At 39.7% G+C, this 72089-nt stretch overlaps 1 protein-coding gene across 5 annotated transcripts; it reads left to right on the forward strand.

The window, feature by feature from the left end:
• The first annotated feature begins 21517 nt into the window (after positions 1-21517).
• Positions 21518-48611, forward strand: LOC121970476 (G-type lectin S-receptor-like serine/threonine-protein kinase At4g27290). Of its 5 annotated transcripts, none has more exons than XM_042521232.1 (11): positions 21518-21738; positions 43704-43800; positions 43869-43982; positions 45214-46422; positions 46502-46699; positions 46777-46893; positions 46972-47090; positions 47168-47378; positions 47450-47690; positions 47772-47922; positions 48011-48611. In XM_042521232.1, the coding sequence occupies exons 3-11, from the start codon at positions 43907-43909 to the stop codon at positions 48284-48286; spliced, it is 2598 nt and encodes an 865-aa protein (XP_042377166.1). In that variant the 5' UTR covers positions 21518-21738; positions 43704-43800; positions 43869-43906; the 3' UTR covers positions 48287-48611. The 5 variants fall into 5 exon arrangements, with proteins under 5 accessions (XP_042377166.1, XP_042377167.1, XP_042377170.1 ...); XM_042521233.1 differs by having other exon boundaries at positions 43741-43800; XM_042521234.1 differs by lacking the exon at positions 21518-21738 and having other exon boundaries at positions 43760-43800; positions 45274-46422.
• The last annotated feature ends 23478 nt before the right edge of the window (positions 48612-72089 follow it).

The raw sequence follows: 72089 nt of genomic DNA on the forward strand, positions 1-72089 counted from the left end.
CGCTTAGAATGTGAAACTCTGCCCGAGCATTCGCCATGGACTCTTCACGTTGCTTCTCGTTCCAGAGGCGTATGCCGATTTTCTCTCCGTTCGTGTCTTCCGGTGTTTCATAACCTATTTTCATTATTAGAGAAATACCAATATCAGAGTTAAGGAATACCTTCATTTGTTGCTTCCATGAAGAAAGCTCCCCCTCGAATGCTGGTGGGTAGTCGCTAGCTCCGGCCATTGTTTTGTTGCTTCAGATGGCGGTTAGTCCTTCTGAGGCGTACTCGGCTCTGATACCACTTGTAGGACCGTTGGGCCGGCTAGAGGGGTTGGTAAATAACCTGTCAATTAAAAACAAACAACCCTTCCTCGAACGATTAAGCTAACACTTGTAAGATGAATTAAGCAAATAAATAAAAGCATAAAAGAAAAGACAAGGCACCAGATGTTTACTTGGTTACAACCGATGTGGTTGTTAATCCAAGGAAGATTAAGCTCAAAAACTCCTTCAGGCGGAGAAGCCTCTTACAGCGTTTAGGCACAGCAAACAGAAGCTTAACTACAACTAAAGCATACAAGTGTTTGGAAATAGAATGATCGTGATTGTTGAAAAGCTTCTGGACCAAGGCTATATTTATAGCCTTGGTCGGGGCGCCTGGAAGGGTTCCGGGTGCCCTAGGGGGGATAAAATTTATCTCCCAACGGTTGGATCGGGTCAAAGCTCGATCCTGTGAAAAAATCACTTTCGGGCGCCCCAGACAGTTCCGGGCGCCCCGGACAGCTCCGAGCGCCCCGGACAGTTCCGGGCGCCCTGGAGCCAAAAGTCAACCCAGTTGACTTTTGGTCCGTGTTCTCTTCTCCGGTTCAGCTCGCCTCTGGTCCGGGTCTTTCTGCTCCGGCTCCGCTTGCTTGGGTGATCTCTGACATTCGGAATAGGGCTCACCCGAACCCATCTTCCGGTCTTCTTGAGCGTGCTTCCCTCCGGCTTCTCGTCCCTCGGAATTGCTCGTGTCCCTTCTCGTCCACCAGCGTACTCATCCGCAGACTTCGTCCCTCGGTCGCACCCCGTGCCGACCTTCGCGCTAGCTGCGTCTCTTTCTCCCCGAGCAATCTTCCGGTCCGGCTTTCGTACCTCGGAACCACCGCGCGCACTTCCTTCTCGTCCGCCGGTGTACTCTTCCGCAGCACCTCGTCCCTCGGACGCACAGCGTGCCGTCCTTCTCGCTAGCTGCGTCTTCCGCTCGAGTACCTATGCTCCTAAGCTCCTGCACACTTAGACACAAGGTTAGAAACAACGCAGGACCTAACTTAACTTGTTGATCACACCAAAACAACCTTGGGGTTCCAACATATAGTTTATTTTTTGTTTTCAGCAATTCACCCTCTCTTGCCGGCCTCCGTTGCACCTACAGTTTTCTCTTTAGGGATACATCTTTCTTTGAAGGAATGTTTTCTGATATGGGAAGTGAGTCAGAAGTCAAATCTCCAGAAGTGGTGGTTGTGTTGGACTCAGCTGTATGACTTTCATATGCCCCACCGAAAGGGGCAGTCAGGGGTAGATCTCAGTCGGCCAATAGTTCTCATTCCTTGGCGTGGAGCTTTTCCTTGGTTAGGTCGATTTCTTCATCGACCATGGATTTCAACATAGTATCCACTGCACAAAATAAAAAAATATCTCAGTTAGCAATAACGTAATAATTAAAACTACTAGAACTTACCAAAAGAACCGGATAGCCTCTTTTGGATAGGGTGTAAACCAAAGAGGTACAAAAAGCTTTCCCACAACCACTTATGAATTTTGAAGTGCATGCTACTTAATCTAGGAAGGTAAGAAACATATATTGGATCTTGTTTAAACTTTCCAGGGTCATGAAGAGGAGGAAAGGAAGATTGCCACTCGGTGGACCATACAACAGGATCAGACATTTCCATGAATAAGAAATGAGATTTCCAGCCTTTGTTTGAGGACGACATGTCCTTGAAGAAAACCACCTTTGGTCGAGATTGGAAGAGGAAAGCCTCAAGTTCTCTTGGGGGTAGGAAAATATATAGAGATTGTGGAGAGTAGGAGGGATGTCGAATAGATGGAATAACATGAACACCTTGCATATATACCTAAAGGTGTTTGAGACAAACTACTATAAAGGGATATGGAAGTATTGACTTATTTCTGACAAAAAGGGATGGACAAGAAAGCATAGACCGACTGCTAACTGGTCGAAAAAGAATGTGATGTAGTTAGGAGGAGGAGGATGAGGATGATAGTGTGGAGAAGGGAGGATGATAGTTTACCCTTTAGGGATTTCATACCTAGATTGGATGTAAGTGTTGGTGTAGATTGCACTAACGGTCTAACTCAGGTTTTGATGAATGAAAAAGTAAGTTAAGTTAGATTTAATGTGATCTAATGATTTAATTAAGTGTGCAGGAGAAGTCTAGATAGATCGACGGACTGACTGAATATCTGGCAAGAAATTCAGCTAGGTCGACATGCTGACTAGATAGGTCGTACAAAGTCTAGATAGGTCGACGGACTGACCAGATATCTGGCACGAAGTCCAGACAGGTCGATGGGCTGACCGGATGCCTAACAAAACGATAAGTTAAGGTAAGTCACTAGAGGAGACTGACTTGGTAAGGACGCATTCCCCGTTTGAGGGAACAGTAGTCATCAATCCAACTTAGATTCATTTGGAAAATCTAAGTTGAGATCTTGACTTGATTCTGGTCTTGAGGAGACAGAATCTAATTACTACTCTAAACTATAATTGTGCTAACACTTGTTCTGCAGGGTAATATAAGTTTTATTATATCAGACTAACTTCATTTTGCAGGAAATAAAGGCTGCTGGAAAAGTTGGTCCGGACACTCGAAAGGGATCCAGGTGCCCGAAGTGGTCTGGGCGCTCAGAAGTGATATGGGCGCCTGGATTGCTCAAAATCAATCTTATTGCCAGCTTGGAGTGCGTTGATTGGATAGTTGACGTCACGGTCCAAGTGCCCAGAAGGGATCCAAGCGCCCGGAATTGCCTATATAAGCAGTCTTCCACCAGGAGTAGAACACACAACTTCTCTCTACAACTACTTTTTTGCGCGCTACTCCAAAGACACTCCTACGATGCTGTGAACCTTCTCCTACAACCTGCAACTCAGTTTTTATTTTCCTTGTTGTTAGTAACTTTATTTTATAGTTCTTGTACTTATTGTGTAACTTTTTTGATAGCTATTAGTGTATTTCTCAACGAAAACACTCTCACGTGCATACCTTAGAGTAGGAGGCAACAAAGGCTCCAAACCAAGTAAAACTTGGTGTGTTAGCGTTGTTTTCTTTATTATTTTTCGCTGCATACTTTGATTTGATAAGGATTTTTTAATGACCGCTATTCACCCCACCCCCCTCCCCCGCCCCTCCTCTAACATTCTTTTCGATCCAACAAGTGGTATTAGAGCAAGTATCGCTCTAATTTGGTGCAACCACCAATCAGGCAAAGGGGATGAAAATTTTTGTTTTCTTATTTTTGGTTTTAAATTTTTTGACATAATCCAAATTGGTACAATTACCTCTTTGAAAATAGTTTCTCGTACAATTACCTCTTTGGAAATAGTTTCTCATAGCAAACCAATCTGAATTGGTGTAACATTAATTCAGTATTAATATTTTTATTTTTATCCCATACTACTAATCGAAGATCAAAAGTCTTGGGACCATCTCTATTTTTCTTTATTGTGTGCAAGAGCAATGACCCAAAATGAGGGATACATCACTATCCATACTCCCCTCTTCAACAACAACTACTTCCCGTACTGGAAGAAGCGAATGGAAGTCTATATGAAAACTGACTTCGACTAGTGGTTCAGCATCACCAGAGGCTACAAGGCTCCGGTCGATAATGCCGGAATTCCGATGGACCCAGAACAGTGGAATTTGGATATGAAGAAGAAAGCCCAAATAGATTTCAAGGCTCTCAAAACCCTCCAGTGCGGGCTAACGAAAGAAGAACTGAACCGCGTCGATCCACACGAAAATGCGAAGGAATTGTGGGACAAGCTCATCTAATTGCATGAGGGAACCAGTGACGCGAAGGTAACTAAAAGAGACCTCTATCTGAATAAACTATTCAATATAAAAATGCAGGAAGGAGAAACTATGAGTCAACTTCACGTGAGGATAAAGGACATCCTCAACGGATTTCACAACATAGGCCAGCAGATGGAGAATCACAACCTAATAAGATATACCCTTAACGCATTTCCTCGAAATTCACTGTGGCCATCCATCGTGGATGTTTATAAGATTTCGAAGAATCTTTCCAAATTAAAGCTAGATGAACTATTTTGTGAACTCGAACTCCATGAACAGACTAACTCAAAATAGGTCAAGAAAGGAATTGCCCTTTTTGTAGGTTCCTCCAAAGATAAGTCAAGAACCAAACTTGAACCTGAAGGTGAGTTTGAACAAGACCCAGAAGACGAAAAATACTTAGTGAACTTGGTAAGAAAAATGTTCACCAGGAGAAAGAAGAACTTCAGTAGAAATGACCTGCAGAAGATCAACTCCACCACCGATCCTAACAACAAAAACATGACCTACTTCGGATGCAACAAGAAGGGGCACTACAAGAACGAATGCCCAAAGTTGAAGAACGACAAAACCAAGAAGAAAACACTCAAGGCGACGTGGGACGAATCATTTTCGGATGAATTGAACGCTGAAGAATAGAAGCATCGAAGTTACCTCGCGTTGATGGCCTACGATCAGAATAAGAAGGTGAATCAGAAGACGGGTCCGAACTCGAATCGAGCCACGAGTCCGTACTCGTTTCTGAAAGTTCTGATGAGGAAACCAAGTGGATATTAGACAGTGGTTGCTCCAAACATGTGACTGGAGATCACACCAAATTCACTCAATTAACCTACAAAAGCTTAGGAATAATTACCTTTGGAAACAACGACAAACTCAAGGTAATTGGGATAGGTAATATTGAACTCAAAACTGATTTCATTGTAAAGAAAGTATTACTTGTTGAAAAACTCAAATACAACCTTCTTAGTATAAGTCAATTGTGTGATTCTAGATATAAGGTTAGGTTTCTTTTCTCTGAATGTTTAATTAAGCACTTAGATAACCCTACTATAAGCCTACAAGGGTTTAGAAATGACAATATCTATGCAATTAACCTAACTTCTTCCTCACTTAAGTGTTACTTAACACAAAAATAAGAAACATGGTTATGGCATTGAAGAATGTTACACACAAACTTTAGAAATCTAAGTAAATTAAATGGACTAGTTAGAGGCCTACCAAAATTATCTAACTTAAACTCAAAATCTATAATGCTTGTCAACAAGGAAAACAAACAAAATCTACTCACAAATCAATTAATTAACTTCACACAGATTCAATACTAGAACTATTGCACTTAGACATATTTGATTCCCATGGGGTCAAATCAATAAATGGAAGCTTATATTACCTAGTAATAATAGATGACTACTCTAGATTCACCTGGGTAAAATTCTTAAAAAATAAAGTTGTAACATTTGAAATCTTTACTAATTTTTGCAAACAAGTTGAAAATGAAAAAGACCTAAAAATTAAAAGAATTAGAAGTGATAATTGATGTGAATTTAAAAATCATAACTTTAACCAATTTTGCCTTGAAAATAGTTACCATCACGAATATTCATGTCCTAAAACACCTCAACAAAATGGAATAGTAGAAAGAAAGAACAGAACCCTACTTGAAGCCTCTAGGACAGTGCTAAATGAGTATAACCTACCAAAAGGGCAGAAGTTGTTAACATAGCCTGCTATGTACAAAGCCGAACCACAATAAATAAAACTCATAATAAAACTTTATTTGAAATATATTATAACAAACAACCTAATATTAAATACTTTAAAGTATTTGGATGCCCAACCTACATACTAAATACAAGAGAACACTTAGGAAAATTTGCATCAAAAGTAGAAAATGGGGCATTTGTGGGATACTCATTAAACAGTAGAGGTTATAAAATATATAATAAAATTGCACTAAGAATTGAAGAAATTTCAAATGTAAAATTTGAAGAGTCTAACGAAAACTTAGAACAAATCCAGATTCAACCAATTAATTTTGTTCAAAGTAACACTAGTCAAGGGGGAGCCAGTGAAAATCTAAGTCAAGACGAAGAAGATCAACCTCAAATGAATGAACCTACTAGAATCGTAAGAGTCAACCCAAATCATCCAATTGACCAAATAATTGGTGACCCAAATCTAAGAGTTCAAATTAGGTCATCCTTCAGAAACTTAAGTCAGATATCCCTAATCTCAAAAATTGAACCTAAAACAATAACTGAATCTTTACTTGACCTAGACTAGATTATAGCTATTCAAGAAGAGTTAGCTCAATTTGAGAGAAACGAAGTTTGGGACTTAGTACCACCACCTAAAAATAAAAAGATAATAGAAACAAAATGGGTATTCAGAAATAAATTAAGTGAAAATGGAGAGATTATTAGAAATAAGGCTAGACTAGTTGCTAAAGGGTTTAGTCAAGTAGAGAGACATCACTATGATGAAACATATGCCCCAGCAGCCAGACTAGAGTCCATTAGAATGCTACTTAGCTATACAACCCATAAAGGATTTAAACTTTATCAAATGAATGTAAAATCCATCTTTTTAAATGAGTGAATAAAAGAGGAAGTGTAGGTAGGTCAGCCACCTGAGTTTGAGAGTTTAGATCATATTTAAACTCAAGAAAGTCTTATATGGTCTTAAACAAGCACCTAGGGCATGATATGAAAGGTTAACCTCTTACCTAAATTCCAAAGGGTTCAATCAATGAAAAATGATCCAACTCTATTTGTCAAATCATTCAACCAAGATATTTTTATAACTCAAGTATAAGTAGATGATATAATCTTTGGGTTAACCAATTCAAAATTTTTACAAGAGTTTATAACCCTAATAGAATAAGAATTTGAAATGAGCTTAGTAGGTAAACTAACTTACTTTTTAGGGTTACAAATTAAACAAATAAATGAAGGCAATTACATTTATCAACAAAAATATATTAAGGAATTACTTAAAAAATTTGGAATGAAAATATTAAAGAAATAAAGACGCCTATGACAACTAACATAACCTTAGATGATGCCTCAAATGGAAAATCAGTTGACCTACAATACTATAGAAGTGTCATAGGTAGCCTTCTATACTTAGCTGTAAGTCGACCTGATATTTTATTTAAAGTTAGTATGTGTGCTAGATACCAAACCTGTGCTAAAGAATCACATTTGACTAACGTCAAAATAATTTTTAGATATCTCAAAGGAACATCAAATGTAAGAATCTGGTATCCTAGAACACCTAATTTTGAACTCATAGGCTACTCTGACTCAGACTATGCTGGCTGTAAACTGGACTGGAAAGTATAAGTGATGGATGTTAGCTACTTAGCCCATCACTTGCCAACTAGTTTAGTAGGAAGCAACACTGTGTTGCATTATCTACTACTGAGGCAGAATATATAGCTATAAGAGAATATGTTGCCTAATTATTATGGATGATATACACTTTAAAAGACTTCAATTTAAACTTTACAAATATAAAAGTACTAATTGATAATGTCAGTTCAATTAATTTAACCAAAAATCTGGTGCATCATTCAAGAACTAAACAAATCAAAATTAGACATCACTTTATCAGGGATCATGTCACTAAAGGTGACATTGAACTCAAATACATTGACTCCAAGTCAAACCTAGCTGACATATTCACTAAACCCCTCCCCGAAAGTAAATTTACTAACTTACGCTGACAATTAGGAATGTGCTTAATAGACTAGGACTTTTAATTTCAAAATTGCTTTCAAAAATTATTCTTTAAAATTCTAGGGTAAAATTCTTTATTTATTTTTCTCAAAAACTTCCCTTATTTTTAGAATTTTCAAAATTACTTTTAGCCTTAGTCTAGATTAAACCCTTAGAAAGTATGCTCTTATAGATCTAGGACTTGAGCATCTCGCCAACACACTAGGATTATCTTGTTTGTGTATTGGTAAACTTATAAAGGGGAGAGATATATAGATAGATTGTCTGGACTTAAGATGCTTATATCAGTGCATCAATACAACTTTGGGCATTAAATACCAAACTAACAGTAATCAGGTTAAATTTTTTCTGCTTAGTCAAACACTAACTGGATAAATTAAACTTAACCTAACTAACTAAGTGAAAACTGCTATCTTCTGATAGTTAGTAAGTAACTAATGGTTAGACAGTTAAGGACATTTTTTAGTTGTCTATTTTGAAATAATGTCAAGTTCAGGGGAGGATTAATAACTTAAAAATTCTGAAAATTGCTTTATTTTTTTTACTACTAGCATTTTCAAACTGTAAAGTTTGTAAACTCTTCAACTTTATCACCCTTAGTATTTTTAAATGATAGTTTTGTAAATTAGTTTGACCACTATTTAAGTTTTTGAAATATTATTTTAAAGACATTTTTGAAAAAAAGGGTTTCAATTATTTTCAAAAGTTATCTAAAAAAACTAGCTATTTTCAAAATATTTCTTGTTTTTATTTTGAAAAATAATTTCCAATTTTCTAACCTTAGAAGTTATTTTTGCAAAAAAAATTTCTTTTGAAAACCCTATGAAAAATTAGTAGATTTTGAAAATAATTTCAAATTTTCTAATCTTTAAAGTTGTTTTTACAAAAACTTAGAATTATCAAATTTTTGTATCTTTTGGAAATCTTATATTTTGAAAACTTTGTGGATTTGGAAAATAATTTCAAAATCACCTTAGTTTTGAAAATCCAGACATAAAGTTTTTACTTTTAAAAAATCACTTAACAAATATGTCTTTAAAGATTCTCTTCAAGTAAATTAATTTATTTCCTATGCTGTTTTTAACTCCCCCAAGTAATCCCCCAAGTTACTTTACTTAGCAAATTTTTTCCATGTATTGTCTATTCCTATTTTTTGATGAATGTCAAAGGGGGAGGGTTAGGTGGATTAAGTTAGCAAAATACCAAGCAACATTAAAACAAAACTAACTTAAAAATCATGTCATTTATTTTTGCATATTATTTTTTCCTAACTTAACCTAGGTTGTCATTGCATCAAAAAGGAGGAGATTGTTGGTGCAGGTTGCACTACCGGTCTAACTCAAGTTTTGATGAATGACAAAGTAAGTTAAGTTAAGTTTAATGTGATCTAACGATTTAACTAAGTGTGTAGGAGAAGTCCAGATAGGTCGACGGGCTGACCGGATATCTGGCAAGAAATCTAGCTAGGTCGACGGGCTGACTGGATAGCTAGTACGAAGTCTAGATAGGTTGATAGGTTGACTAGATATCTGACACGAAGTTCAGATAGGTCGACGAGCTGACCGAATGTCTGGTAAAGCAGTAAGTTAAGGTAAGTCACTGGAGGAGAGTGACTTGGTGAGGACGTGTTCCCCATTTCAGGGAACAGTAGGCGACGATCTAACTTAGATCCATTTGGAAAATTTAAGTTGAGATCTTGACTAAATTCTAGTCTCGAGGAGACAATATAATTACTACTCTGGACTATAATTATGCTAACACTTATTTTGCAGGGTAATATAAGTTTTATTGTCTCGGACTAACTTCATTTTGTAGGAAATAAAGGTTGTTGGAAAAGTTGGTCAGGGCGCCCGGAAGGGATCCGGGCGCCCGGAGTGGTCCGGGCCCCCGAAAGTTATTCGGGCACTCGGAAATGATCCGGGCGCTCGGAATGCCCAAAATCAATCTTGTTGCCAGCTTGGAGCGCATTGATTGGATGGATGATGTCACGGTCCAGGCGCCCAGAAGGGATCTAGGTGACCGGAACTGCCTATATAAGCAACCTTCCACCAGGAGCAGAATGTTGGATCGAAAGCACTAGAGGGGGGGATGAATAGCGCTCATGGCTTTCACTCTTTTCGAATTCGTAAAACTATCGAGTTATAAAGCAGCGGAATAAAATAAAGAACACACACCAAAGGACACCAAGATTTACTTGGTTCGGAGCCTAGGGTGACTCCTACTCCAAGGCCCACGCTCGTTGAGCATTTACGGTGGGCAACAACTATATTTCGTAAAATCTATTACAAGCTAAGTACAAATTAACTATGAATGAACTTTATACCAACAACAGCAAAATGGAAATTGAAGCTTCGGGTCGTCGGGATGTTGTTACAGCACTTCGGGATCGTCTCGTAGGCACCTTGTAGCGTAAGGATTGCTTAGAATTTGTTATATGAAGCTACTAGTCGAAGTCCCCTTTTAAACAATGCTAGAGGTGCCTCCAAACCTGTCCGAGGCGCCTCCAGGCCGCCGAGTCGCACGCATGGATCAGCTCTGATTTGGTTGCACCTTATCCCACTGAAGGCGCCTCCAAGCTGGTCCAAGGTGCCTCCAACGTCTGGTCCAAGGCCCTTCCAGTGGACTCTGAGACACCTCCAGCGTCTCTGGATAGCTGGCTTCGGCTAGCACCCGAGGCGCCTCCAAGTTCCATGGAAGCGCCTCGGATACTGTTCATCCGAGGTCCAAGTTGCTTCTTTGTTCCTGCAAATTGTGTTAGTCCAAAACATAAACCCTGCAAAACAAAGTTAGCATAGAAACAAATATGATGGATATAATTGACAGTCGTCGGACTGTCCGGGTCTGACTTCGAATTTCAAACCGGAAACCCTAGGTCAACCCGACGCCTACTGTTCCCGCTACGGGGAACGCGTCCTCATCTACTCCACTCGGGAGATTTACCTGATGCAGTGTGATCCTCTAGATCGACTGACCTTTTGCTCAGCGTTCGAAGCTTCCGTACTTTCTACTGGACTTCCGCTTCCCGGCTGGTCCAGTCTTCCACCTGGTTCGTGACACCAGGAATTTCCACCTAGGGTTACCCCCCCCCCCCCCACCTAGGACTTTTGCCTGAAGCTCTCGACCTGCCAAGACTTTTCGCATAGGGTTACCACCCCCTATGACCTAGGGTTGCCACCCCCTAGGGTTTTCTACCTGCCTAACCACAGCTAGGTGTTTCCTGAAACACTCAATTAAGTGCATTAGATCACAAAACAACTTAACTTTGAATTCCTTTGCCATTATCAAAACAACGGTCGATCGTCAGATGCTTCCCGCACCAACAATCTCCCCCTTTTGATTATGGCAACTGAAATTCAAAGCTAAGTAACATAGATATATAAAGTTTAAGTAAGCAAGTTTAATAGATTTTAAATGCACGCATGGTTAAGCTAAGACTTAAACTTTGTCAGGTTCCCCCTTAATAAAGGTAGATATATAAAGTTTAAGTAAGCAAGCTTAATAGATTTTAAATGCACGCATGGTTAAGCTAAGACTTAAACTTTGTCAGGCTCCCCCTTAATAAAGGCATTCTTAAAAATCTTTATTAACCTTTCTTTTGAATTTCCCTACTCTCCCCCTTTGCCATTCATTAAAAAAATACACACGTTTGAAAAAAAACCTTAAAAATATGAAGATTTTTAAGAGAGAGAAAAAAATCTGAACATTCTAAAAGCAACATTTCTTGTAATTCACTAAGTTAAAATAGTTTGAGCTCGAAGTTTGGTTTTCAAAAAATTTTATCAATTAATTTTGCCAGAGAAAGAGTTTTCTTTTGTAGTATAGTAAAAACAATTTTAGGTTTAAGCAAATTAGTCAGGATTTTGAAACATTAGGCTTTTAATAATGGACAAAGTCTTTTGGTAACACTTGGTTTTGTATACTATTCTTTAGCTAAGTGAAACCAAGGTCTAAAGAGCAAAAAAGCTAAAAAGTTGACTTTGAAAAATACTTAGTTAAATTTTTAAAATACTTTAGCTTTTAAAATGACAAGAATTTTGAAAGCTTAGTCTAAAAAGTAAAAAAAAAAAGATTTTCGAAAGTTTAAGGTTTTGAAAACTTAGCTTAAAGTTTAAATTTGAAAGAATTTTTCTTTTAGACAAATAATTAATTTAAAGCTTTTGAGGGTAAGGGAGGGGCTTCAATCCTTAATGTCCAAGCATGAGTTAAGTTAGATCGATTGTAAATTAGCTAATTTTTCTTTAAGTAAGGTATCAGAGCCTTAATGTTCATGCCTGACTGAACTCAAAAGGTTTAAAAATCAAGCACGTAGGTTTGCGGCCACATGTCTAACCATTTAGCTACTAGCTGATTTCCTAGAGGGCAACAGCTTTCACTTGGTTAGTCAAGTCAAGTCAATAGTTCCAGTTAGATTTGACTAGTGCTGGAAGACTTGACTTGATTAATGTTATCTAGGTGTTTAACATCCAGACTTATATTGATGCACAAATATAAACATTCTTGAGTCCAGGCTGTACCCTATGCATCTCACGCCGTTCTATGTTTTTCAAACACAAGCAAGGTAAGCCTAGGTGTTTGTGAGATGCTCTGGTTGAATTCTAGGGGAGCAAGATTTCTAGGGTAGAGCCTAAGCTAATTCCATATTTTGAAAGTCTAGTAAAATTGGAATTTTAAAAACAATATTTTCCTAGAATTTTTTAAAACACAAGATGATTTTAAAGCTGTAGGGAACTGATTTGAAAATCAAAAACTATTCTACCCAACACATTCCTATTTGCCTTCTAAGTGTACTGAACTCAAGTTCAGGTAAGGGTTTAGTGAAAATGTCAGCTAGGTTTGACTTGAACTCAACATAGCTGAGTACAATTTCACCCTTAGCCACATGATCTCTTACAAAATGGTGTTTTACCTCTATATGTTTGGTCCTAGAGTGGTGAATTGGATTTTTGGTTAAGTTAATTGAACTTATATTATCAATTAAATTTTTTGTATTTTTGTATTCTAGCTGATAATCTTTTAGTGTATGCATCATCCACAAAAGTTGGGAAGTACATTCTCCTAGTGCTATGTATTCAGCTTCATTAGTGGATAAAGCAACACAGTGTTGCTTTCTGCTTGACCAACTTACTAGGCACTGACCTAGAATTTGGCAGCTCCCACTTGTGCTTTTTCTATCTAACTTGCACCCGACATAGTCTGAATCAGAGTAGCCAACAAGGTCAAGGGTGCAAGTTCTAGGGTACCAAAGGCCTACATTTAGGGTGTCTTTAATGTACTTAAGTATCCTTTTAACATATGTTAGGTGTGACTCTTTTGCACAGGATTGGTATCTTGCACACACACCTACTGCAAACAAAATATCGGGCCGACTTGTAGTTAGGTAGAGTAGACTACCTATTATACTTCTATAGTACTTTGGGTCTACTGGTTTTCTATCTGGGTTAGAATCAATGTTGCTATTTGTTGCCATTGGAGTATTTATAATTTTTGAGTTTTCCATGCCAAATTTTTTAATTAGTTCTTTGGCATATTTGGTTTGGTAAATGTAAATTCCATCTTTGGTTTGTTTAATTTGTAAACCTAAGAAAAAATTGAGTTCCCCCACCAAACTCATCTCAAATTCATTTTCCATTAAATTAACAAATCCTTTTAATAGTTTAGTGTTGGTTGAGCCAAAAATTATGTCGTCAACATAGATTTGGGCAACAAAAATATCTTTTTCTATGGTTTTGACGAATAGAGTCTGGTCTATTTGACCTTGGTTAAAGCCCTTGGATATTAGGTAATTAGATAACCGTTCATACCATGCCTTATGTGCTTGTTTTAGTTCATATAAGGCATTTTCTAATCTAAATACATGGTTAGGATGATCTAAGTCCTCAAAACCTGGGGGTTGACCTACATATACCTCTTCTTTAATAAATCCATTCAAAAAGGCTGACTTGACATCCATTTGGTATAATCTAAATCCTTTATGTGCTGCATAAGCCAACAGCATCCTAATGGATTCGAGTCTAGCTACTGGTGCATAGGTTTCGTCATAATCTAAATCTTCAACCTGACTGAACCCTTTGGCTACTAGTCTGACCTTGTTTCTAACTATTTCACCTTGATCATCCAATTTGTTCCTAAATATCCATTTGGTGTCAATTATGGACTTATCTATGGGTTTAGGTACAAGTTCCCAGACTTGTTTTCTATCGAATTGTGCTAGCTCTTCCTGCATAGCAATGATCCAGTCTAGGTCAGGTAGGGCTTCTTCTATCGTCTTAGGCTCATCCTTAGAAATAAGGGCAATCTGACTTATGTTTCTGTAAGAGGATCTAGTTCTAACTCCTAGATTTGGGTCACCCAAAATCTGGTCAGGTGGGTGAGAACTACGTATTCTCGTTGGTCTTATATTTGTGTTAGGATTTAGTTCCTCTAGTTTACTAGTATTAAGTTGAATTTCATCGTCTTCTATAATTCTTGGGTTAATGTCTACGTCTTTATTTATATTTGGTAGATTGTTTTCTTCATCAAATATTACATTAGTTGTTTCTTCAACTTTTAGTGTATTTTGGTTATAGACTCTATAGGCTCTACTGGTTGTAGAGTATCCTAAATAGATTCCTTGGTTTGATTTGGCTGTAAATTTTCCTAAGTAGTCTTTAGTGTTTAAAATATGAACCTTACATCCAAATACTTTTAAGTAGTTTAAGTTAGGAATTTTATTATAGTATATTTCATAAGGAGTTTTATTATAAAGTTTGTTAATTAGAATTCGATTTTGAATATAGTTTGCCGTATTTATTACTTCAGCCCAAAATTGATGATTTAGATTATATTCATTGAGCATGGTTCTAGCGGCTTCTTGTAAGGTTCTGTTCTTTCGTTCTACTAGCCCGTTCTATTGGGGGGTCCTTGGGCATGAAAATTCGTGTTTGTATCCGTCGATTTTACAAAATTGGATAAATCTATGATTTTCAAATTCCCCCCATGATCACTTCTAACCCTTTTAATTTTAGTATCTTTTTCATTTTCTGTTAATTTACAAAAATTACAAAAAACTTTAAAGGTTTCATCTTTTGTTTTTAGAAATTTTACCCAGGTGAACCTGGAGTAGTCATCAATTATAACTAAACAATACTGGTTCTTGTTTAGTGACTTGGTTCCATGTGAATCAAATATGTCTAGGTGAAGGAGCTCAAGTAGGGAGTTAGTTCTATCTAGATTGGTTGACTTGTGAGTTGACTTGGTTTGTTTTCCTTGTTGACAAGGATGGCAAATTGTATTTTTCTAGGTTTCTTAATTTGGGCAATCCTCTTACTAAGCCATTTTGACTCATTTTCGAAATGAGCCTAATATGAGTGTGACCCAGTCTTTTGTGCCACAAGTTGGTTTCCTCTTGTTGTGTCAAGAGACACTTTATTGAGGGTAGGTCAATTGTATAGATGTTTTTTTTCTAAGTCCTTTAAGCCTGATTTCGGGGTTATTGATGTTTTTAATTAAGCACCCAGAATTATCAAAGGTAACTAAGTATCCACTATCACATAATTGGCTAATACTTAATAGATTAAAATTAAAATTTTCAACAATAGAACTTTTTGAATGACAAAATTGGAGTTAAGTTCGATATTACCTCTTCCGATTACCTTAAGTTTACCGTCGTTGCCGAACGCAACTGACCCTAGGTTCTTCAGTTTGAGTTTAGTAAACTTCAATCTATCTCTAGTCATATGTCTGGAGCATCCAATATCTATCATCCATTGATCCAATTCAGAGGGATCGGGCCCTTCGGAAACGGATACGGATCCGTGGCTTCTTTCTGATTCTGCTTCCGACTCGCTCTTGCTCTCGGACACATCGATCTGGTCTCGGGCCATCAGGGCAAGAAGGCTCGTCTGTTCGAGCTCGTCGTCGGTATCCTCTTCTGACGATTCTTCAAAGGTTGCTTTTAGTACCTTCTTCTTTCTCTGCTTCTTTACATCCTTCTGATTGGGGTAGTTGGCCTTGATATGCCCCTTCTAGTTGCACCCATAACAGATTACCTCAAACTTGACCTTTGGGCTGGGTTGAACCTCCTTTGATTGTACGGCTTTCTTTAGGTCTTTCCTATTGAACCCCTTCTTCTTCTTGTAGAGCTTCTTCACAAGATTCACGAGTTCGGAGGTCAATTCATCGTCTGAGTCAGGTTCGATTTCCGATTCAGGCTCAGTTCTTTGCCGTGATCTTGGTTCGCGTATTCGACTGGTACCTGCAACTAAAGCAATACCTTTCTCGATTGGTTGTGTATTAGTTTGTTCATGCAATTCGAATTTTGAGAACAATTCATCTAGTCTAATGGAAGTTAGATCCTTGGAGACTTTGTAGGCATCTACCATTGATGCCCACAGTGTGCTCCTCGGAAAAGCATTAAGTGCGTACCTTATAATGTCCCTGTTCTCGACCTTTTGCCCGATAGCGTGGAGGGAGTTGAGGATGTCTTGAATCTGTGCATGGAGTTGACATGTAGTTTCTCCTTCCTGCATTTTCAAATTATATAATTTATTGAACAAGAGATCTCTCTTGCTTACCTTAGTGTCGGAGGTGCCCTCGTGGAGTTCGATCAGCTTCTCCCAAAGCTCTTTTGCGCTGGAGAATGGTCCAACTCTATTGAGTTCCTCCTTGGTTAGTCCGCACTGGAGGGTGCAGGTCGCTCTGGCATCAGCTTCCACCTTCTTGATTAGGGTCGGTTCCCATTTTTCGCAGGGTGTTGGCTTGTCGTCTTCGTCGGATGGCAGCTGTAGTCCATTTTTGATAATCATCCACATGTCAAACTGTGCTTTGAGAAAGGTTTCCATTCGCCCCTTCCAATATCCGAAGTCTTCTCCGGAGAAAAGTGGGGGGCGAACGGTGCTGAAACCTTCTTGTTGGGCCATTAGAGATATGCAACAACAAAAAAAAATAGAAATATCCCAAGACTAGGTCTTGGATTAGCAATGCGGGAAATAAAGTTAAGAATTTGCGAACTCGAGTGGTGTTGCACCAGTCTCGAGCAAAAATCGATTCGAAAAATTAATTAGAATATAGCTATTAAACTAATTCTAATTGACTCCGTAAAACTGAAAATACCATGTAAAAAAATTACGTGATTGGTGGTTGCACCAGATCAACGTGACCCTGTTCTGATACCAATTGTTGGATCGAAAGCGCTAGAGGGGGGGGGTGAATAACGCTCGTGGCTTTCACTCTTTTCGAATTCATAAAACTATCGAGTTATAAAGCAGTGGAATAAAATAAAGAACACACAACAAAGGACACCAAGATTTACTTGGTTCGGAGCCTAGGGCGACTCCTACTCCAAGGCCCACGCTCGTTGAGCGTTTACGGTGGGAAACAACTATATTCATAAAATCTATTACAAGCTAAGTACAAATTAACTATGAATGAACTTTATACCGACAACAGCAAAATGGAAATTGAAGCTTCGGGTCGTCGAGATGTTGTTGCAGCACTTCGGGATCGTCTCGTAGGCAGCTTGCAATGTAAGGATTCCTTAGAATTCATTATATGAACTGCTAGTCGAAGACCCCTTTTAAACAGTGCTGGAGGAGCCTCCAAGCCTGTCCGAGGTGCCTCCAGGCCGTCGAGTCGCACACATGGATCAGCTCTGATCTGGTCGCACCTTATCCCACTGAAGGCTCCTCCAATTAAGCTGCTCCAAGGCGCCTTCAACGCCTGGTCCAAGGTGCCTCCAGTGGACTCTGAGGTGCCTCCAGCGTCTCTGGACAGCTGGCTTCGGCTAGCACCCGAGGCACCTCCAAGCCCTATGGAGGCGCCTCGGATACTGTTCATCCGAGGTCTAAGTTGCTTCTTTATTCCTGTAAATTGTGTTAGTCCAAAACACAAAGCCTGCAAAACGAAGTTAGCACAGAAACAGATATGATGGATATAGTTGACAGTCATCGGGCTGTCCGGGTCTGACTTCGGATTTTCAACCGGAAACTCTAGGTTGACCCGACGCCTACTGTTCCCGCTACGGGGAACGCATTCTCACCTACTACACTCAGGAGATTTACCTGATGCCAGTGCGATCCTCCAGATCGACTGGACTTTTGCTCAGCGTTCGAAGCTTCCGGACTTTCTGCTGGACTTCCCTTTCCCGGCTGGTCCAGTCTTCCACCTGGTTCGCGACACCAGGACTTTCCACCTAGGGTTACCCCCCTAGGACTTTTGCCTGAAGCTCTCGACCCGCCAAGACTTTCCGCATAGGGTTACCACCCCCTATGACCTAGGGTTGCCACCCCCTAGGGTTTTTCACCTGCCTAACCGCAGCTAGGTCTTTCCTGAAACACTCAATTAAGTGCATTAGATCACAAAATAACTTAACTTTGAATTCCTTTGCCATTATCAAAATAACGGTCGATCGTCGAATGCTCCTCGCACCAACACAGAACACACAACTTGTCTCTGCAACTGCTTTCTTGCGTGCTACTCCAAAGACGCTCCTGCAATGCTGTGAAACTTCTCCGACAACCTGCAACTCAATTTTTATTTTCCTTGTTGTCAGTAACTTTATTTTATAGTTCTTGTACTTATTGTGTAACTCTTTTGCGAACTATTAGTGGATTGCCCAACGAAAGCACTCTCACGTGCGGGCCTTGGAGTAAGAGTCGATGAAGGCTCCGAATCAAGTAAAACTTAGTGTGCTAGCATTGTTTTCATTATTATTTTCCATTGCATACTTTGACTCGATAACAATTTTTCAACGATTGCTATTCACCCCCTCCCTCTATCATTCTTTTCGATCCAACAGTAAGCCTTATCAAAATCATCAAGGGTGGAACAAGTAAAGGTATACTAAGGGGCGAATAATTCTTGAGCCATAATAAGAGCTGATGGGAGGCAAACAACTTACTAGATCACTCAAGGTGCGAGAGAAGAAAAGATTGGGGAGGAAGGTTCGTCGGAAAAGAAATCGAAGAATATGAAGTGCGAAGTACTGAGAGTATCGACTACCTAGGGTTTTTATAAAGACTAATTTAATTATGGCCATTTGATCAAAACTGCATGCACTTTGGAGAACCGTTGATCTGCAAGGAGGGGAGTGTTGTTAAATCATACAGAGTAGTGTGCATCAAAAGTCCTTTCAGAAAACAAAAAGAAGAGCCACATTGTATCAACTCATAAACAGACATTTATGATGGAAGTGACAACCACATCATTCTTTTGACCTTGAACTTCTCTGCGCGTCCTTGGTAATCTATCCTAAACAATTGGTTGGGGACAAGTAGTTTTTGAAAAAATTGCTAAGTCTTCAAGGCGCAAAAAGGAGCGCGAATCATTGGCTAGTTATAAGTTATAACTAAAAGGATGGACGGGTGAAAGTAGAGCTTGGGTGCAGTCAGTCGAGTACATCTCCTTCGACTGAACTTGAAGAGGAGACTAGTGATATGTGTTATGACGAGCGGGCCTAGGATATGACATGGAAGTCAACGTCAAGGTAAGGGGTGGTCAAAGTCAAGGTGTGGGGAAATCACCTAGGAGAAAGGAAAACATTTCCTCATCTGGTCTTGATTAATGGTGTAGTGATAAGGTGTTGGTGCGGGAAGCATCCGACGATCGAACCTTAGTTTTGATAATGGCAAAGGATTCAAAGTTAAGTTAGTGTGTGATCTAACATGTTTGAATGAGTGTTTCAGGAAAGTCCTAGCTGCGGTTAGACAGGTGAAAAACCCTAAGGGGTGGTAACCTTAGATCCTAGGGGGCGGTAACCCTAGGTGGAGGAAAACCCTAAGGGGCGGTAACCTTAGGTCCTAGGGGGCGGTAACCCTAGGTGGAGAAAAACCCTAGGGGGCGGTAACCCTAGGTCCTAGGGAGGGGTAACCCTAGGCGAAAAGTCCAGTCGGTCTGGAGAACCGGACTGGCATCAGGTAAATCTCCTGAGTGGAGTAGGTGAGGACGCATTCCCCGTAGAGGGAACAGTAGGCGTCGGGTCGACCTAGGGTTTCCGGTTGGAAATCCGAAGTCAGACTCGGACAGTACGAAGACTGTCAGTTCTTTTTCACTTATGAATTATCATATTCTAACATTGTCTTGCAGGGTATGCAATTGCTCGGACTAACCTTGTTTTGCAGGAGAAGCGGCTCCTGGAAAAAGGAGGTCCGGGCGCCCGGGACCAACTTTTATCCCCTGCGCGACTTCGCGACGTGGAGCAACCTGGTTGGCTGGCCACGTCACACTCCAGGCGCCCGGAAAGGTCCCAGGCGCCCGGAACCTCATATAAAAGGAGGGTTGAGGTGCAGCTTTTAAAGACAACAATCTTCTAAGCATTCTCCGTGCGACAAGCTGCTAACGTCTCGACTCAGAAGTGCTGCAACGACAACCCGGAGCTTCAGTTTTAGTCTTTTTATTGTCGGTACAATATTCTTTTCTGCTTAAATTGTACTTAGCTTGTAATAGCTTTTACGAATTATAGTTGTTGCCCACCGGAAGCGATCAAGGATCGCGGGCCTTCGAGTAGGAGTCGTCACAGGCTCCGAAAGAAGTAAATCCTTCGTGTCCACTTTATTTACTTTCCGCTGCGTTATTTCTGAATAAGCTTTTATGATTTCAAAAAACAAAATAGCCTCGAGCGCTATTCACCCCCCCTCTAGCGCTTTCGATCCATCATAAGGTTCTTTAACTCGGCCGGGTGAAGATAGTCCGTCCTTAAGCTGAGCAAATCAAGAAGCTGGCCATTTTAAGGACAACCAGTTCTTAAGGTGACCAAGATTGAGATCGGTCGGTCTTATTGGCTGACTTGAATGACTAACTCACTCCATAATAGATCAACTATAGAGGACATGTATACCCGTCCGGTCACAAAGTCAACCAAGTTTATATGGCCCGACCATATAGAAATCCGGACAGGATAAATACAACCCATCCTAATATATTGACCAAATATCTCAGAACGGAGCGAGGTTTCATTGGGAGGTCCATTATATGGCTGGTTGGGTAAAAGGACGATCGGACCTACAATACTTATCCTCATATTGCCGCTTGAACAAAATTTCACCGAAACATAGATTATTAAAGAGATTCCGGGGGCATGATGCACTATATTATTTCTCAAAACGGACACTACAACAAAAGTGACTTTCTGTAGCACATCATCAATGATACACGATTAAAGTGTGCCATTAATAATAATTTTTACGACGTATCCAATTATGTGGGCTGCACATAGTATAATATTTATACAAACAACGGTGTACAAAAAAAAACACTGTCAATAAACTTTTTTTATAGCGTGCTGAGTGCACTGTTAAAAGTTAATATTAACAGTGTACGAAGCGCGCTCTTAATACGTATTACACATATATAAATGATGACATTCAAAAATGCACGCTACCAAAAAATATTATAAAATTTTAACAACGTGCAATGTGCGTCGTTAATAGTCATTATAACAAATATGACTTTCTACGGTGTATCATCAACACATGGTTGGAGTACGTCATTAACAATAATTTTTATGATGTTTTCAATATTTAATGGTTAATATTATATTTTAATAAATAACAGTGGAAAAATATATTGTCAAATATACTTTTTGACGGTACATATTATATGCGGTTAATATTAAATATTAACAGTGGACTTTTATTCACCGTTAAAAATATGTCTTTGAAAATAAATTTTTACACGATGTTAATAATCTAGAAAGTTTAGGGATTCAGATATATTCACACCCACTTGTCCCTTTCACTTTATTTTTTCTCACCACCGAAACCTCAATGCTCTCTAAATCCCCAAATCCCTTTCACTTACACTTTCTTCTCTCTGGTCGAGACCATCGCGGGTTCTTCGTCGATGAAGATCTAATCCTCGTCGCGGGGGATCTCATCGACGAGGCGCACAAGTAGACCAAACCCTCGCGTCCTCGATACTGAAATCCAGGCTCGGCGGCGACAAAGATCTCCAGGTATGCGATTTCTTTTGCTTCTACCAAACTGGTTCCTTCATATCTGTAGATCTCTTTCTTTCCATTCTTGGCGCAAACTTCAATCGCTTCCATTCTGGATTTTTTTTTTTTTTTTTTTTTTTTTTTGCACGAAGAGCGAGGATCATCTTGCCCGTTCAAGTTCAATAAATATGAATATTTGTTCTATGATAGCGGTATATGTTGGTTATGACTTAGTAGTTGAGTTCTGGTATTCATGTAGTATATGTGTATGTTCGCATGAATTAAATCGATCCCTGTGATGTAGATACTTCTATAGTCTGTTAATTTTGCAAAATTAGATCGAATTTCTTCTGTTCATCCACACTTTTTATGCAAAGAAATTCTCTTTTAGAAAAGGAAATTGTTTCCCATTAGATCTGTCATACCTTTCATGTTATTTGATTCAAATGCGAATATTGTTCTACACTGGATATTTGTTCTAGAAGATAAACCTTTACTTTTAAAAGCGATGGCTACACAAAGAAACAACAACGAGAAAAGATCTTATTCTCACTCTGATCATTCTGAAAATGGAGGAAGCAAGAGAAGAAATCCCAGTGAAGAAAGAGACACCTACGTTCCTGGGCCTGAGGACACTTTTTCGTTATTTGTGTCTAGGAAAGAAGATAGAGAGCATCATTGGGAGGGGTGGTGAGATTGTGAAGGAATTGAGATATGAAACACAAGTTAAAAGTAGAATTGGGGAGACAGTACGTGGCTGTAATGAGTGTGCCATAACCATTTTGCAAATTTCTAGTTTTGCTGCTGATAATATAGCTGAGGTGGTTTTGATGTAATCGATAAAGTCAGGTTAGATCCTATTAGTATTTAATCCTCGTGTCTAAATGTGCAAGAACTTAGAAGTACAAGAAGTCGAGCGAAAGACGCAGCTAGCGAGAAGGACAACACGAAAGAGAGCCGATGGGCTCAGTGCGTCTGACTGACGAGGTGCTGCGGAAGAGTACGCGGACGGACGAGAAGGAGGCATGCGATGTTTCCGAGGGACAAGAAGTCGGAACGGAAGATTGCTCGAGAAGGACGGAAGTTGGGTTCAGGTGAGCCCTATTCCGGATGGTCGAGATCACCCATGCGAGCGGAGCTAGAGTGAAAGACCCGGACCAAGGTGAGCAAAAATGGAGCGGAAGACCGGGACCAAAAAATTAACAAAAGCTGATTTTTTGGTCCAGGGCGCCCTGAGTTGGTCGGGGCGCCTGGACTCCAGGAGCCCGAAACCCTTCCGGGTGCCAGGAGCAGAAAATTATCCGGAACGTGAAGTGACACACTCCATTGCGACAAGGATAAAAGTTTATCCCCTCTCAAGTAGGGGTGAGCATTCGGTTAATTCGGTCCATAAATTAACCGAATTAACCGAAAATCGATTAGTGTTGACTAACCGAATTAAATCAAAGTTTTACTAAAACTAAATTAACCGAATTAGTTATTTCAGTTAACAACAAATTAACTAAATTTATTGAAAATAACAATAAAAAGAATTTATACAAAATTAATATCAAATTAACCGAATTAACTGAATTAACAGAATGCTCACCCCTACTCTCAAGCGCCTAGAACCTTTCTAAGCACTCCGACCAGGGTTATAAATACAGTCATGTCCCAATGGTTCAGAACAACACTTGTAAACGCTTTTACTTTGTTCTACTATTTGTTTGTGAGTCATCAATGCAGTAAGAGGCTTCTCCGCCTGAAGGAGACTGTTTACTGAGCTTTCAACTTCATTGTATTAACAACTTCCCTGGTTGTAATCAAATAACCCCTTCGTGCTTCTACTCTTAGTTTACTTCTTTTTCAGTCTTTTTTTTTTTGTTTATGCAAGTGTTAATTTAATTAAGCTACAAAAGTTCGAGGAAGATTCGTTTTATTTTGCAAGGCTATTCACCTCTCTCTAGCCGGCCGCCAAAGGTCCTACAATTGGTATTAGAGCGGGTTCGCTTCAGGAGGATTAATCGCTGAACAAAGCACACGAGATGGTCGTACCGAACATCTATCTATCGAAATTCGAGGGGGAATTCCTGAGCTGGAAGAAAAAGATGGAGATATTTTTTTAAATAGATTTTGAATTATTAATAATTATGAAATATGATTTTGTAACCCTGAAAGATAAAGAAGAATATCAGTAGACGAAGGAGCAAGCCGACTTTGTGACTAACGGCAAAACAGAGTTTCATCTGCTTAGTATTTTACCACCTTAAAAAGTCAACTATATCGGAGCCTACGAGTCAGCAAGGAGCTCTGGGAGAAATTCTTGGAATTACATGAAGGGACCTTGGAGCCAAAACTAGCGAGAGAAGACCTACTCCAGAACCAGATCAGCAACCTCCGGTTAGAAAAAGGCGAAATCGTCGCACACCTCCACTCAAGAATCAAGGAGCTCATCACCGGATTCATGAATCTCGAAAAAAAGGTAACCAACCGAGATTCGCTAAGGTACGTGCTTAATACATTTCCTAGAACTCCGAAATGGTCGACCATAGTAGATGCATATTTCATCTCTAAGGATTTAGAGGTAAGCATTTTAGAAGAACTTTTTTCAACCTTTGAAATTATGTGCAGGTATAAAGAAAGAATCAAAGCAAAACATTGCCTTTAAAGCAAAAATAGACGAACCAGATTCCGAGACATCACTTGACGATGACGAAATATCACTCATGGTAAGAAAATTTTAAAAATTATTTAAAACTTAAAAATTCAATCAAGTGCGGGGTACAAAAAGAAAAGGAAAGTGATATGCTACCACTGTAATGAAGGACATGTCAAAGATAACTGTCCAAAATTGAAGAAGAAGGACAAGGAGAAGAACAAGAAGTCAGCCCGTCCCAAGCATAATCTAAAGGCAACGTGGGACGATACGTCATCCGAATGCGATATCGAAGCCTACGCCTGACTAGTCCTAATGGGAGACCATCAAAAAGAAGATGAAAGTAACTCAGAGATGAGCATCGATGAAGGGAGAGAATCATTAGAGGAAAACTACAATGAAGGGGAAGCATCAGAATATGAGGTAAGTCAGGTACATGCCTTATCTCCTGAAAAGTTATTTCAATTTATTAAGATTCTTTTCAAGGATTTAGTAAAATTAGAAAAAGAAAATATAGACTTGAAAACACAATTAGCCAATGCATCCCTCTTAAATTTGTTTGATAGTTTAAAATTAGAAAATGATAAATTGAAAATATAAATTAAAAGTTTGAAAAATGATTATGCATGTTTGAAATTGAATAACTTTCAAAAACCAAAGTATGGTAGGCTAAATTGGTACATTAGAAAACACCAAGGTCAATAGAAAAGTCCCCGGAAGTTACGTACCTCCTGAATTTTTAGTAAATTTAGTAGGTAGGAACCTGTACTGGGTTCCAAAATCATATTTAGGTTAACTGTTTTTCTAGACTTAGAGCTTTCAGAAAGAAAATTAAATGTTAATTTCTTTAAAAGACTTTGTTTAGAAAGTGGTTGTTGGTCCAATAACCAAGAAGACCGAGTGTCTCGCCACAACCTGTAAGTCAATTATTGAAATAAATATTTAATTGACTTACTATGAAGCATTTAACTAATGTTTTAAATTTTTGTTAGAAAAATTTATTTAGGTCTGATCATTAAAATTTGTTCAAGTTATTTTTTTAAAAAACTTTAATCTAAACAATCTGTTGATTTTTTTCCATTAGAAAATTTTTATGAATTAATTATCAAAATGGATTTTTTTTTATTTTTGCCTAAAATTTAACTTTTGTGAAATTTTGATTTAAACAATATGTTGAAATTATTTTTGTTAGAAAATGTTTATAAAGTAATTATAAAAATGCAAACTTTGTATTCCGCCTAAAATTCAACAATTAAAAAAGGAGTTTTTTTTTAAATCAAAGTGTATAAAACTTAACATTTCATTTTTTTTTCCCTTAGACTTTAAAGTTAGTTTTTCCAAAGTCATTTTAAAAGTACCCCATTTTTAATGTGAACACAAGGGAGAATAGTAAAGATTAAGTTTAGGGGGAGGGTAATTAATACAAATTTTTATACTTGGAAATTTTTTTTGCAAAAATTATAATTGTTATTTGTTTATGATTTACCCTAATTTAACTTGAGTTTGATCACATCAAAAGGGGGAGATTGTAAGTGCCTCAAGATGGTTTTGATGTGATCAACCAAGTCAGGTTAGGTTCTGTTGGTATTTAATCCCTGTGTCTAAGTGTGCAGGAATATAGGAACACAGGAAGTCGAGCGAAAGACGCAGCTAGCGAGAAGGACGACATATAAGGGAGAGCCGATGAGCTGGATGCGTCTGAGGAATGAGATACTACGGAAGAGTACGCGGGTAGACGAGACGGAGGCGCGCGACGTTTCTGAGGGACGAAAAACTGGAGCTGAAGATTGCTCAAAAAGGCAGGAAGTTGGGTTCGGGTGAGCCCTATTCCGGATTGCCGAGATCACTCATGCTAGCAAAGCTGGAACGGAAGACCCATACCAAGGCGAGTGGAAACGGAGTGGAAGACCGAGACCAAAAAATCTACAAAAGTTGATTTTTCGATCTGGGGCACTCGGAACCATTCGGAGCGCCCGCAGCAGATAAAAATTATCCGGAACGTGTCGTGACACGTTCTGTTCTGATGGGGATAAAAGTTTATCCCTCTGAAGCACCTGAAACCCTTCTAGGCGTCCCGACCAGGGCTATAAATACAGCTCTGGTCCCAATGATTCATAACAACACTTGTAAATGCTTTTAGTTTGTTTTACTATTTGTTTGTGAGCCATTAACGTTGTAAGAGGTTTCTCCGCCTGAAGGAGATTGTTTATTGAACTTTCAACTTTCTTAGATTAACCTCTCCGGTTGTAACCAAATAATCCCTTCGTGCCTGAACTCTTAGTTTACTTCTTTTTCAGTCTTTTATTTTGTTTATGCAAGTTTTATTTTAATTAAGCTGCAAAAGTTTGAGGAAGGTTCATTTTATTTTGCAAGACTATTCACCCCCTCTAGCCAGTCGTCAAAGGTCATACAACAGGGTGGTCAACTCAAGGACTAGTCGAATTATGCTCAGCCAACAACATCATCCTAACAGGGCGACCGACTCAAGGACTGGTCGAATTATGCTCAACCAACAACATCATTCTAATAGGGCGGCCGACTCAAGGACCGGCTGAATTATGCTCAATTAATAACATCATCCTAACAGGGCAACCGACTCAAGGACCAGCTGAATTACGTTCAGTCGGCAACGTCATCCTAACAGGGTAGCTGACTTAAGGACCGATCAAATTATGCTCAGCAGACAATATCCCGACGACTTGTCATAATAACAACTCTGTGTTAGATAACATTATTCTGGAAACATATTCAGGAATCATCGTGTCTCCCATCAGTAGACCAATTATAACAGTATATTTCTTTGGTCACCTTAGTGATAACAGAAGCTATAAACGACAAAAAAAAAAGGTATACATCTTGATAAGTGGAAGATCTTTGGACGACTATGGCGTATCGCCTAGGTTGTACCCTCTCTTCTTTACTTAACAACCTCTGATATATTCTGTCACCTCATGATTGTGGAGGTTATGGGAGGTGGTATATAAAAGAAAAGTCCTCTCTGTAACGAAGGTACGTTCACTTACATCTACAACTTCACTCTTGTGCATACGCTCTTACGGTTATTCATCCACTCGTCTGGATTTGTACTGATTTAATCGTCTGAGGATCTTTGCTAGAGATTCCCTCCTGATTTTTAGACACTGATATTTTATTTGATCGTCTCCTTATGCACAGGATCAGAAGGAATTTTTTCCATAGACAAAAGATCCTCTATCAATCAACTACTAATCTATTATACCCGGCATGCCATCTCTATCATTTTTAAACAGGATCAACAAACACGATTTCCCTATCAAAACCTTTCATATAAGCTTTATTCAAACTCTTGAATTAATAGAGAGATATTTTCAATCTTACTTACTAGCAGACTTCACTAGTCGACGGATTTGACTGTGTTGGAAATTTGAGCGAATTGTGCGTGCGTGATTAATTTGGAGCGTTGAGATTGACTGAGTAATTAAATAAATTGTGAACATCCGATTAGAAAAGAAAAAATGGAAACAATATGGAGTCGACGACCCAGACGTCCCTGAGAATAATAACTGATTCGATTAAACTATTTTTATGGAGAAAAACACCTTTTTTTTTCAAAAAAGCAAAAATCTTTTCATCAGCCAACCTTTCACCTACTTCTACGAAAGTACCCTTATTCTTTTAAATCAAATTATTAAATTTATTCTTCTTTTATATCTTAAAACTCTATTTTAGATCAAATTATTCATTTTTTTTCTTGCATCTCTTCTTCGAGAACACGTATTGCCACACAGCATCGATTCCTCGCTTCCGTGAAACAAATGGTAAGTTGCATTTGATAGCCAAATGAAAATCAAATCAAAATTTGGTTATAGTGGTTAAAAATGTTAATGGAGCGTGATGGAAAGGAAGAAAACACCATTGTGTGCTAAAACGACTTGCAGCTAAATAACTATAAAAGTCATATCTGAGCAAAAGATGATATCGCTCATTTTGAGTGACCTAGTATCGTCAAGGGGTATTTTGTTCTAACACAATGACTCTTTACATGGGGGAGGTCAGACATCAATGAGACATTTTATATCTGTTCGGAATTGATCCCCAAGTCCTATTAGAGCAAACATTAGTATCAAAGTCAAAGTTAAGGTGAGGGGGTGGTCAAAGTTAAGATGATGTAGCAATCACCTAGGAGAAAGGAAAACATTCTCTCATCTAGTCTTGATTAATCGTAACCCGACCGGGTGAAGACAATCTGTCCTTAAGCCGAGCGAATCGAGAAGTTGGACGTTTTAAGGACGGCTAGATCTTAAGGTGACCAAGATTGAGGTCGATCGGTCTTATGGGCCGATCTGAACGATTGCCTCACTCCACAATGGATCAACTATAGGGGACATGTATATTTGTCTGGTCACAAAGTCGAACAGGTTTAGATGTCCCGACCATATAGAAATCCGGCTAGGATAAATACAACCCAACCTAATAAATTAAACAAACCTCTCAAAACGAAGCGGGGTTTCTTTGGGAGTCCCATTATATGACTAGCTAGGTAAAAGGATGACCGGGCAAACACTTGATTATACAGAGATTTGCATCCAAAGAAAAAATTGCTATCAGGATTGAAGGGCACGAACAAAGGTATAAATCTCATCAAACTTAGTATATGTGTTTTTTTCTCCTTCACATGGATCTTCTAGAGAGGATCTAGTAAATTTTCCACTACGCTTTTCATGTGTTTAGCGTATATAGATCCCTACAGTGGTGTCAGAGTCACTTGCGAAGGCATATACTAAGTTATAGTTAGATTTTTATATGTAATATAGAAATTGTATAAGATATTTACTATGATTTGCATGATTATGAGTTAGATTTCGGCTAAAGGTCTCGGCTTGGACACTGTTGTGAAGAGCAAGGTTTCGACCAAAGGTTTGTTGGGTAGCAAGGTCTCGGGACCGCCGTAGTATTGCAGCTCATAACTCTTTGTTGAAATCATAGTAGATTTTATGTCATAAGGATATTGTGGATATATATGACATAGTACATGGTTATGATCCTCTACCCCAATGTGATTAGATGTGTGTGTGTGATGTTGTAATTCATAATACGGCCTGCATGTCGTGCCTTCAATCTTTTATCACTCTTATTGTAAATTTAGACTACCTTCGAATGTAACTCGAGATTTCTTTAGGTTTTATTATGTACAAATTAGAGAGAATTAGTCTATTGGACAATGGTGAAAAAGGAAGAAGGACAACAATACACGATGACCAAGGAAGCACTTGGAGAAGAATCTTTGACCTAGGTTGACTTTTTGATCTTCTTGTTGGCTTGAGAAGATCGTAGATAATGGGGCCATAGCCATGTCATATTTTATTTAATATATATGTTGATGTATGTCATGATATGCCATGAATGTATGTGATGCATGTGTAGCTATCGTAATTAGGTCCCTTTCATATGCCTACCAAAGTTTGGTACTCACTACTACCTCGATCATTTGTAGTCAGGTTTTGCCAAAGAAAAGTGACTCGTTTTATCTTAGTAGAGTATGACAGGACAATTGTGATGTCTGACTATTGGACTTTGGATGTGACTTAACTAAGTTATCTCAATTAGATTGAGAACTTAGAGGCATATCCCATCCAATGTAATTCAAATTATACTAGTCTTGGGCGATTAGCCAAAACTAACTCAAGATGAGTTATAATATGGATTTCATAAGATGGGTAAATGAACAAATGATCTTGTTCATCCAATTATACAAGAGTTACATAGGATGTAATTGATAAACATTGTCTACCTAAGTTATACAAATCTTGGACGATTAGCCAAACCTAACTCAAGATAAGGTATAATATGAATCTTGTTTAATTGATACACGTTGCCTACCTAAGTTATACAAGTCTTGGGCGATTAGTCAAAACTAACTCAAGATGAGATATAATATGGATCTTGTCCCACTTAAATGTATTTGCTCCTAGGTTTAGAGATAGTAGTGACTTGCCCCTACCAAGTTTTAGAATTCAGTGGAAGAATTATTTAATTAAAGGCATAATTAAATGATTTGAATATAATACTTTTTCCATATTTTATTGTTGTAGATCACGATGTCATCTAGTATATCAAATACACTCTCTTTGCGATCTATCCTCGCTAAAGACAAGCTCAATGGAGCTAATTTCCTAGACTGGTATACGAGCTTAAGAATAGTTCTCAAGGAAGAAAGAAAACTATATGTCATAGAGCAACCCATTCTTGAAACACCCCCTACTATTGCCACTAGAGCTTATAAGGATGCTTTTAAGAAATATCAAGATGATGTATTAGATGTATCATGTCTTATGCTTACTACCATGAACTCTGAGCTTCAGAAGTAACATGAGAACATGAATGTCTATGATATGGTTGAACATCTTAGACAACTATATAAGAACAAGCAACGTATGAGAGATTTGAGATCTCTAAGATTCTATTTCAATATAAAATGCAAGAAGGAAGTTCCATAGGGCCTTATGTGCTCAAAATGATCGGGTATGTGGAGAATCTACAAAGGTTGGGATTTTCACTAGGCTAAGAACTGACCACTGACCTTATTCTGCGGTCATTGCCCGAGAGCTACAGTCAATTTATCATGAATTATAACATGAATGAAATTGACAAATCATTACCTGAGATGTTGAGCATCTTGAGAACTGTTGAACTCAACCTTAAGAAGGCAAATCCTAGTACCATTTTGATGGTGCAAAAGGGCAAAGGCAAATAGAAGCCCAAAGGTAAGGGTAAGACCCAAACCATAGACAAGGGCAAAACTCATACATTGAAATCCAAAAGATGGGGTTGCTACGAAAGGAACCTTCTTCCATTATGGTGAGACCAGACACTGGAAGAGTAACTACAAGAGTACCTAGAGGAACTGAAAAGGAAGAGAAGTGAGACTTCTGCCTTAGGTATATATGTTATAGAAGTCAATCTATTTATTTCTTCTTCATGGGTATGAGATACTGGGTGTACATCTCACATTTTTACTAATGTGCAGGGGCTGAGAAATAGTATATTTTTGACAAAGGGTGAAGTGGACCTACGAGTAGGCAAAGGCACAAGAGGCGCTGCTATAGCTGTAGGAACATATTCCTTATCTTTACCCACTAGGTTTGTTTTAGAACTTGAAGAGTGTTGTTATGTGTCTGTCCTGACTAAGAATGTTATCTTTGTTTCTTATTTGGACAGGAAAAGTTTTTCATTTGTAATAAAGGACAAATATTATTCTGTTTATTTCAATGAAATGTTCTATTGTAGTGCACATCTTGTGAATGGACTCTATGTTCTAGACTTTGACAATCCAATTTATAACATAAATACCAAATAGTTTAAGTCTAATGATTTGAACCAAATATATTTTTGGCATTGTCTCTTAGGTCACATAAATGAGAGTTGCATATCCCAACTCTATAAGGATAGACTTTTGGACTCATTTGATTTTATGAGGTATGCGAATCTTGTCTTCAAGGTAAGATGACAAAGACTCCATTTAGTGGACACAATGAAAGAGCAAAGTACTTGTTCAGACTCATATATACTAATATATATGGCCCTTTCAGAATAGCAAGTAGAGGAGGCTGCCATTAGTTCATTACTTTTACTGATAATTTTAGCAGGTACAACTATGCGTATCTGATAAGATACAAGTCAGAATCCTTTGAAAAGCTCAAAGAATTTAAGAATAAAGTACAAAATCAACTTGGTAAACGTATTAAGATGCTTCGATCAGATCAAACTGGGGAATAACTTAGCCAAGAGTTTCATGACCATCTCATTGAGTGTGGGATAATATCTCAACTGTCTTCACCTGGAAAACTACAATAGAATGGTGTATCAGAAAGGAGAAATTATACTTAATTAAATATGGTACGATTGATGATGAGTCAAACAGATCTTCCTATTTCCTTGTGGGCACATTCTCTAGAGACGGTAACTTTCACACTTAACTGCATTCCATCTAAGGCAGTCATAAAGATACCATATATGATATAGACTGGGAAGTGTCCCAAGATGTCTTTTATGAAGATTTGGGGTTATGAGGCTTACATTCGACGACAAGTCTCAGATAAACTAAGACCAAAATCAGACAAGTACTATTTTATAGGATATCCCAAGGAAATAAAGGGATATTACTTTTATAATCTCACACAAGGTAAAGTGTTTATTGCCAGAGATGGTGTCTTTCTAGAAAGGGAGTTTATTTCTAGAAAAACTAGTGGGATTAAAGTCGATCTTGAAGAAATTCAAGATACACAATCTACCACTGAAGCCTTGATGGAAGTTGAACAAGCACCACAAGATGTTGTGAATCATGATTTTGTTACTGTTGGTTGCTACTCGGAAAACCTAGAGGTTCCACTGTACAAAAATTTTGTACAAAGGTCTGAACCTTTTCCTAGCTACCATGTGTTCTTTTAAATTAAATTTTGGATCGCCTGCGGAACTTAACACGTTTGATCCAAAACTTAATCTATTCGTTCTTTTAGGTTTTGACTTGGGTCTCCTGCGGAACTTAACACGTTCGACCCAAATCACCTTAAGTTATTAATTCCATTAAATATTAATTTCCATAATTGGTTCCCAGTACTGACGTGGCGAGGCACATGACCTTCTTGGATATGGGAGCAACCACCACCGACTAGACAAAACCTTTTATAGAAAGGTAATATTTAATTTCCTAAAATAACTTTAGGTTAACCGAAAAGAACAATCAAATCACAAGGATAAGAAAAACAAAAGAACACAACATCGAAAAACATATTCGAAATTCTAGAATCGTAAGCCTCTTGTATTTGGTATTATTTCCATAAATAACTAGCATGATGCGGAAAGGAAAAATTACTAGTTATACCTTCTAAAAGACCTCTTGATCTTCTACCGTATTCCTCTTCTAACCTCGGACGTTGTGTGGGCAACGATCTTCCGAGATGAGAACCACCAAGCACCTTCTTCTTCCTTACAAGTTTCGGCCACCACAATTCTCCAAGAGAAGTAGAGGTCCGGCCACCACCACCAAGCTCCAAGGGATGCAAGAAACAAAACCACCTTTCTCTCCTTCTTCTCCTAGCTAGAACCGGCCACCATCAAGAGCTCCAAGAGAGGTTGCCGCCGGCCATAAGAAGAAGAGAAGAGGAAGAAGCTAGGGCCGGCCACCAAGGAGGAAAAGAGAGGAGAAGAATAATAGAGTTGATCACCCATGAAGGCACCTCTACCCTCTCTTTTATAATCCTTGGCCTTATCAAATAAGGAAATTTAAATAAAAATTTCCTTAATTCTTTTGCCATTGATAAGGAAAATTTATTTAATTAAAAACAATTTTTATCTCATTTACAGTGGCCGGCCACTTTAAACAAGGAGAGTTTTAATTAATTAAAACTTCCTAATTTGTCTCCAGAAATTTATAAAAAATTTCTCCAATAATTTTCCCTTCATGGTGGTTAATAAAAAGGAAATTTTATAAATTAAAATTCTTCTTTTAAACATGTGGATAATTTCCAAAAGGAAAGTTATCTCTAAAAATTAAAATCTCTTTTCAATCTACAAATAAGGAAAGATATCAAATCTTTTCTTAATCTTTTGTAGAAACTAATAAAAGAGAATATTTAATTTTTAAACTTCTCTTTTAAATTATTATCATGGTTAAAAGGAAAGTTTTTCTTAAAAATAAAATCTCCTTTCAATCTACAAATAAGGAAAGATTTCAAATCTTTTCTTAATCTTTTAGAAAGCTTTTAAAAGGAAAGATTTAATTTTTAAACTCTCTTTAAAACTATGATATCCACATAAGAAATAATTTTAATAAAAATCCTTTTAATATGATGTGGCCACCCAAGCTTGGGCTCCAAGCTAGGCTGGCCACCTTAAGGCCAACCTTTAGGCTTGGCCCTAAGCTCGAGCTTCAAGCTTAGCTTTATTGGTTGGGTAAGAAGGTGGTATGTGGTGGGTATAAATCTTATATACAAGAGGCTACGATAGGGAGAGGAGGAATTGGTTTTGGTCTCCGATAAAATTAAGCATCCCGTGCTCGCCCGAACACATAACTTAATTTTATCAATAATAATTCATTCTACTAGAGAACTATTATTCAACTATCGCACCAATCCCAAATTACATTTTGGGCTCCTTCTTATCATGAGTGTGTTAGTCTCCCTGTGTTTAAGATATCGAATGTCCACTAATTAAGTGAGTTACTGACAACTCATTTAATTAATATCTAGTCCAAGAGTAGTACCACTCAACCTTATCATCATGTCGGACTAGGTCCAACTGCAGGGTTTAACATGACAATCCTTATGAGCTCCTCTTGAGGACATTATCAACCTAGTATCTAGGACACAGCTTCCTTCTATAATCAACAACACACACAATAAGTGATACCATTTCCCAACTTATCGGGCTTATTGATTCATCGAACTAAATCTCACCCATTGATAAATTAAAGAAATAAATATCAAATATATGTGCTTGTTATTATATTAGGATTAAGAGCACACACTTCCATAATAACTAAGGTCTTGTTTCTTTATAAAATCAAGATAAAAGAACGCCTCAAATGGTCCTACTCAATACACTCTAAGTGTACTAGTGTAATTTATCAATCAAGATAAACTGATACCTAATTACACTACGACCTTCTAATGGTTTGTTCCTTTCCATTTTGGTCGTGAGCTACTGTTTATAATTTATAAGGTACTGATAACATGATCCTCTGTGTGTGACACCACACACCATGTTATCTACAATATAAATTAATTGAACAACTACATTTATCATAAATGTAGACATTTGACCAATGTGATTCTTATTACTAGATAAATCTTTATACCAAAAGCTAGGCTTTTAGTATACACCCTAACAGTTACATCACAAGAAGTTGTGGAGCAATAACCTATTTAAGTAGCACAAGCTTTACGCATATCTGATAGGACCCATCGCCAACCTGAGAGATATTCTTTTCTCTTTTCTAACCATGGTGATGTAGTTCTTATTGGTCTCAACCAACCTACATCTTATTAGGAATCTATACAGGGCCCATATTCTGATAAATGGCTAGAGGCTATGAGATCTGAAATGGAATCCATGTACACTAACCAAGTATGGACCTTGGTTGATCCACCTGAAGGGATCAAACCCATTGGATGTAAGTGGATCTTCAAGGTGAAAGACTGACATGGATGGTCATATGCATACCTATAAAGGTAGATTAGTGGCTAAAGGATTCACGCAGATTCATGGTATAGATTATGATGAAATCTTTTCACCAGTTGCGATGCTAAAGTCTATTCGGATCATGCTTGCTATTACAGCTTACTATGATTATGAGATCTGGCAGATGGATATCAAAACTATATTTCTTAATGAAAATCTCCTCAAGGATGTGCACATGACACAACCTGAGGGTTTTGTAGATCCAGAGCATGCTAGAAAGGTAATATGGATTAAAGCAAGCTTCTAGAAGCTAGAATCTTTGATTCAATGATTGATGAAAGTGTTTGGTTTCATCAAGAATGAAGATGAATCTTGTGTCTACAAGAAGGTTAGTGGGAACATAGTCATCTTTCTCATATTGTATATAGATGACATACTTCTCATTGGAAATGATATCCCTACTCTTCAGTTATTGAAAACTTGGCTTGAGAATTATTTTTCTATAAAAGACTTAGGAGAAACAGCCTATATTTTAGGCATCAAGATCTATAGAGATAGATCTAAGAAAATGTTTGGTCTAAGTCAGAGTACATATATTGACAAGGTGCTTAATCGTTTCTCCGTGTATAATTCCAAGAAGGGATTCCTGCCGATGTCAGATGATGTGAGTCTTTCGAAAACTCAATCTCCCTGTTCTAAGGAAGAAAGGGACCGCATGGAGTAGATTCCTTATGCATCTGCTATAGAGTCTCTCATGTACGCCATGCTTTGTACTCGTCCAGATGTCTCATATGCATTAAGCATGACGAGCAGATACCAGTCAGATCTAGATGAAGGCCATTGGATAGTTGTCAAGAATATTCTTAAGTACTTGAGAAGAACTCAAGATTATTTCTTGATCTTTAGAGGCGATGAAGAGCTTGCTGTAAAGGGTTACACTGATGCAGCTTCTAAACTGACAAAGATGATTCCAGATCGCAATCAGAGTATATATTTTACTTAAATGGTGGTGTTGGGTATTATATATTATAGTAGTTCCATATCATTCAAGTGATCATCGATAGAGGAGATGCGAGATTAGACAAAATATTGACTGATACTAACATTGCATATCCTTTAACTAATGCTTTGACACTGAGAAAGCATGATCGTCACACTATGTCAATAGATATTAGATATTTCAATAATTGACACTAGTGACATAAGGAGATTGTTAGTATTAGCTCTAGTACCAATTATGAGATGATTGATAGGACATTATTATATCATATTTCATTATTAATAAAAGATAAAAGGCAGAGTTGGTTATTATATTTATTTCAGTTTAGTGCCAAATGAATAAGTATAATAATGTTCTATGAGAGTAGGTTCTAGTTTACAGTATATCAATTGGTTGAATTAATAGTGGGAGCCTGTAGTATATATAGGCACTACTCTTAACTATTACTAGTAAAACATCAATATACAAGGACAATATTAATGCGCTGAGATTAGCATGTAGGTCAACGAATGACTTAATCTCATAAGTCATGGATATAAGATATCAGGTTGATACATAGGTATATATTAGAGAATATATATTGAATGCCTCACCATTGCAATATTTTATGGATCATTATATGAGTGTCATAAGCATTCTTATGTGACTATTGGTATGAATAGTCCTTAGACCTGAAGTCACTATGATTCCTTACATAAAGAGTTGTATACTTTGGTATCGTCAAATGTCACCTGTAACAAGGTGGACTATAAAGATGATCATTGGGTATGTAATAAATTATGTGAAGGGATGTGAGTGATGTAGATGAGATCTATCCCTTGCATATGATGAAAGCGATATATGTGGGTCCCTTGATTAGTAGTACACAAGAATGCATGGTCATACTCAAATGAGTTCATACAAGATATTGAGCTTATTTGTATGAGTGTGTCTACTTAGAGATTAAGAAACACAAAAATTGATAAGAGGATGACACATTCTATGCCTCATTGATCAATTTAGATATCAAAGATAGAAGGACCAAGTTTTACAAGATAATAGACATGGAAAGATTAAGTCAGAACTTGACATTCTCGTCACTTGGGTAGCAATGATGACTTGTTAGATGTCACTCATTGCTTATGTATGTAAAGCGATTTTAGATATATTGCTAACGTTACGAGAGCATATTGGGTCACATACAAAGAACATGTAGATTTGGAGATGAGTTTATTTTAGTTTGACTAAAATACTATGAACCTTAAGCATAATAGGTTAATCCAAAGTCTTAGCTTGGTGTCAACTTTGTAGTGATTGGTACTAGTACTAGTGGGAGATTATTGGTATTAGCCCTAAGAACCAATTATGAGATGATTAGGCTTTTTGGGTTACTTATTGAGTTAGACTCAAATGAATCCCTCATTGGATTGAGCACTCATTAGATTGAGTCCAATCCGAATTAGACACATTGGATTAATATGTTAGACTCATTGGGTTATTAGATTAATTGTTAATCCAATATAATAATCCAACCCATTAAGAGGAATACAAAGAGACAAAAAACCCTTGGTATTCATTGATGAATATAAATAGGTTTTTGATTAGATTTTTCAAGAGAGATGAAAAATGAGACTCTTGATCTTCCCTTCTTCCTCCTTGGTCGAATTCTTGGTTTTGGCTGAAACTATCTTGTGGTTGCTAGCACACCCTTGATTGGTTTTCCTTCTCTAAATAGTAAGTTCATGAGACGGACGAAACATGTTCGTGTGGATACCATAGAGGCGCAAATACTTGATTGCGCTGAGATCTACATTCAAAGAAAAAGTTGTTGTCGGAATTGTGAAGGGCACACAACAAAAGTATAAATCTCATCAAACTTAGTATATGTGTTTTTTTCTTTTTCGCATGGATCTTCTGAAGAGGATCTAGTAAATTTTTTACTGCACTTTTAGATCCCTACAGTTGCTAGATCTGAGCATAGGAAATCTCACTTAGCACGTTGAGCTGTCAGTTCAAGCTCTTTGGAAGCTAGCTTGGTGACGTGTGTAGCCTTTGATTCCTATAGTTGAGCGAATAGTTGGGAGATTTCTACAATCTTCTCGTCCAATTTTGTCTTTATGTCTGTTCGGAGAGTTGTTTCAGAGTGAAGTTGCTTCTGAAGTGTCCAAGGCACTTTTCAGCTTGGTCGCTTTCTCCAGTTCAACTTTGGCTAGCTTTTGAGCCTCTTGAACTTGAGTGTCCAACTCCTTTATTCGTCTAGAAGCACGTGTGGCAATTGCTTTAGAAGCTTGCTACTTCAGCGAGTTGTTTTCTCGAGCTAGGGTATATAATTGTTGAGCCACGCCCATACTTATCATCCAGTGTTAAAAGATAGGCATCAATATGAGTACCCAATAGATGTAAAAAATAATCAAGTAAATTAATGACTTTGGTTTGTTCATAGGAATACTCGCCTGTCAAATTAGTAGGCGTGAGCTCGTTGAGCTAATTTCCTACATCTGACAGGCATCTGTAAGACGACCCTCCATCAGTATTGGGACGGCAGGCGAAGAGGTGGCTGTCGAAACAACTACATCCTGGGTAGACGACAGAACGAAGGTGATCGACGATTGATTAGGCTAATTCACGATAGTGGTAGTGGTCTTTGTGCGGGGAGATGCAAAAAAGGTTTGCTATGGAGAATTGCCCAGTTGAGAAAGAGCCTCCTGTGTTGGGCTGGCTCCTAGGGTTGGATCGATAGAGGGACGAATAGATAGCATTCATTCAGAAGATTGTGCCTCCTCTCGAGCTCTTCTTGGGTTAATATGGAGGCAGAGAAGGTATTTCCAAGGAGAGGGCTTGCTTCTTTGGAGATGGGGCAAGAGTAAGTTTGTGCCCTTTGCATTTTCTCTTTGGGGATACATCTTTCTTTGAAGGAATGATTTCCGCTATGGGAAGTGAGTCAGAAGGCAACTCTCAAGAAGCGGTGGTTGTGTTGGACTCAGCTGCATGACTTTGAGATGCCCCATCGGAAAGGAAAGTTTGGGGTTGAGCTCGTTCGGCTAATAGTTCTCATTCCTTGGCGCGAAGCTTTTCCTTGGTTAGGTTGATTTCTTCATCAACCATGGATTTTAAGATAACATCCACTGCACAAAATAAAAAGTATATTAGTTAGCAATAACGTAAGAATTAAAACTACTAGAACTTACCAAAAGGACCGGATAGCCTCTTCTGGATAGGGCTTAAACCAATAGGTACAGAAAGCTTTCCCGCAACCACTTATGAAGTTTGAAGTGCAGGCTGCTTAATCTAGGAAGGTAAGAAACATAGATTGGATCCTGTTTAAACTTTTCATGGTTAGCAAGAGGAGGAAAGGAAGATTGTCACTCGGTGGACCATGCAGCAGGATCAAACATTTCCATAATGAAGAAATGAGATTTTCAACCTTTGTTCAAGGATGACATGTCCTCAAAGAAGACCGTCTTTGGTCAATACTGGAAGAGGAAAGCCCCAGGTTCTGATTTCTTGGGTTAGGAAAATAGATAGAGATTGCGGGGAGTAGGAGAGATGCCGAATAGACAAAACAACATGAACATCTCACATATATAGCTAAAGGCGTTCGGGATGAACTATTATAAAAGGATATAGAAATATTAACTTACTTTTGACAAAAAGGGATGGATAAGAAAGCATAGATCGGCTGCTAATTGGTCAGAAAGGAAGGTGATGTGGTTAGGAGGATGATGAGGAAGATCGTTTGGAGAAGGGAGGACGATGGGATATCCTTTAGGGATTTCATACCTAGATTGGATGTAAGCCCTATTAGAATCATCAAAGGTGAAATAAGTAAAGGGTATACCAAGGGACGAATGATTCTTGAGCAATAAAAAGAGCTGATGGGAGGTGAACAACTTACTAGATTACTCAAGGCACGAGAGAAGAAAAGATCGGGGAGAAAGGTTCGTCAGAAAAGAAATTGAAGAATATGAAGTGCGAAGTACTGAGAGTATCAATTGCCTAGGATTATTATAAAAACTAGTTTAATTGTGGCCATTTGATCAAAACGACATGCACTTTAGAGAACCATTGATCTGCAAGGAGGGGATTGCTGTTAAATCGTATAGAGTAGCATGCATCAAAAGTCGTTTCGGAAAACAAAAAGAAGAACCACTTGGCATCAACCCATAAATGAGCATTTATGATAGAGGTAATAACCACATCATTCTTCTGACCTTGAACTTCTCCACGCTTCCTCGGTAATCTATCCTAAATGATTGGTTGCAAACAAGTAGTCTTTGAAAAAATTGCTAGGTCTTTAAGGCGCAAAAAGAAGCACAAATCATTGGTTAGTTATAGCTAAAAGGACAGGAGGGTGAAAGTAGAATTTAGGTCTAGTCAATCGGCTACACCTCCTTTGACTAGATTTGAAGGGGAGACTAGTGATACGGGTTATGATGAGCAAGCCCTGGATATGACATGGAAGTCAAAGTCAAGGTAAGGGGGTGGTTAAAGTCAAGGTGGGCGACAACCACCTAGGAGAAAGGAAAACATTCTCTCATCTGGTCTTGATTAATCGTCTAGTGATAAGGTTCTTTAATTTAACCAGATCGGGTCGTAACCCGGCCGGGTGAAGATAGTCGGTCCTTAAGCTGAGCAAATCAAGAAGCTGGCTATTTTAAGGATGACCAGATCTTAAGGTGACCAAGATTAAGGTCGGTGGGTCTTATTAGCAGACCGGAACGTCTGACTCATTGCATAATAGATCAATTGTAGGGGACATGTATACTCGTTCGGTCACAAAATCGGACAAGTTTATATGCCCCGGCCATACAAAAATCCGGCTAGGATAAATACAACCCAACCTAATATATGAACCAAATCTCTCAAAACGGAGCGGGTTTCTTTGGGAGGCCCATTATATGGCTGGTTGGGTAAAAGGGCGACCAGCCTATAGTACTTATCCTTATATTGCCGCCCGAACAAAATTTCACCGAAACATAGATTATCAAAGAGATTCCAGGGGGCATGATGCACTATACTATGTCTCGAACCGATTTCCAATATGATCAAGACACTACATCATCCTAATAGGCCAGTTGGCTCAAGGACCGACCGAATTATGCTCAGCCAATAATATCATCCTAATAGGGCAATCGGTTCAAGGGCCGGTCGAATTATGCTCATCCAACAACATCATCCTAACAGGGTGGTCAGCTTAAGAACCGACCGAATTATGCTCAGCCAACAACGTCATCCTAACAAGACGACCAACTTGAGGATTGACCGAATTATGCTCAGCCAACAACATCATCCTAGCAGGGCGACCAGCTCAAGGACCGACCGAATTATTCTCAGCCAATAATATCATCCTAATAGGACGACCGGCTCAAGGACCGACCGGATTACGCCTAATCGGCAATGTCATTCTAACAAAGTAGCTGACTTAAGGATCGATCGAATTATGCTCAGTAGACAATATCCTGACAACTTATCATAATAACAACTCGGTATCAAAGAATATTCTTTTGGAAACTTCTTCAGGAATCATCGTATCTCCCATCAGCAGACCAATTATAACAGCATATTCCTTCGGCCACCTCAGTGATAACAGAAGCTATAAACAACAAAAGAGGTATATATATGGATAAGTGGAAGATTCCTTGGACGACTACGGTGTATCACCTAGGTTTACCTAACAACCTCTAACATAATTTGCCACCTCATGCGGGAGTCCTTTCTGTGATAAAAGTACACTCACTTACACCTAGAACTTCACTCTTGCACATACATTCTTATTCATCCATTCGTTCAGATTCGTACTGACTTGAACATCGGAGGGTCTTTACCATAGACTCATCCTGATTTCTAGGTACTGACATTTTGTTGGATCGTCTCCCTATGTGCAGGATAGGAAGGAAGTTTTTTCATAGAGCAAAAAGTCCTCTATCAATCCACTATATCCGATATATCATCCCTGTCATTTTTAGACAGGATCAACTAACAAGATTTCCCTATCGAAACCTTTCATATAAACTTTATTCAAATTCTTTCCCTTTATATCCGTGGAACTGCCACTAAGAGATCCGTTAATATAACGAATCTATATATATATTTTTTATTCAAACTCTTGAATTAATAGAGAGATATTTTCAATCTTACTGGGAGACTTCACACTAGTCGACGGATTTGACTGTGTTTGGAAGTTTGTTTGGAAGTTTGAGCGAATTGTGTGTGCGCGTGATTAATTTGGAGCGTTGAGTAATTAAATAAATTGTCAACATCCGATTAGAAAAAATAAACGGAAACAATATGGAGTCGACGACCCATACGTCGATGAGAATAATAACTGATTTGATTTAAATATTTTTATGGAGGAAAACACCTGTTTTAAAAAAACTATATATATCTTTTTGTCAGCCAACCCTTCACCTACTTCTACGAAAGTACCCTTATTCTTTTAAATCAAATTATTAAATTTATTTTTCTTTTATCTCTTAACACTCTATTTTAGATAAAATTATTAAATTTTTTTCTTGCAGCTCTTCTTCTTTATCTCTTTAAAGGTTTTCGAGAACACGTATTGCCACGAAGCATCAATTCCTCGCTTCCGTGAAACTAATGTTAAGTTGCATTTGAAAGCCAAATGAAAATGAAATCAAAATTTGTTTATACTGGTTTAAAATGTTAATGGAAAACGTGGTGCAAACGAAGAAATTAAAACTTCATTGTGTGCTAACGCGACCTGCGATTAAATAATCATAAAAGTCCTTTATGAGTAAAAGATGATATCATTTACTTTGAAGTAATTTAGTAGCATCATGGGAGTATTTTATTTATCCTAACAGATCATTTATATGGGAGAGATCAGATATTAACAAGGTATTTTATATTCATTGAGAATTGTTCCTCAAGACCTATTACAATAAATATTAGTATCAACTATATCAATCCGTAAGGACTGATAATATTATATTATATAATTATAAATCATAATTATTATAATATAAATAATTTGTTTTTTATGAATATTAGTCAAGTTATAACAATTATAAAATGTAACTGTGAATCAAGTTAGTATTATATTTTATTAGTTACAGTACTATAATGGTTATAACTATATCTCATAACTATTATTTGAAAATAAAATTATTTAAAAAAATAAAACTCGACTGAGAATGAAATAAAGCATTATTTCAATAATAATAAAAAAATAGCTCTTTTGACTATGCGCAGGAAAAAAACTATTGACTTGAGAGTTCTATTCTCACAGTTAGGTTGAACAGAGAAAAGTCTGCATTAGAGGCTTCCTGATGCACCACCAAACTTAAAGGTGTTAAAAATTTAAACTTATTTATAGAACTTGAGCAACTTTGTGAAACAAACAGTCGTAGATTGCAGGTGCAAGCAACACAAATCAATAAACTTCCCTGACCAAGATGCAGTTCTTTCTTCTTCAGTTGTTAGGAATAATTGCAGCAACATCTTGGGTTGTTCTTGGTCAATCTTCATCTGGTATGTATCGGAAAGAAATCTTAATTAGCCCATAATTAAATTATAGGATCTTTCTAGCTTGCCATCTTCATTTATTTGTTTGTAATATTTTTTTCTTTGCTGAAATAAGTCTGCTAGCTAGTTTCTGAATTACATAAAATATTAAAAGTATTATAGATGCATCGAATACAAACCATATGATGCACCTAAGAATCTAGTTATATATCATCTTGAAAGTAGCGGGGTTCATGTTCTAAGGGAGAAATTCCTTCAACCTTCTAACCATTTAACGATTGATTATAAATTAATTTTATAATTTATTTTCTTTCACATAATTAGGACGAATTGTAAGGGATGTCAGGCGTGGATATAATCATCATCTGCTACAATTTATAACAATTTAAGGCTAAAATTGAAAATAAAAAAATGACTAATGAAAGACTGACCTGAAACCATCACAAGAGCCATTGATCATTAGTTGTCGCCGTACAACTTCTGCAATACAGTGGAAGCCTTGCTGGAAGGATTGAGAAACAACCTTAATTATATTAGTCCTTTTCAGTGTAGAAGAGAGCGAGTTAAAAAGAAAAAGCTCTTGATTCCAGATGTCTAAATCAATCAAGCATTCTTCCTTATATACCAAGACCCATTTTGTAGAAATCATCCATCTTAAAGTTCATAATCTATTAATGATATCATGAAGTCTTAGGGTCGAAACTCGGCATGACCGAGCATGACTTTTCCCATGTCTTGACCATTTGCATTAATAGCTAGTAGCCACTCGTGATTTACCTCTTCCGTGTTGGCTTAGGAACGGATTTGTGGGGGCGCTGGGGGCGAGCGAATCGCCTTTTGCCACATAATCTATTAATAGCACCCCAGGGCAAGGTTGAGTTGACTAGTGCGGAGCATATTTGCTATCATAAGGCAAGAGTTCGAATTTCAAAGTCGAGAAAAAAAAACCCTCCTCCACAATGATCAATTACAATTTTCCGATTTATCTCCTCATAAATCATCGTGAGGTTGACTATGTGGGGTCATTGGGATGACGGATTCCACCTTGCTACAATAACCCATTAATAGCTTATTATTATTAATAAATTGGATTATTGGATTGACCTTTTATGTATCAAATATTAGAACATTTAATTCTTTAATGATAATTGTTATATGTGTGGTGTTAATCTCATATTAGCCTATCAAATGAAGAGTTAATCCTTCAAATGCAAACTGATCATGCTCTTTTCTGAAGAAAATGCAACTTTCACCACAAGAAAAGAGAAATTGAATCAGAGCCTGACCTTTGGTGCAGGAGATACAATGACCCCGAACAGCTCACTTATCAATGACCAGACCTTGATATCAGCAGGAAGCATATTCCAGCTTGGCTTTTTCAGTCCTGATAAAGATTCAGGGAATAGATATTTAGGAATTTGGTACTACAATCGCCCATCTACAGGACAAAATATAGTAGTATGGGTTGCCAATAGGAACAGGTCTCTGAATAGTGTCTCCTCTTCACTGAACCTAACCTCTGACGGAAATCTAATCCTATTCGACGGAGAAACACTTGTTTGGTCGACGGGAACATCCACAGAATCTAATCCTGCACGCTTGCAACTATTAGACACAGGTAATCTTATGCTGACCACCGAAAACTTCAGCAGGACTCTATGGCAGAGCTTTGACCACCCAAGTGATACACTTCTCCCTGGCATGAAGCTTGGATTTGACCTCCGAAGAAACACTTCGTGGCATCTCGTGTCATGGAGGAGCGACGTAGACCCTTCTCTGGGAAACTACATAATAGAGACCCATGGGGTTACAGAGCTTATAGCAAAGAACGGAACCACCAAAATCCATCGAAGCGGACCATGGAGCGGACGTGGATTCGTTGGCCTTCCTCAGATGAAGAACAGCACCTTGGCAAGGAAAGTAAACTTCACATTCGTATCCAACGAAAATGAGACCTATTACACGACTGGATACATCGATCGGTCGGTGTTATCGCGGTCAGTGGTTAACACTGATGGAAACTACGAGCGGTGGAGTTGGGACAACGGAGAATGGAGATTCGTTTGGCAATTTCCGGCGGATGACTGCGATCATTACAATCTCTGTGGGAGCGGCAGCGTTTGCTCTTGGGGCTACTATGCTTTCTCCTGCAGCTGCCTCCAAGGCTTTGCTCAGGCTAGTAACGGATGCGTGAGGGAGAAGCCCCTGAATTGCTCCTCAAACCAGATTTGGAAGGCGCAGAACGTAAAGGTGCCGGACACCGAGAATGCCACGGCGTACGGCATGATCAGTCTGGATGCATGCAAGCGCTTGTGTTTGGGTAATTGCTCCTGCGTGGCGTACGCTGTGCTGGACGAGCCAAATGGGTGTGTGACTTGGCAGGGTGACCTAATGGATCTGAGATATTATACCGATGGAGCAAATGATCTGTACATTCGGCTTGCAGGTGAGTCTCTAATTGTTCGTGAATGAATAAGGGGATGATTGGGTTTAGTTCATAATTCTCAAAAAAATTGTTTCTTCAGAATCATCAACATCAAAGAGTAACAAGCACGTGTGGGCGATAACAATACCAGTGATGCTTGGATTTCTGCTACTTTGTTGTATACTTGTAGTCACGTTGAGGAGAAACAGAGCCCTGAAACAAGGAACTCGGAATCATATCGAGTCCTCGGCCAAGGAAACTAGCAGGTTGAAATTGCAGTATCCAAATGCGGAGAACGGTAATGGATTTCATCACTATGCTTCATGTGGTTGGAAATAATGTCGATTGTATCAACCATGGTGTTCTTTCTCACAGGTGACTTGCAGAGCCTCCCTGGACATTCTAATTCTATGGCTGATGATGATGTATCAGAGCTGATGTCAAACAAGATAGACTCTGAGCATTCCGGTTTCTGTGAGTATAGAGAAGTAGGTGAGTTCGGACGCTCTTTGTTCATTATTGCTTTGTTTGAGAGATTTCTGATAATTGATTGTGTGATCTTTGTTCCAGTTTCGATCCTGACATTAGGGGTGCTACCTTCTTATGATTTATGTACAATAAAAGCTGCAACAAATGACTTCTCGAATGAAAACAAACTTGGGGAAGGTGGATTTGGTATTGTCTACAAGGTAGAATTTCAGTTATAAGAAAAGAAAATGCTTATTCTTCCAAACTAGAGTCTGAAATAAACTTAAGATTTAGTCAGGGAGAGTTGCAAGATGGACAAAAGATTGCGGTTAAGAAAGTATCAAAATACTCTTCACAAGGGCCAAATGAGTTCCAGAACGAGCTGTCACTAATAGCCAAGCTACAACATAGAAATCTTGTTCGTCTTCTAGGTTCATGCATTGAGGGAGATGAACGACTCATCGTCTTGGAGTATATGGAAAACAAGAGCTTAGATAACTTCATCTTTGGTCAGTATATGTTAATTTTCTTCATAAGTTGTTGCAATTTTTATGAATAATTTGTCCACATCATGAGTCAGACAAAACAAAGAGCTCATTGCTAAATTGGCAAAAGCGTCTTGAGATTATAAATGGGATTGCTCGAGGGTTACTTTATCTGCATCAAGATTCTATATTGAGAGTCATTCATAGAGATCTTAAGTTGAGCAATATCCTCCTCGACAAGGATATGATTCCAAAGATTTCAGATTTTGGCATCGCAAGGATATTTGAAGGCGATGGAGTTTTAGAAAATGTAACTACAAGACCAGTTGGGACATTGTAAGTTCTTCAAATATATAAACCATTGTTATCATCACATAAATATAGAGTACTAATTAATATTTTATCCCTCAAATGCAGTGGTTACATGGCGCCGGAATACTTAACTGAAGGAGTATTTTCATTTAAAACTGATGTATTTAGCTTTGGTGTGATAGTATTAGAAATCTTAAGCGGTAAGAGGAACAAAATATTCAGTAACACAGATGCTAGTTTAAACCTTTTAGGACATGTAAGTAGAACTTCCATACTCTTACACATGTTTTTATCTCCTCAAGATGTTGTTTAGAATTCAAAATTTGATCCTTTCTCATTTGCAGGCATATAAACTTTGGAAGGAAGGCAGATCTTTAGAAATTCTTGATGATACACTTGATCATTCATATCCTACTGCAGAAATCCTTCGTTGCATCCGACTAGGTCTTTTGTGCGTACAAGATAATTGTGAAGACAGACCAACATTGATAGAGGTGGTAATGATGTTGGCCAGTGAGGATCAACTTTTGACGCCACTCAAGCAACCTACAATAACGTCAGCGAGTAGTGAAGGTGGTTTTACTACTAAAGAAATAAGTCACTCAATTACAGGACGATAAGTTCCAAATCTTTCATCATCTACGCTTACAAAAATAGACTTACTTCATGTATCATTTTCTCAGAGAGTTGCCACTCTTCTCTAACTAAGTCACTATATAAAATTTGTCATATTGATCAAACTTATATGCATTCCCTTGCACAAGCACCCCAAATTTATTTCTTACTCAAAGCCAAAAACAATTGATTTTTGTCCTGTTCCTTTGGAACCATATTTGTAAACGTACTGTTAGTATTAGCCCTAGTACCAATTATGAGATGATTATAAAGAGCTCATTTTGTAACATATTCACTATTAATAAAAGGCAAAGTTGGTTATTATATTTATTTCAGTTCAGTACCGATTGAATAAGTATAATAATGTCCTTGGGTAGTAGGTTTTTATCTACAGCATATCAATTGGTTGAATTGATAGTGAGATATTGTAGATATACATGGATCACTACTCTTAACTATTCCTAATCAAGCATCAATATACAAAGATAATATTAATGCGTTGAGACTAGCATATAGATCAACGAATGACTTGATCTCACAAGTCATGGATATGAGATATCAGGTTGACACATGAGTATATATTAGAGAATATATACTGAATGACCCGCCATGAGAATGTTTCATAGATCGTTATATGAGTGTCATAAACATTCTCATGTGACTATTAGTATGAATAATTCTTAGACCTGAAGTCACTACGGTTCCTTACATAAGGAGTTGTGAACTTTGGTATCGGCAAACATCACCTGTAACATGGTGGACAATAAAGTCGATCACTAGGTATGCAATGAATTATGCGGAGGGATGTGTGTGATGCAGATGAGATCTATCTCTTCCATATGACGGAAGAGATATTTGTGGATCCCTTGATTAGTAGGACACAAAAAAGTATGACCATGCACAAATGAGTCAATATGAATATTGAGCTTATTTAATTGAATGTGTCTATTTAGAGATCAAGAAACACAAAAGGTTGATAAGAGGATGACACAGTTTATACCTCATTGATCAATCTAGATATCATGAATAGAGAGACCAAGTCATTCAAGATAATAGCCACGGGCAGGTTAGGTCGGATTTCGACTTTCTCATCACTTGGGTAGAAATGATGTCTTATTAGATGTCACTCATTCCTTATATATCTAAATGTTGATTTGGATACATTGCCAACGTTACGAGAATCTATTGGGTCACACATAAAGAACAAGTAGATTTGGAGATGGGTTCATATGATGAATCATTGGATTAAGTCTAATCCGAATTGGACTTATTGAGTTAGACTCAATTGGATCTAATTATTGGATTGAGTCCAATTCAAACTAGACTCAAGGAGTCAATATGAATTAATGAAATAGTGATTCGTTATATTTGAAATTGCATGCGATCAATTGAGTAAGACTCGATTGAATTGGACTTGAGTTAGACTCAAGTGGATTAGACATAAGTTAGACTCAAGTGAATTCATTCACTAAGAGAATTAATGGAGATTAATTTATTGAATTTCGAAATTCAATGAATCATTCAAATTTTGAAATTGAATTCAAAATGAAGAGGTTCAAATGTGGTCCTTAATGGAGTGTAAATATTCATTAATGCTCATTAATTGAATTAATGCTCATTAAGTATTTTAATTAGATGAAAACAGTTAAGTATTTTTTTCTCTCATTTTCATGAACTTCTTCATTCTCCTTCCTCTTCACTTCTCCTCTAGTCCGAGACCTCCTATCAAGGTTGCAAGCACAACCTTAGGTGGTTGCCTTCTTCATTTTGCTAGTTTGTGAGACACACGAACACTTGTTCGTGTGAATACCATAGAGGCGCGAACGTATGATCATACTGAGATCCAAGCTGTCTGGAGTTCGTGTGTATGCATCAAATGTATATACTATCATGATATAAACTTAGTATAGATTTGTAACATGTCTTTCCCTTCGCATGGATCTTCTGGAGGAACTAGAAATTTTTTGTTGTGCTTAAGCATGTTTAGCGCCTTAATTCCTTACACGTACGTCCCGATCACACAATTGAATTGTGTGGGTGTTCTCGTCCACCAAACAATCGTTTCTTCGTCAAAAAAGATTACATTTCCATTGGAGATCAGGATCAAGGATTCTGTAGATGTGTTGAAGCACTTGGTCCTATTGGCGATCCATACTACAGTTCGTTCTCTAAGTAGGAGATTGTCATGCCTGATTCCTATGTATCGATTCACTGAACTGTAATAAAATCAAAGAAGCCCAGCTAGAACAAGCTTCATGTTGATATTACATAAGTGAACTGTTCCGGATCATTCTACACAAATTAAAGTCAATAAATAAATATGAATAAAATCCTATAAATATGGGCTTATAATTTATTTCTGGACTTAATTAGATTTCTTGCTTAAAGATACCCAAAGCCTAGTCCTGATCAAGAATGAAGAATGCTTCCGCTACAACAATTTTCAGGAAATGAAAAGAAAGAGCTAGCTGCAGTGGAAATTTCATGATTTGCGCTGCTTGCACCTGCAATCGGTGTTGTTAAAATCACGAGTTGACGTAAAATCGTTAAAACAATCATAAAATAAAATCGTAAAATCGAATCATAAATTTTTACATTATATTTTAAATAAATTTTAAAAGAAATATGTTATATTCTCTTTAATTGATCATTAAATATTTTAATTCAAATTATAATATATAAATTTACATATAAAATATTTTAATTTATATAATCATAAACTACTCATAATTTTAAACTTTTAAATAACTAACTATTTGACATAAAAACACAACATAAACATAAATTCAAGTCAAAGATAAATAAAACATAAGATAATAAATTAATATAAATCATTCATAAGTGCAAATCTAAAATCCCCCTAAAATGATATAGTTTTGTCCAAAATAATTCCCTTTTATTAATGATACAAAATCAATAAAATTATCTCAAAAATCATATTTTTACAAATTTAAATACGATTTTAATCCGATTTTACAATTTTAATCTAATTTTATAATTTTGATTGGATGTTACTAATACATGATTTCATCACGATTTGACTCGATTTTCATAAATAAACTTATAATTTTGTACGAGTTTGAGTTTGATAACATTGCGGGCAATCTACTTCAGTATTAACTTTTACATGTTATAGCATAAAATTCTCAATTTAACACGTTATGTTTTTTATTGTGGTGGCATAACAGCTTTAAAATAAGTGCGCGTGGTTAATTTGGAAGTTTGGGAGGACTCTGCGTGTGGCTAATTTGGAGACTAATTCAATAATTTGTCATTAAAAAAAATAATGGAAACATCCTCTGAGTCACGACCGATTCCGTGAAACGTGGGGAATAACTAGTTTAAGTAAAATATTATAATAGAGAATACCAGATTTTTCTTATGGTTCAGTAATTATATATTTACATTGCTATTTTTTTTTTAATTGTCACCCGTATTCAAGCCTCCATCCTACTAATTCTATCCGTCCGACTCCATAAAAAATTTTTATATGTCATTAGATTAAATCGAAGAAGCATATAGAGGATCATCATAATAGTCAATTTTCTTGAGTCCGCTATATATTGAGGGAAAATCCCTCACAATACGCCGTAGTTGATCAGTCTCAAAGTGCAGACCCAAAATCATGGTCCTCTCCAAAATGACACACTTTGGATGTCGTTTCATTTATGCTCACAACACTAAAAACGATAAATTGGTGTTGTTTAAAGTTTAGATATGTTCGGTGTGATGTTCTTCGACAAAATATAGACATTTTATAAATATTGAAGGAGGGGATGCTTTTAGCTTTTTTTCACCGAAATTTATGAGCTTTGATTGAATTTCTATTTTGTTTCACAAATTGGTAATAGTTTAAGTTTAAGTATGTTTAGTATGATATTCTTTGCCAGAATTTAGGCTGTGAGCATAAATGAAACTACATCCGAAGTGTGTCATTTTGAAGGGAACTAGGATTTAGGGTCCAGAAGATCCTAATTACTATAAATGTGTCTATTGTTGGAGGGCCTAATCACAACATCCTGTCCCCGAGTATATTGCTATCCATTTATTATGCTTGAAATTGGTTTTCATAATTAATACTTTGTAGAGGTGTAAATGAGTCATGCCGCTCGTGAGCTATTCAGATCTCAACTCGAAAAAAAGTTTGTTTGATTAAGTTAATGTGTTTAACTCGAGCTTGACAGTATTTGGTTCGTCATCTTGCAAACATGTTCGTTTAGAGGCCCACAAATGTGTTCGTTAAGAGGCTCACGGACATGTTCGTTAAGAGGTCCGTGTATATATATATATATATATATTAAATATCACATAAATAATAAATATAATAATATATTATAAATTATTATAGCTAATTATCTTAAATGAGATCGAACTAAACTCATTTAATTTTTAAACGAGCCTTTTTCGAACCGAACTCAAACTATTTAATTTTATTACGAGTCAAGCTCAAGTTTAAGAACTAAAGCTTAAATCATCGATCGATCGATCGATTGAGTTTTTAAAAAAAAACTAAAGGTAATCGAACTTGAGCTAAGCTCGAGTTTAGGGATAATGAATCGAGTCCAAGGTTGAGCCTCTTACTGTTCGACTCAGCTCGACTCGTTTACAACCCTAATTCCTCAATTAATAATTATATAGTTGAATAAGGATATAGAAGATTAGTTTGATTGGATTGCTAATTATGATTTCAATTTGATAAGTTACTTTAGGAAGGTTAGATTACTTTTATTTGTATAATAAAATTATTCATATGAACATTTTTTTACTTAAATTATTATTATTATTATTATTATTATTATTATTATTATTATTATTATTTTATAAAATATTCAATAGTTGCCTCGGATAGCCAAATGAAAATCAAATCCAAATTTGATTGTACTTTGATCAATTGATAATCCAACCAAATTAATTTTTGATTTGATTTTTCAGTGAACTGAATAAACCAAACATATTCATTTTTATTTCTTAGAGATACCAAAAGCCTAGTCCTGATCAAGAATGAAGAATGCTTCCGCTACAACAATTTCCAGGAAATGAAAAGAAGATTAGTTTAATAGTGATATAAAAGATTCCTTTAATTATGCTTGAAATTGGTTTTCATAATTAATTCCTCGAATAATTATATAGTTGAATAGTGATATAGAAGATTAGTTTGATTGAATTGCTAATGATTTCAATTTGATAAGTTACTTTAGGAAGGTTAAATTACTTTTATTAGTATAATGATAATATTCATATGAACACTTTTTTTTAACTTAAATTATTATTATTATTATTATTATTATTTTTTAAATATTAAATAGTTGCTTCGGATAGCCAAATGAAAATCAAATCCAAATTTGATTGTACTTTGATCAATTGATAATCAAATCAAATTTATTTTTGATTTGATTTTTCAGTAAACTGAATAACCCAAACATATTCATTTTTATTGATTTTGATCATTATATATTTTAACTAAAAATATATAATGATATTGACGGTGTAATATTTTTATGCTCAATTTTATTAATTTTTATTTTATACTATTGTCAAATATTTTCAACCCAAAAGACCTTGCTTATTCCAGTGCCGATTTAAGCAATAATAATGAATGAAATGAAGCAAGTCGAGTGAAAAGAGAGGATTTAAGGAACAAAAGGGATGGATATTTGGTGAAGTCCAAAATATTATTAGATTATTAAAATAAATTAATACAATCCACAATACTGGACTAGGATTAATTCCTTGTTAAACGTACCTGAAGATGAGGTCTGGCAGCCGAGGACGAAGAGCTAGCATTACTGCTATTGTTTTCAGGAACCAAAAAACAAGAAAGAGCTGCTGCATACTGAACTAGGATGGTACTTTTCACTTTCAGCTGGGGTTGGAAATTCAATTTTAAAAATAATATAAAGTTGATTCTATTTCAGAGATGATTTCATCTTATTATTCATGAATAAAGACATAATTATTAAAAGTATCAGAATACTTTATAAAAATATTGTTGGGAACAACTCACACAACGCTAACAAGTAGATTTACTTGGTATCCACCTCCAAAGGAGGTGACTAGTCCAAGGATCCACACACTCACACACCCTCCACTATGAATAACACTCTTTTATGGTAACTACCAAAGGCGGAGAAGCCCTACAATCTCTCAATACAAGAAGAAGGCAAAGCGAACAACAAATACAAGAAATCTTTCAGGTTTTACAGCTGAAAACCCTAACCCTAGCTTTTCTTTCTTCTTGTGTTCTCGCCTCTTGACTGAGATATCTCTCCAAGATCCTTCAAGAACTGGCGATCTGAACCCCAAGAGATGCTGTGGAGTCGCTGGTAAAGATCGGAGATGAATCGTGTAGTGCTGCCAAAGGAATCGAACGCCTGCGGCTTTTATCGACGCTAACGGTCGGATCCCGATAGATTGGATTGCTCCCAATCGATCAGGGAGGCTTTGGATCGATTCACTGATCGATCCAGAGTGCCTCTGTGCTCTCAGGAAATGCCTGGATCGATCAACGGATCGATCCAGGGCTTATCGCGACAAATCGCAGCTTCCCAATCGATCCACTGATCGATTGGGGCCTCTGGATCGATCGACTGATCGATCCAGCAGCCTTCTGTGCGCTCGCGACTGCTTCCCAATCGATCCACTGATCGATTGGAACGAAGGCTTTTCGCGGGGACTCCCCAATTGATCGGCCGATCGATTTGGCTCCAGCCAATCGATCGGCTGATCGATCCAGCTGCTGATTTTTGCCCAAAACCAAGTCCCAAGCCCCTCAAACCAACATCCGGTCAACCTTAACCTGTTGGTACATCATGCCTAGCATCTGGTCACCCTTGACCTGCTAGGACTCCCTCACCAAGTGTCTGGTCAATCACTTTGACCCACTTGGACTTTTCTCCTCGTGCTAAATATCCGGTCAATCCCTTAGCCTACTTGGACTTTCACCAGATGTCTGGTCAACCTTGACCCATCTGGATTTTCCCCGTGCCTAGCTTCACTCACCAGGACTTCTCATCTGCCTGGTTTCACTCACCAGGATTTTCATACTGCCTAGTTTCACTCACTAGGACTTCCACCTGGCTTCACTCACGAGAATTTTCTCCTGCCTAGGTTCACTCACTAGGACTTTCACCTGGTTTCACTCACCAGGATTTTCTCTCCGCCTAGCTTCACTCACTAGGTCTTTCACCTGGCTTCACTCACCAGGATTTTCTCTCTGCCTAGCTTCACTCACTAGGTCTTTCACCTGGCTTCCCTCACCAGGATTTTCTCTCTGCCTAACTTCACTCACTAGGTCTTTCACCTGGCTTCCCTCACCAGGATTTTCTCTCTGCCTAGCTTCACTCACTAGGTCTTTCACCTGACTTCACTTACCAGGATTTTCCTTCTGTCTAACATCCCAGTTAGGACTTCCCAGTCAAGTATCTGGTCAACCTTGACCTACTTGACTTTTCTTCAACCAAACTGATTATTCCCCGATCAGTGGAGGATTGCACCAACAATCTCCCCACATGAACAACTGCAACTGCATTGTTCATGTGTTGTCTGCATGTATTGACAAACATCGAAATCATGACCAAGACTCAAGCTTGGTCAACCAGGTCAACCTTGACCTAAGGGATATTGCTCCAACAATCTCCCCTTTTTTGATGTTTGACAATACCTTTAAGTTAGGCTAGTCTCATAGCCTCAACTTCTTTCTCATGCCACTAGGTAATGAACAACTGCACCTGCATTGTTCATGTGTCGTATGCATGTATTAACAAACATCGAAACCATGACCAAGACTCAAGCTTGGTCAACTAGGTCAACCTTGACCTAAGGGATATTGCTCCAACAATCTCTCCATTTTTGATGTTTGACAATACCTTTAAGTTAGGCTAGTCCCATAGCCTCAACTTCTTTCTCATGCCACTAGGTAATGAGGGCGTAAGTTACAACCTACATTCTCCCTCTAAGAAGGCAGACTCCCTCTTAGATAATGAAGGTCTAACTTAAACCCTACATTTCTCCCCCTATTGGCATACATCAACAAATTCACTTGTTGAAAAACTCTCCCCGTTGAGACTCTCCCCCTGAAGAGTTGCTCATCGTTGTTCACAACTTCACTCGTTGTGATCAACATGATAATGAAGGTCTCATACCCTTCATTTATCCTTAACCCTACATTCTCCCCCAATGTAGACAAATGCCCAACCTTGAGCATGTTCTTAAAAGAAGGTTAACCACCTTCCAAGGTTTATGAAAAAATATTTTTCATGTCTTTAAAGAGTACCTCCCCCTAAAGACATGGTCATACCTTCTGTTATTGCACCAACAATGACTTGGAATCCCTAAACCTTTAGGAAACCCAAATTTAGAAGTTTTGAGGTTCAAAAGTTCAAAATTTGAATCAACCTCAACGTAAACTTCTACTTAGTCTCCTTTAACTAATCCATCCTTGTTTTCAACATGAAAACACTCTTTTTATGTATACAAATGTATTTTTAAGGGTTTGAAATGGTTGCCTAGACTAAAATAGGTTCAAAATACTGAAAATAAGCTTTCCCAGCCAAAATCAGCATCTTCGATCGATTGGAGTTGGGTTCCAATCGATTGAACCAGCTTGAATCGATCCACTGATCGATTCAGGAGGGTTGGATCGATCGGTGGATTGATCCAGGAAGCTTCTGTTCACGAGAAGCCTGCCCTCAATTGATCGTCTGATCGATTGAGACCCTTCAATCAATCGGGTGATCGATTGAAGGCCTGATAGTCTGAAATTCACTTTCAGTGAATTTCAGAAACCCCTAGAAAAATATACAAAATTCCAAAAATCGTGAAAATTTGTGTAGACATTATTTATGGTATATACTATAAAGGAAAAATAGTTTTCTATGAAAATACATCATATTTTCAAAGATTGACACAAACTTGAAATCTTGCAAAAACTTTAGTGTTTTCTTCAAGTTTGTGTCTAACTATTCAATGATGATTATTATCAAAAGATAGTCTTCATCAAGGTTTTCCAAAAGCATTTTAAAACCATTTTCAAAACCAATATCCCACCATGTTCCTTGGGCTTAATGCACATGATTTGTACATTAGCTTTCCCAATGATGGGAAAACACATAGCTATGTGTTTTGATGAACTTAAAACTCAAAAGAATGCACTAAATCAACATCTTGAGTTTTGTTCATCATCCTAACATCTCACTTGTATCTAGTGTGCACTAAAACACATACAAGTCACCTTTTGGGTCTTTGTGAGATGTAAAATTTAGTTTTGCCCTAGTCTAGGGATCATGCATATCTATCTAGCCATTTTTTGAATATTGAACATCCACCTTGGATGTCACTTGTTGACACTACCTGTTGATAAATGTCATTTGTCCTTAATTTTAAGGAAATAAACATAATGCATGATAATGTTATGGCATACATCAAAAAGAAATAATTTTCAAAAGAAAATTTCCTATAACTACATGATGTATGTATATCATGACATGATATTTTTGTGTTTTTCATCATAAGGTATGAATGCAAAAATGATCATGATGTCATGACATATAATGGACAAAAAATCATGGCGAGGTTTAGCATAAATATCATACCTAGGTTGTCTACCTAAGTATCCTTAAGTCTTAGCTAAAGTGAGATTTAACACCTAGATTGCCCAATTTCCTCAAGAAAATGCCAAAACCCAACTTGGCATTCCTTTAATCTCTTGATTAATTTATGCCACTTGAAATTAAGCTTCTTCTTCAAATGTTGGCATATTTCATTCTTCCACAAGAGTAACATTAAAAAAATACCAAAATCCCAACTTGGTATTTCCTTATGATTTCCCAAATTGTGCCAATTAAGATTAGAATCAATATCTCCGGAATTAGGCACATTTTACTCTTCTAAAGAGTAAATGATAAATCCATTTAATTTTCAAAGGTTAATAATAACCTTGAAAATGCTCCTTGAGTGTCAATTTCTTCAAAGTTGGGTTAACTACCCTCCCTCTTAGAGTTGACACTCTCTAACCCATTTATGGGGTAGAGAAGATGCTCCTAGGAACCCAAAACCTATTGGTGCTCCTTGGATGATCTAGGTACTCACTAGGGATAACTTCCCTAGATACCTTCCTAGTGACCTTGTTTGGCTTCTTAGAAGCCTTGGTCACATTTTCTAGGTCAACTCTAGGGATTGCTTCCCTTGTGACCTTCCTTTTGACTTTCTTAGACTTCTTAGAAGTCTTAATCACTTTAGTTACAAAAATACTTCTAGGGATAACTTCCCTTATACTTTTGACTTGACCCTTAGACTTAGGGTTAGTTCCATAACTATATGGAACCCTATGGTAAGAAATTTCATCCTTCTTAGCCTTAGGCTTATATCCCAAACCTCTATGGCCATTGGATGACTTTTGTTGTCCTACACCTAGGTTTTTACCCTTAGACTCTTGTGTTCCATTTGTGATTTTTCTAAGGGTCTTCTCTAATTTATCAAGTCTTGACCTCAAGACTTGATTTTCCTTCCATAATTCCTCAACCTTGGATTTTTCACTAAAATCTTGATTTTTCTTTTTCTTAAGCAAAAACCTAGAATCCTTAGGGTTCTTGCCTAAATTCCTATCTACCCTTTTAAACCTAGATTGAGAGGATTTACCATGAAAAGATACATGATTTTCCTTAACTTTATCATGCCTCCTATTTTCATGGTAAATAGCATTGAAGTGATATAAATTAGAACTAGCATGCTTTTTACCATAATTTAAGGGGATAGGCTCAATGAATGATACCTTCCTTTTTACCTTGGAGGCTCCCCCTTGAGTTGAGCTTCCTCCTTGATCCTTGATCGCCTTCTTCCCTTTAGGGCATTGACTTCGGTAATGCCCCTTTTGATTGCAAGAGAAGCACACAATGTGCTCTTTGCTCTTCTTTGTATTGGGGATGGTCTCCTTGGGCTCCTCCTTGCCCTTTTGTGCCACTTGTCCCTTCTTCTTGTCCAATTTAGGGCATTCGCTCTTGTAATGCCCACGTTCCCTACATTCAAAGCATATGATATGATTTTTATTTTTAATTGAAATGTTTATACCTTCATGTGTAGGAATGACATCTTCTCCTTTTGATCCGGAGGTAGAAGCTTCCTCTTGATCCGAACTTGATACTCCTCCAATAGATTTGTCTTGACTTGTGGAGGTGGAAGCTTCTTCATCCTCTTCTCTTCTTAACCCGGATATGGAGACTTCTCCTTCTTCTTGATCCGGTGTCACCAAAAATTGCTCCCCCTCAATCCTAGAGGTGGAGGCTTCATCATCTTGTACATGGAACAAGGAGTATGCTCCCTCCTTGTTTCCTTCATTGCATTCCCTCGAAGATGAAGCTTTTTCTTGGACTTCTTCTTCGGAAGTTGAGCATCTCTCAACTTCGAAGTCCTCCTCTTGGTCTTGCTCCAATGAGTCACCCTCTTTGGATTCCTCTTGATTCGGTACAGTGGAAGGTTCTTCATGGAGCTTAGCCAACTTGCTCCAAAGCTCCTTGGCATCTTCATATTGTCCAATTTTGCATAGAATTGTGCTAGGCAATAAATTAACCAATAATTTGGTTACCTTGTCATTTGCTTCGCACCTCTGGACTTGCTCTGGGCTCCATTTGCTCCTCTTGAGAACTTTGCCCTTTGAATTCGTTGGAGCTTCCCATAAGACCAAACCATTGCTCTATCTCCACCATCAAGAAATTCTTGATCCTTGATTTCCAAAGATCGAAACTTGTTGACGCATATAGTGGAGCCATCCTTGTGTCAAATCTAAGTCCATCTTGGAATTGCATCTTGAAGTTGAGCTTCTTAAATTCTTTGACTTTGATAATTTTGCTTCAACTTCTTCACCCTCTAGCTTTGCATGTTTTGTTTGCCCCTTCCGGCGATGATTCCGGTGAAGAGCGACCTAGCTCTAAAGAGGGGGGGGGGGTGAATAACTCGTCGCGTGCTCGTGGTCGGCGTTGCTTGTTTCTTCAACGATGTGCAGCGGAAATGAACAAGAAACAACTCACACAATGCTAACAAGTAGATTTACTTGGTATCCACCTCCAAAGGAGGTGACTAGTCCAAGGATCCACACACTCACACACCCTCCACTATGAATAACACTCCTTTATGGTAATTACCAAAGGCGGAGAAGCCCTACAATCTCTCAATACAAGAAGAAGGTATCCACCTCCACACAACGGCTATAAAAAATTACACAATGATCTAAATGAAGAAGACAAGTGACAGAAACTAGATTCCGTCGAATCTCAGGAACATACAGGACATCATGTAGAAACAAAGTTCGTCCACCACATAGGTTGAGCTTGCAAGTGCCAATTCCTTTGACTTTAATTCTTGCATTGTTTCCCACATATATCCATTTGTTGTCAGTTGGTATCCAATGGTACTTCACATATGTAGCTCGATCATGAGCTACATGGTTCGTTGCTCCTGAATCTACAACTCACAAAGGATAAGAATCAATTAACAACTGTGTACTTGCAACATAATACTCATGGAAAGAAGATAAAGATGGATCTACCTTTTTAGACTCAGTACAATCCCGAGCAAAATGCTTTTTCTTGCCATAGTTATTGGAAGTCAACTTACTCTTAGGTCTTTGCCCATATTTCTTTCCTTTCTTCTTGATTTGGTTTTTAGCAGCAACAACACTAGCCTTCTTTCCTTGTCCCTTTCCTTTCTTAAATCATTTTTTCTTACTCTTGGAACCAGAACCTTCAGCTATAAAAGCTTGACCAGAAGTCATTGCAGATTCAATCCTCTTCACCTCAAGCTCAACATGGAGTGAGACATTAGTGAAAGTCTTGATATTTTCACTATGAGTTAGATTCTATTTCATCGTTTCCCAAGAATCAGGAAGGGAACCGATAACTTTCTGAACTTATTATTCATTGGTAAACTCATGACCGACAACTTTTAAGTCTCAAATCATGTTACCCATCTTCCTGAAATGTTGGGTCATGGTAACATTCGACCATTTTTTATAGCTACCAAACTTGATTGCTAGCTAACAGAGCTTACTTAGACTTACTCAATTGTATTTCTCTCTAAGGGCTGCCCAGACAACATGTGCCGATGGTAATGACTCATACTCAAATACTAGGTCATCCACCATTGAACTAATCAATATACCCTTAGCAGTAGAGTCCTTCCTTTTCCATGTTTTTAGGCATCAAGGTCACGTCTGTGCGTTGTTGTAGAACCATCAGTCGGTTCATCCATGAATTGATTTACAACCTCTAGAACTTCTTGTTCTTCAAGAACGTATTATATCTTGAGGGGTCATATTTTGTAATTATCCCCATATAATTTTTCTCCTTTATTGAGTTCAGCTATGATATTTTTAGTTATCATAATCTACATAAATAAATACATTATTTATTATTTCATTGTATTTTATATGTATGTAATTAATTATTGACTCAGTGTAAATTAGAATTGATTTACAAAATCAAGTGATAACTATATTTCCACTCATCATTTGTATGTGTCAATCTAATCAACATTGATCATTTATATCACACACATCTCATTTAATGAATTAATCATTTTTATATGAACTAATCATATATTAAAATGAACGAATCACTGAATATGAACGAATCATATATTAAAATGAACTAATCATTTTTACATGAACTAATCATTGAATATGAATGAATCATAAAATAAACATGAACTAATCATGAAATGAACTGATCATTGAATTGAACATAAACGAATCATGAAATGAACTAATCATTTTTAAGTTTGTTAACACATAACATAACTTTTCATAACATAATTTTGTTCTTACATAACGACAGAAATTATTACATGACTAAAAAAAATTAAATGGCCTAATACTATTTATACATGATCCTGTCCGAAAGCTGAATCAACGGACGCTGGGCACGTGGCGCTCTCCGAGTCGCTGATGTAGATCTCCGTCGGGTCGTACGAACTTCCGGCGAACCTGCAGAGAAGTCGGGCCGAGAAGGGGTTCCCGGCGGTGACCCTCCGATGCTCAAGTCAGGCAGGCTAACAGTGAAGAAATGGCTCCCAAAAATTGTAGAACGCGTACCTCCGGCGAAGTATAAGGCTCTTTATATAGAGCGGTGAAAGAGCTCACGCACACCTACCGAGGCAAATACATGTCATTAGCCCATACCTCGGTATGTGTTTGTCAGAAAGCTTACCTGACACCATACTGCTACAGTCCAGACACGTCTTCGATGGGACAGTAGAACACCTTGCCTCCAGATTTGGAGTATGGCTTAGTCATAGGACTTGACAGTTGTCATAAGATGTTCCTTGTCCTTCTCTCCCTACTCCATGCTGGGACGTCCGGCCGGCCGGCACTCATCTCCCGTCCGACCGGCCGAAACTCGTCTCCCGTCTGGCGGGCCGGCACTCATCTCACGTCCGGCCGGACGACACTCACATCACGTCCGGCCCTCCATATGCATCGGTATGCGGGGGAGATCCTCGGTAAGGTGCTATGTGGGGACTGCTAGCAGTATGTTACATTATGTCTACGACCGAGCATGACTTCCTCTCGACCCTTCGTTACTGTTCAATCGAGCGCCGGAACCCCGACTCCTGTCGGGGCGCCTTTTGCCATCGGTTATTCACCGGTCGGCCAGTCGGGAGGTCGGCCCATCCTTCTCCGGTCGGCCACCTGGCCCTTTGACTTCCACGTGGCGTTGACCCCTCAAAATGGGGGTCCCCTGTTCTAATCGCCGGATCACTTGCCTCCCCCTCAAGTCTAGTCGAAGGAGGCGAAGTCCGACTGACTGGATTGCCGATCTGACTGAGTAACGGCCGCTGCATTAGTCCGCTCGGCCAGGCTTAGGGATGCTCATCCGTTCGGCGATGTCTTGCCTGTGCCTTGTATTCCCTTGGAATCCATGCTGAATCCTCTCCCCTACTGCCAATTACGTGCGCTGCACGCGGTAAGGGGCGCTCATTAAATGCGACCCGTGCCCTACTGACACGTGGCGACCTCGCTTCTGTCAGCGTATGGTGGTGGCGTTACGTCCGATGGGACAACCGCCGTTTGAAATGAACGGCTGGATGATGGCCTCATTCTTCACGACCTGAATTGGACGGTGCAAGCTGCTTGCGACCGACGTTATAAAGCTTCGCGACTTCTCTTCTTCGCCGCATTTCGGCTTCATCGATCCCCGACGCCCCGCTGCTCCTTCCTTCTCCGGCGACCTCAGGCCCTTTGCGACCATCCTTTTGCTCGTAAGCCTTTCTTTTCCTCGCTTCCTCCCTCCTTTTCTTCCTGTTAGTTATCTCTATCATTCTGCCCCCTTCTTTCCTTGCTTTATTTCCATTTCCTTTCATTCCGCGTTCGTTCCTTGCCTTATACCATGACTAGTACCTCACAGCCGACCGCCGGCGCTCCCGGTCTTTGGTACACAACCATGGAGAGCCGGTTTGACGAGGAGGACGCGCTGCGCCTCGCTCGGACCTATGAAATCCCTGGTGACCACCACATAGTATTAGCCACTCCCACCGACCGGCCTCATGAACCGCCGCTCAACACCGTTCTTTTCTTCCGAGACCAATTTTTTGGCCGGGCTACGCTTTCCACCCCATAAGTTTTTCTTGCAAGTTTGCAACTACTTTCGCATCCCGCTCGGCCAGCTAGTTCCGAATTCAATCAGGCTGCTGAGCGGGGTGGTAGTTCTGTTTAAACTGAACAACATCCCGTTGGACCCCAAAGTATTCCACTACTTCTACTACCCTAAGCAGGTCGAGTGGGGTACTTTTGTTTTCCAATCTAGGATAGGTTTCGTCCTTTTTGATAATATGCCGAGCTCCAACAAACACTGGAAGGAGCATTTTTTCTATATGCGCTTTCCCGAGCCACCGGCCTTCCGAATCAAGTGGCAGACGGCGATGCCAGCGCAACCGGAGCTTGGCAAGTTTAGGGGCGATCCGGCCTATCTTCATGCAGCCGACCGGCTGGTCGGCCAACGCTATCACATCGACAAGCTGCTCCTTCCGGGAGTACTGTATATATTCGGCTTGTCTTCTATCCCAGCCGATCTGCCTTGCAGCATGAGTAAGTTCTCTTATCTTCCAGTTTCTTTTGTTCTAACTGATTTATTCTTTGTTTCTGCAGCCGAAGTTATGTGGCGCGCAAAGGTTACCGAGCGGCTGAAACTGCGAGCCGCTGAGATCGAGGCGGCCAAGAATAGGGAGATCGCCGAGCGGAGCTTGGCCTCAGCTGGTCCGGCCAGCGGCGAGGATGAGGGGACTTCGAGTGTCCCCGAAGCCTTAGACGCTTCTACCTCTCTCGGCGAGGCTGCAGGCCATATAGAGCCTTCTACTCAAGTCGGGGTAGAGGGCCGTTCGATTGACGAAGCTCCCCTGGCAACTCGGAAGCGAAGACGGCCAAAACCAGCCTCTCAACCAACTCCATCTGATGAACCGCAGTCCGAGCGGGGCGATGAAGCTCCAGTGCTGTCCGGGACGGTCTCTATAGAGAGTACCCCCACGCCGCGCGGCTCTCCAAGGGCTACCTCTGAGGTGTCGCCCGCCAGTCCTCCGCGAACCATGCGTCGCCTTAGGCGATTGGGCGACCTTCCTTCCGCAAGTGGTGAGCCGTCCGGTAAAGCAGCTGCGCCACAGGGTGATCCGAGCGGCCCGAGATTGATAAAAACTATCCTACGCCTTCCGTCGGAGGAATATATGGCGGCTGCTGATCGGCCAGTGGTCCCCGAGCAGCAGATCACCCTCACGGGTCCTCTTGCCAAATCCTGGGAGGATGCTCGGCTCCGAATTACAATGATGACTCCCGGTCAGCTAGGCGACAGCAATCTACAACAGGCGACCGGGGTATGTTCTTTACCTTGTTAGTTATTTGGATTTAGTTTCTAACTTGCTCCTGTCCGTTTGCAGAATTGGGTGGAGCAGATTGCTATCAGCAATCGCCTAGCCAAACTAGAGGACGAGCTGAAAAAGCTCAGACCGCGGGAGAAAGCAGACAGTCAACGACCGCTCTGGAGAAGGCCAAAAAACTGCTGGAAGCCGAGCGGGGTAAGTCCTCCGATCTGTCGAGTGAGGTGGCTCGACTCGAAGCTTTGGTCAAGCAGCGGGACAAGGAAATAAAGACCGCGACCACCTGGAAACTTAAAGCCATCGAAGACATGGATATGATGAAGGTAGAGAACCGGGGGCTAGAGCAGAGAGTGAAGGAATTAGACGCCCTGCTCAAGACTGAACGGGAGGGCCGTTCGGCCGACCAAGCTAAAGTGGAAGGGGCTCGGAAAGATCTTCAAGCTGCCCTCGACGCTTCTAAAGCTACTTTTAAAGAATATCAGGACGGGGATCCTGGTCGGTCGGCGGAGGTGCGTAAAGCATTCGTCCGCTCGGATGAATTTGGCGAAAGGTTTAGCGACAAGATATCCTTAACTTTTGAAGAGGCGATCAAAGTGGCAGTGGAATATCTGAAGACCAAAGGCCACATACCTGCCGAGCTGTCCGTCCCCCCCGAAGATTTGGCGGCCATGATGGACTCCATCCCCGACTCTCTCTTTAACTTTGATGATAGTGAATGAGGGGTTTATGTAATTTCTCTAAGTGTGCAATCTTTTGTATGCCTGCCGTTCGGGGCGAATATTATAAATTTTGTCGGTCCTCTGTTCTGCGCAAACGAATTCTCTTCTTTTGTTATTTGTTTGTTCGACCAGCATCAAATCTTCAACTTTTGCCTCGGTCCTAATTTTCTTGCGCCAAGTATATTTTATAAGGGACCCGCTCGACCACACGTTGCCTTTATTCTCGCCTTATCGGCAGGCCCGATCAGAGGTCGGCCTTTACAACCGAGCAGGACCTTGCAGAAAGTTATCCATCCGGAGGATTTATAGACTCCGGTTGCTCGCCTTTTAACGTCGAATTTTACCGTCAGCGCCTGCAACCTTCCACTCGGCAGGTTTATAGACGCCGGCACGTCTCTCGATATTTAACGTCGGAGCTCGACGGTCTTCCGCTCGGCGGGTTTATAGACGTCGGCTCGTCTCTCGAATTTTAACGTCGAAGCTCGACGGTCTTCCGCTCGGCGGGTTTATAGACGCCGACACGTCTCTCGATATTTAACGTCGGAGCTCGACGGTCTTCCGTTCGGAGAGTTTATAGACACCGGCTCATCTCTCGATTTTTAACGTCGGAGCTCGACGGTCTTCCGCTCGGAGAGTTTATAGACACCGGCTCGTCTCTCGATTTTTAACGTCGGAGCTCGACGGTCTTCCGCTCGGCGGGTTTATAGACACCGGCACGTCTCTCGATATTTAACGTCGGAGCTTGACGGCCTTCCGCTCGGCGGGTTTATAGACGCCGGCACGTCTCTCGATATTTAACGTCGGAGCTCGACGGTCTTCCGCTCGGCGGGTTTATAGACGCCGGCACGTCTCTCGATATTTAACGTCGGAGCTCGACGGCCTTCCGCTCGGCGGGTTTATAGACGCCGGCACGTCTCTCGATATTTAACGTCGGAGCTCGACGGTCTTCCGCTTGGAGAGTTTATAGACGCCGGCTCGTCTCTCGATTTTTAACGTCGGAGCTCGACGGTCTTCCGCTCGGGGAGTTTATAGACGCCGGCTCGTCTCTCGATTTTTAACGTCGGAGCTCGACGGTCTTCCTCTCGGCGGGTTTATAGATGCCGGCACGTCTCTCGATATTTAACGTCGGAGCTCGACGGTCTTCCGCTCGGAGAGTTTATAGACGCTGGCTCGTCTCTCGATTTTTAACGTCGAAGCTCGACGGTCTTCTACTCGGCGGGTTTATAGACGCCGGCACTTCTCTCGATATTTAACATTGGAGCTCGACGGTCTTCCACTCGGAGAGTTTATAGACGCCGGCTCGTCTCTTGATTTTTAACGTCGGAGCTCGACGGCCTATTAAGGCTAACTTTGAATCGACCGTTCGGCGAAGCTGTTTTCCCTTTAATCATTTTTGCTTCCTGCATTACAAGTACATAGGCAGCCCAAAATATGTACAAAAATGAGTTACATCAGTGCACCTTTCACCCAGCTCGATAAGGATGGAGATGATTCGCGCTACATGGCCTATCCAGTTGCCGCCCGTTTTCATCCTCCAAATAATAAGCGCCCGAGCGGAGCTTTTCGATGATTTTGAAGGGGCCCGCCCAAGGAGCTTCTAGCTTGCCGGCGTCGCCGACCGGATTCACTTTCTTCCAGACAAGATCGCCGACCTGGAATGATCTGGGGATTACGCACCGGTTGTAATTCTGCTTCATTCTTTGACGATACGCCATCAGCCGGACGGACGCCTTGGCTCTTTCTTCTTCGACCAAATCCAGCTCCATGTTCCTCCGCTCGGCGTTGTCATCATCATAATTCTGGATCCGAGCGGACTCGACGCCAACTTCGACAGGAATAACCGCTTCGCCGCCATACACCAGATGGAAGGGCGTGACTCCAGTTCCTTCCTTCGGTGTCTTTCGGATGGCCCATAAGACGTCTGGCACTTCATCCACCCAGCTACCTCCCATATGGTCGAGCCGAGCCCGCAAAATGTGAAGAATTTCCCGATTGGCTACTTCGGCTTGACCATTGCTTTGGGGATATGCCACGGACATGAAGTGTTGTTCGATGCCGTAGCTTTTGCACCAATCTTCAAGCAATTTTCCTGTGAACTGCCGCCCGTTGTCGGAAATAAGTCGACGGGGGATGTCGAACCGACAGATGATGTTCTGCCAGATAAACTTCTTGACCATCTGCTCGGTGATCTTGGCTAGCGGCTCGGCCTCCACCCATTTGGAAAAATAATCGACTGCCACTAGTAAAAATTTCCGCTGCCCGGTCGCTATAGGGAATGAACCCACAATATCCATTCCCCATTGGTCGAAGGGACAGGACACAGTGGCTGCTTTCATTTCTTCTGCCGGTTGGTGTGAGAAATTATGATACTTCTGGCAAGAAAGGCACGTCGCGACGGTCCGAGCGGCGTCTGTTTGCAGGGTTGGCCAGAAGTATCCGGCCAGCAGTATCTTTTTAGCCAATGATCGCCCGCCTGGATGTCCTCCGCATGATCCTTGGTGCACTTCTTGGAGGATGTACGCCGCGTCTTCCGAGCTCATGCATTTCAACAGCGGGCGGGAGCCTTCTTGTAGAGTTGATCTCCAATAAGTGTGAACCGACCGACCCTTCTCCTGAGAAGTTGGGCTTCATGGTGATCGGATGGCGTAGCTCCCGAGCGGAGAAACTCCATGATGGGTGTCCTCTAATCACTTGGGAATGTGAGGGCTTCCATCCGGTCGACGTGCGCCACCAAAGACACTTGTTCGATTGGCGACTGGGTGGCGAACGACGTTATTGCACTTGCAAGTTTGGCTAACTCATCGGCCGCTTGATTTTTCGCTCGGGGTATCTTTTGGATGATGACCTCTCTGAAATTGGCTTTGAGCTTCTCAAAGGTTTCAGCATAGAGTTTGAGCCGAGCGTTGTTAATCTCAAAAGTACCAGAGAGCTGCTGAGCAGCCAACTGAGAATCTGAATGTATAGTCACCCGTCCGGCTCCCACATGCCGAGCTGCCTGCAAGCCGGCTATGAGGGCTTCATACTCAGCTTCATTGTTTGTAGCTCTATAATCCAGCCGGACGGATAAGTGCATCTTTTCTTCCTGGGGAGAGAGCAGCAGCAGTCCAATCCCGCTTCCGAGCCGAGTGGATGATCCGTCCACAAATATTTTCCACATAGCTTCCGCCTCCGAATTCTGCACCTCAGTTACAAAATCTGCTAAGGACTGCGCTTTGATTGCCGAGCGGGGTTGATATTGAATGTTGAATTCACTCAACTCCGTTGTCCACTTAATAAGCCGTCCGGACGCTTCTGGATTCAATAATACTCGTCCGAGTGGGCTATTGGTTTTGACAATGATGGTATGCGCCAGGAAGTATGGACGAAGGCGCCGAGCCGCAAGGATCAGAGCGAAGGCTAACTTCTCGAGCCCAGTGTAGCGAGATTCAGCATCTTTTAAAATATGGCTCAGAAAATATACAGGTTCTTCTCCGCTCTCCCTCACTAATGCCGAGCCGACTGCTTGCTCATTTGAAGATAAATAGATACAAAGAGGCTCACCTATGGCTGGCTTGGCTAGCACAAGCAGAGAATTAAGATATGCCTTCAGTTCTTCGAACGCCCGATCGTATTCTTCGTCCCAGTGAAATTTAGTGGCCTTGCGTAATATTTTGAAAAAGGGCAGGCTCCGGTCGGCGGTCTTGGAGATGAATCTGGACAGAGCAGTTATCCGACCGGTCAGATGCTGGGCGGCATATCTTGTAGAGCTTTCACCTTGCTGGGATTTGCTTCGATACCCCGCTCGGTCACTATGTAACCCAAGAAACGCCCTCCTTTTGCTCCGAAAAGACACTTCTGGGGGTTTATCATGACTCCATATTTCCGTAGCGTTCGGAAAGTTTCCTCCATGTCTTCGAAGAGATTGGCCACTCGGACGGACTTGATAAGAATGTCATCCATGTATACTTCCAGATTTCGCCCGATCTGCTCCTTGAACACTTTGTTCATCAGCCACTGATATGTGGCTCCCGCGTTCTTCAATCCGAACGACATCACATTATAGCAATAGGTGCCGTTGGCTGTAACGAAGCTGACTTTTTCTTGATCTTCACGGGCGAGCAGCACCTGATGATAGCCTTGGTAAGCGTCGAGCATACATATCAGCTCGCAGCCTGCGGTGGAGTCCACCAGCTGATCGATTCGCGGCACAGGATAAAAGTCTTTCGGGCAAGCTTTGTTGAGATCCCGAAAATCTATGCACACTCTCCACTTGTTGCCCGGCTTGGAGACTAATACTACGTTCGCTAGCCAGCTCGGGAACTGAACCTCGCATATATGGCCGACCTCCAAAAGCTTCTCAACTTCCGCCCGGATGATGACATTCTGTTCGGCGCTGAAATCCCTTTTTCTCTGCTTCACCGGCCGAGCGTCCGGTCGGACATGTAGCTCGTGCTGCGCTATGCTCGGCGAAATTCCGGGCAGCTCGTGCGTTGACCAGACGAAGACATCACAGTTTCTCCGGAGGCATTTGATCACTTCCTGTTTCTGGCCTGCCTCCAGGTCGGACGCAACGAACGTTGTGGCCTCCGCTCGGGTCGGGTGAATCTGCACTTCCTCTTTTTCTTCATAAACTAGAGAGGGAGGCTTTTCAGTTATAGCGTTCACCTCGATCCGTGGCGACTTCCGAGCGGAATTGGCTTCTGCTCGGACCATCTCGACGTAGCATCGCCGAGCTGCTAGTTGATCTCCCCGTACTTCTCCCACTTTGTCCTCGACGGGGAACTTGATCTTCTGGTGGAAGGTGGAGACGGCCGCTCGGAACTCGCTGAGCGCCGGTCGTCCCAAAATGACGTTGTATGATGAGGGAGAGTCGACCACCATGAAGTTTGCTGTCCGCGTCCTCCTGAGCGGCTCTTCTCCCAGTGAGATAGCCAGCCGGATTTGTCCGACCGGCAGGACTTCATTGCCCGTAAATCCGTAGAGGGGGGTTGTCATGGGCAGCAGCTCGGCGCGGTCAATTTGCAGTTGATCGAACGCCTTTTTGAATATGATGTTGACCGAGCTTCCTGTGTCAATAAAAACACGGTGAATAGTGTAGTTGGCTATTACCGCTTTGATGAGTAGAGCATCGTCGTGGGGCACTTCAACTCCTTCCAAGTCCCCGGGCCCGAAACTGATTTCGGGTCCACTCGTCCGCTCTTGGCTGTAGCCGACTGCATGGATTTGGAGCTGCCGGACGCTCGCCTTCCTTGCTCGGTTGGAGTCTCCTCCGGTTTGCCCACCAGCTATGATGTTGATCTTGGCTCGGGAAATATTGCTTCTATTTTCTTCTTCCCGAGCGGACGGTCGGGGACGTTCCCTAGACATCCGGAGATTCTCCCGCCTCGGAGAGCAATGCCGCTCGGGAGTCTGTTGTTGTCGTCTGTCAGCTACCGTCCGATCGGCTTCACGAGGCCTATGTCGCCTGTCGGCTGATGGCGACCGACGACCGCCGCCTCTGGGAACGGGGTGGGCGATTAGAGGAAGACTACGACAATCCCTGGTGTTATGTGTGTCCGTCCGGTGGAAGGAGCAGAACATTGGGGTCCATCTCTTCTTTGGCTTGGGCCGCGCGGCAGTTACCTCTTGCACGTGGGACCTAGCATGAGGGGAGCAGATTGCTTCGGGCCTTGGTCCTTTGGGTGGCTGATGAGCAGCGTGCGGCTTCCGTTCGGCAGGAGGAGCTCGCTCGGTTGGAGTTTCTTTTTTCCGGGCCACTTGCGCTTCCTCCACGTTGATGTATTCGTTGGCCCAGTGTAGCATGTGGTCGTAGTCTCGGGGCGGCTTCCGAATGAGTGATCGGAAGAAATCCTCATCCACGAGGCCTTGTGTGAAGGCATTCATCATGGTCTCTGAGGTGGCCGTTGGAATGTCCATGGCCACTCTGTTGAACCGCTGGATGTAGGCTCGGAGCAATTCGCAGGCTTCCTGTTTGATGGCAAACAGACTAACACTGGTTTTTTGATAGCGCCGACTGCTTGCGAAGTGGTGGAGGAAGGCCGTACGGAAGTCTTTGAAGCTTGTGATAGTTCCGTCCGGCAACCTCCGAAACCACCGTTGAGCCGATCCGGAGAGGGTGGTGAGGAAAACTCGACACTTCACCCCATCTGTGTATTGATGCAGGGTTGCAGTGTTATCAAATTTACCCGAATGATCGTCCGGGTCGCTGGTTCCATTGTACTCGCCGATCGTCGGAGGCACATAGTGCTTGGGCAGAGGG

Source organism: Zingiber officinale, chromosome 4A (assembly GCF_018446385.1).
Source record: "Zingiber officinale cultivar Zhangliang chromosome 4A, Zo_v1.1, whole genome shotgun sequence".
Classification (NCBI taxonomy): domain Eukaryota; kingdom Viridiplantae; phylum Streptophyta; class Magnoliopsida; order Zingiberales; family Zingiberaceae; genus Zingiber; species Zingiber officinale.

Bases quoted from the DNA above. Each gene is read 5' to 3' on its own strand.
- LOC121970476 (XM_042521232.1), top strand. From the start codon at position 43,907: ATGCAGTTCTTTCTTCTTCAGTTGTTAGGAATAATTGCAGCAACATCT. The intron at 43,983-45,213 runs GTATGTATCGGA...TCTTTTCTGAAG, and splicing joins TCTTGGTCAATCTTCATCTG to AAAATGCAACTTTCACCACA. The intron at 47,691-47,771 runs GTAAGTTCTTCA...CCTCAAATGCAG, and splicing joins ACAAGACCAGTTGGGACATT to TGGTTACATGGCGCCGGAAT.